General features: G+C 37.7%; 6 protein-coding genes across 7 annotated transcripts; 4 read left to right on the top strand and 2 right to left on the bottom strand.

Annotated features, from left to right (window-relative positions):
* Positions 1-1867: 1867 nt before the first annotated feature.
* LOC149019952 (putative WRKY transcription factor 75) lies at positions 1868-4031 on the top strand. Its single transcript, XM_089146853.1, has 2 exons — positions 1868-2503; positions 3638-4031. Exons 1-2 carry the CDS (start codon positions 2073-2075, stop codon positions 3813-3815), a joined length of 609 nt encoding a protein of 202 aa, XP_089002979.1. The 5' UTR covers positions 1868-2072; the 3' UTR covers positions 3816-4031.
* A 2498-nt stretch (positions 4032-6529) lies between these two features.
* On the bottom strand, positions 6530-23250 carry LOC149019953 (uncharacterized). Its single transcript, XM_089147950.1, has 14 exons — positions 23091-23250; positions 21800-21873; positions 20063-20137; positions 18126-18201; positions 14926-14993; positions 13856-13957; positions 10906-10995; positions 10752-10826; positions 10596-10628; positions 10421-10501; positions 10116-10178; positions 8078-8137; positions 7647-7691; positions 6530-7555 (listed from the first exon to the last, which is right to left on the bottom strand). The coding sequence occupies exons 1-14, from the start codon at positions 23131-23133 to the stop codon at positions 7364-7366; spliced, it is 1077 nt and encodes a 358-aa protein (XP_089004076.1). The 5' UTR covers positions 23134-23250; the 3' UTR covers positions 6530-7363.
* A 3246-nt stretch (positions 23251-26496) lies between these two features.
* Positions 26497-36185, top strand: EMB2813 (DNA primase, large subunit family). The gene is made up of 20 exons (XM_089147951.1): positions 26497-26726; positions 26945-27006; positions 27125-27228; positions 27324-27405; positions 27483-27542; positions 27860-27917; positions 28759-28778; positions 29455-29538; positions 29959-30023; positions 32734-32782; positions 32914-32961; positions 33046-33135; positions 33272-33331; positions 33432-33491; positions 33827-33901; positions 33985-34070; positions 34401-34494; positions 34597-34704; positions 35311-35367; positions 35443-36185. Exons 1-19 carry the CDS (start codon positions 26594-26596, stop codon positions 35326-35328), a joined length of 1356 nt encoding a protein of 451 aa, XP_089004077.1. The 5' UTR covers positions 26497-26593; the 3' UTR covers positions 35329-35367; positions 35443-36185.
* A 7825-nt stretch (positions 36186-44010) lies between these two features.
* On the top strand, positions 44011-48438 carry LOC149019955 (squamosa promoter-binding-like protein 16). 2 transcript variants are annotated; one of them, XM_089147953.1, is made up of 3 exons: positions 44011-44723; positions 46299-46435; positions 47344-48438. In XM_089147953.1, the coding sequence occupies exons 1-3, from the start codon at positions 44245-44247 to the stop codon at positions 47961-47963; spliced, it is 1236 nt and encodes a 411-aa protein (XP_089004079.1). In that variant the 5' UTR covers positions 44011-44244; the 3' UTR covers positions 47964-48438. The 2 variants fall into 2 exon arrangements, with proteins under 2 accessions (XP_089004079.1, XP_089004080.1); XM_089147954.1 differs by having other exon boundaries at positions 47392-48438.
* Positions 48439-48547: 109 nt separating this feature from the next.
* Positions 48548-58184, top strand: LOC149019956 (F-box/LRR protein). The gene is made up of 10 exons (XM_089147952.1): positions 48548-49022; positions 49144-49251; positions 49356-49448; positions 49607-49735; positions 49925-50029; positions 50148-50187; positions 50510-50707; positions 52480-52661; positions 53455-53561; positions 57266-58184. The coding sequence occupies exons 1-10, from the start codon at positions 48804-48806 to the stop codon at positions 57720-57722; spliced, it is 1638 nt and encodes a 545-aa protein (XP_089004078.1). The 5' UTR covers positions 48548-48803; the 3' UTR covers positions 57723-58184.
* A 4444-nt stretch (positions 58185-62628) lies between these two features.
* Positions 62629-66902, bottom strand: LOC149019957 (gamma carbonic anhydrase like 1). The gene is made up of 2 exons (XM_089147955.1): positions 66395-66902; positions 62629-63607 (listed from the first exon to the last, which is right to left on the bottom strand). Exons 1-2 carry the CDS (start codon positions 66762-66764, stop codon positions 63231-63233), a joined length of 747 nt encoding a protein of 248 aa, XP_089004081.1. The 5' UTR covers positions 66765-66902; the 3' UTR covers positions 62629-63230.
* Positions 66903-70682: the final 3780 nt, after the last annotated feature.

Genomic DNA, 70682 nt, shown 5'->3' on the forward strand with positions numbered 1-70682 from the left:
AAGAAATGAATTTTAAAAAACGCCATGAGCTACAATTACAATACATTTTCTTTCTTTATTGGTGCATATATACTACAGTACATTTTTATTTGATTGCATAGTCAAATGTCCATCTAATGGTTGGTAGGGTTCAGCGTGCAATATCATTCACCCAAGTAAATACTCTATCTCTACCAAATAAAAAACTAAATGTGAAGTCCTTGTTCTAACGACTTATATTAATTAATAATAATATATTAACATTTTGATGATGAAATCTTAATCTCCTATTATTATGAATTCGCCTCACCTCTTCATCTCATTAGAAAATTCAAAATCATCCCCAGGCGCAGGCCCAGCCAGCCTCCTTTTCCCGTTAAGTTTGACCCGTCAAACAGAGTTGGAATAATATTCGTCGTTCAACAGTCAAACACACTCGTGCACAGTTTCCCACATTGAGGCTGCGCCGCTGGTGCTGGCGGTGGAAAGTGACAAAACAAAATCCATTTTCATTTCTTATTCTTCGTCCGTTGCCTTACGTCACCCATATTTGAAAAGTAGAGATCCTCGTGTCCGTTGCCTTGACACGAGGCCTGCCCATGTAGCATAGTGTAACAATGGCAAGAGAACCAGGCCAGACCAACCCGGTCCGGACTGACCATGCCAGGACCAGACCAGGAATGTTCTGGCCAATTGGTTCCGCGCCCGTATGGGCAAGGCTAGGTTAAGCGGCGGAGATGACCCTAATAAGTATGAGCTCTCAAACACTAACTTGGGGTTTCACTGTTGTGTCTTGACTGACTTAATTGTCGGAGGCGGCTCCCCGACCTGCAGTTAATTAAACCGCACTGACTCTTTTGTGTGCGTAGGTCTAGCTACTTGATCAGGAAGCGAAGTCCATTCCTACACGCAACGCATTGATAACCCAAACCCGAATAGGCTTGTGTTAACCCAACTGTAAAAATAGAAGAATAAGGGAACCACAACTTGCTTGAGTGGAGAGGATTTGAATTCCACCGATGAAGGCCGACCTTGGCAAACCCAAATATTCAATGCCCCAACACGCACGTGGTCAGTGATCTTTCAATATATGATTCACTAGTCTCCTGCTTCCTCCTTCCTTCCTTCTACCGTCTTCTAGTCTTCATTTATTATATATATATATATAATACAAACAAGTGGACTTGGACAGATGAATCTTCAAAGAATAAAAAAATTAACTAATACTATAATTCATGCTCTAATTTCCTTCCAAGTGCTTTGAACATCATTCATTGACTATATATAAATATAGAACATAATTTATGAGTATCTTGTCAGGTATATACATATTTTTCTGCAAAAATTCGTATGAATTGAAAAAAAATTAGTCGAGACAAGTAGAATTACCTCATTTTAATATACTCTTTTAGCCTTTTACCAAAAAAATAAATAAATTAGCATACTCATGGTCTCATATCCATACATGAAAAGCAGAAGCAAGAGAGAGACATTGTTAAGTTTAGAAGCCTTCTTCATCCTCTATTTTAATGCATGTTCTAGGGACTATATCAAATGAATACGCAGAAATTCATTATAAAAGAGATGAATACAGAGAATATATACCGAGGAACGGTTGATCTCTTCAAAGATATTATTTTCAATCTGATAATCTCAGATTACTGAATACTTTTCCACCATAACAAGTAAGTCTACCCTTTAAACCTTTGTTAAAAACTATGGTCGCATCCCTAATCATAAGCCGCCAGGACTCTCTCTCTCTCTCTCTGTCTCTCTCTCTTAAGATACGTTTGGCAAAAAACCAGAGTGAAATTACTTTCTGTCCATACTAGTAATTGCGTGTCGTCTACGACACATTTCTCATGAGTATCTGTACTCGCATAGCCCTATCTGCTCTTCTTTCTGTGTCTCTTAAACCAGAGTGAAATTGGACCGCTGGCCATTAGCCGCCTTAACCTTTTGCTTTCGCTTCAGGGTTCATACCCCACCTATATATATATAAACATATCAGCCATCTTTTTCTTCCCTCTTATATATCTATCAACGTCTAGAGACGAAGAAAATTAAGACCCAACTCATCTTATCTCCTTATTATGCTCTCTCTGCCTGTCATGGAGAATTACCAAGGTTTCTTCCCCGCTTCTGCTTCTTCTTCTTTGTCATTATCATCTTCAGCAGCAGCAGCAGCAGCAGCAACAGATTCTCATCCTTTCTCTTGGGATATGCTGAAATCTCATGCTCCTATGGATATTCACGGTAACAACCCAAGTGGGTTTCAAGGATGGAACACGGATCATCAGATCGATGCCTCACGTTCAGAACCGATTAGGAATGATTCTTCCCACGGAGGGATGAGTTCTAATGTGTCCGATGGTGAGATGAAAGCTGGGAAAAAGAAAGGTGAAAAGAAGATCAGAAAACCCAGATATGCTTTCCAAACAAGAAGCCATGTTGACATACTTGACGATGGATACAGATGGAGGAAGTACGGACAGAAGGCCGTGAAGAACAACAAATTTCCAAGGTTTGTTCTTGCTTTAATTTATCATCTCTATCATGAATTGGATCTATCCAATACTATTAATCATTAGTAAAAAGTAGCTAGATTTCCACTACTCACTAGTTAAATATTTTGATGAGATAATATACCAGATAGGAAACCTTTTTGCATAGAATTATGCAAAAAGGGTTTAGTGTCTACCAAAAAGGAAAAGGTTTTGGTGCAATCTGACTCTTAATTAGATATATCCTTATTGATTCATTACTACAAAAACAAATTAATTATCTTGTTCTTTAGAGGATGAATTTTCCCATTCCTTGTCCATTTTCTGGGCATATATACTCGAGGGCTATCGTCACCTTACTTGTTCTTTTGAATACTTCAATCATAGGTTCCGACCAAGGAATCTCAATTTTAGGGAAACGCTGGAGATGAGAGAGGTTGATTTAGTGAAATTAGAGAGCTTATATCCTTCATATGATTGTCCATGAATTAGCAAGGTTAAGTTTTGGGGGACTAGAATGGCTCCTTCAATCTCCAATACCTCAACTCATACAGTCCTCCTTGCTGAAACTCCTAAATAAACTTCCTTGTTTCCATACCCCACCATACCAAACCCTCCCCCACCTCCACCCAAAGAAAAAGAGGCACAGCGCAATTAACATCTATCTTCAATGAATTCTATAAACCTATATCTGTTGCCTTTATCAAAAAAAAAAGCAATTACAGCATATATATGGACGAAGACAAAACCGTCAAAGGACTTAGCAGAGGAAAATACAAATACAACTTGTGAAGACATATATATAACAAAATATCCAAGTACATGCAAGTGGACTTCTCCTTTACATCATCCACCAGGATTACTTTCAAGGGTTCATAAAGCCTTCTCTCATCTATGTCAAGGATGAATGGAGATTAATATATAAACGTAAGAGATTTTGGAACGATCATACAATTTAATTTAGTAATTCATTTACATACAGGAGCTTGACCAAGGACAATTTTCTTCTCTGTCGTTTTTGGGTTTTGAGAAACATTTCATATAGGAGCTAATATGAGCAATACCTCCTTTCATTATACACTTCTTTTGAAGATGCCATGGCTCAACCACTATCACTTAAGTTTTACTAATTTTATACGTGTTTTGTTTTCCAGGAGTTATTATCGATGTACACATCAGGGGTGCAACGTAAAGAAACAAGTGCAACGTTTATCCAAAGATGAAGGGGTTGTTGTCACAACATATGAAGGGATGCATACACATCCAATTGAGAAGTCTACTGAGAACTTTGAACATATCTTAAATCAAATGCGAATCTACACTACCTTCTAAATCTCCATCTTCTTCTTTGGTCTTCTCTTAATTCCATTTTAGTTTTTGTATTGTGCAAGGATGGTGGAGCTTATTGTAACATCATTTAACACTTTGTATAAAGTTTGTGACATTAGATTAGTATTCCAATAACGTGTCACCGACCCTGCAGAAATATTCATCCAATTTATTTTTTTTAAATACTCTAGTGAGTTGGATTTTTTTTTTGTTTTTTCTTCTTATTTGGTTTGATAATCTTGGAATTAACTCTAGTATTCAGCTTCAGCCCCCATCCCATACCACCTGTTTTCCCATCGTTGCTGAGTAGTGAGATCTTCCAGCTGAAACAGATCGATAGCAGAAGGAGAAGATAAAGAAACCCTGACCCGAAAAGAGAGACAAAGCTGATAAGAAAAGCTTTATTTTGTTAAAAATAATTTTTTACTAAATACAATACATACGACGTTTACTCCTTGTGGCGTTGCTTATAAAACGAGAAGAAGTGAAGAAATCATGGATGGAAGAAGGGACGTTTGGGTTAATTACTAATTTTCTAGCTGGGTTAATCGTTCAGCATAAACATTACTACTAGACTTTGAAATACAAGCAATCAGTAACTCAGCTGAAGGGGAGATGAAGGAGAAGATCAGCTCAGTACACGAAAACGACCAAATGCTTGGTAGACTTAGTTAGCTTAGATTATGTTTTGCACCTTGCGAATTAACTCTGGAACCGTGGTTCGTTAATGCTATATAAGGTTTTCTTTTGAGACTGCGTGCAATACTGTGCTTAGAAGATGTACATGCAAAGCAACCTTGCAACGAGTTTCAAGGAGTTAGATGCCTCTAATTCCCAACCTTAGCATACAAGATCTATTAATTTCTTTGGGTACGTGGCTTGACATGGTCGTGTATTGACCAATGCAAGGAAGAAGAAACTTCATTTGATTCCATGAGTACTGCATTTTTTTTCCTGAAGATATCTCTCAACTTCTGCTGGACTGCAGCTATGCTTAAAGAGTTCGCACGGGGTAAAATCCTTCACTCCCACCGTCGTGGTCAGTTTTATGATGGAAGGGTGAAGGAAAGGAATGAATGCAAACTAACCTTCACTAGCTATCCGTCCTCATGGTAAGTTAGGGAGGAGAATTGGACATCGATTTTCGCTTGCATAGGGTACTTGTTATGGACCTCAAGGAATAAAGACACGCATGCATGAGGCTGATTTTGAATGTTGCTCGTTAAATGTGCAGTACCTGCTGCTGACGGTTAAGATCAAAATCTCGCAACACATGTACATTAATGCGCAACACTGAAGTTAAACTACTTTATCAATGGCCAACTCCTTTTTGTTGGTGTGGGTATCAGATTCATGACTTTTATCGAGTTACACCAGATATGATTGACCTGATATTGGAGGCTTTCTGCCATATCCAAAGTTTGTAGTATGCCTTGTAAGGTTTCCCTCATGGTGTTGTCGTATGCATTAGAGCCTAGAACCACGAGGCATAACTTGTCCTCAACGAGTAGTCCCCAGCACCATTCTGTATGATTTCTTTTGGAGTTTTCCATAGCTGCACATAGTAGAATTGATCACGTACTATTGGATCTATTGTTCTATAGCGATCTACATATACACACTAGGTCTGATTTAAGCATGGTCAGTGGATGTTCTGTATTCCTAGGACTAGGTGGTTTTAGTTCAAGATCTGATATCCATTTGTTGACAAAACTCGATCATGACTCTATTAAGGTTTGCTCTAGCTTGATTAAATAGCACCGCATTTCATAGGGTTCAAATAGCATAACAAGTTATCATAATAATCGAGAAAAGCCATTTCAACATAGGTTTCCCTAATTTGGAACGGTAGTAAAATGAATAGCATAGAAGAAGCAAACTAATTTGGTTGAAAAACTCAGTACGTAGGCCAAGATGTTGAACAGCCTAGGTGCATTTAGTTCATTTGCAATCAACAAATAGATGCCAGTCTAATTCTAGTCCGTCGCCACACAACACACAATTAGGCTATCTGGTGTCCATCGAGAGAGAGTCTCCATGACTAAGATACATGCATTAACCAAGCGCCAGAAGAACATATTAAATTTTGGATCAATGTTTATTTTCCAAAGAAAATCCACCAAGCAAATACTGAAAAGTCAAATAGTTACTTCTCCTTTTAGTTAATTTCTTGAAAGCAAGCTTAGTCGAGAAGGATCCATTAGGAGAAATAATAGATTTCCAACTATCTATTTCATTTCAGGAGTTAAAGAGTTATTGTGTTGAGAACATTCACAACATCCCTAGGGGAAGACAACCTAATTTCATCTATAATAAGATATCTCCTCTCCAACACATCAGTGACTGAAAATGAAGATTAAATTTTGCCACTATATGATCTTGAGTAGTGGGAATCCAATGATCAAACCAAAAGTTGGTGTCTCTGCCCTTCCCTGCCTTGCGGAGGACCATACTTGCAAAAAAGGGGGGAGATTTTTGCAGATTATTCTAGACAAAAGAGCCAAACTCTATTAATGACTTTTGAGTAAAAAAAGATGTTTTGAGAAGTATTTCACCTCGATGCACCTGGCCCACAGGGAGTTGGGTTTCAAGACCAACCTCCATCTTAGTTTTAGCATAACAGCTTTATTGACTTCGTCCATTTTCTTGAAGCCTAGACTAGAGCCCCCCTCCCCCAAAAAAAAATCTTTTTTGGAATGCAACATTTATCCATTTATCCATAGAGACAAATGTAAGGTATTTAACTGGCTTTGTATGTTCTAGAATCTCTGGCAAATGAACATATTGCACTAATATAGTTCTCCCTAATTGGCCTTCCAACCAGCACGTTTAGCATTTCGTTTTTATTTTATAATGAAAGAGTTCTTAGTCCCAACTCTATTATTGAAGGCAATGACTTAGCCCTTTATTCTAGAGGCTCAGAAAGATTATAGGAAGGCCATGACTTAGCCCTCGTTGGGTTCACATGAGGCAAAGTTGGCTCCTCCCCGAACTGGGGAGCTAAAACTTAGAGTGGACGCGACTGTGACTGAGCAAACCAACCGTACGTAAACCAAAGGGGACTTTCAAGACCAAGCAAATGATTTTAGAGATGCTTTTATAAAGAATATCAATACCATATTAGAAGCAGAAAAGACCCATCACTTCTTAGTCAAATGATCAAAATTCGATTCTCCCATATTTGCTCTTCTTCAACATATATAAAATTATCTTTACCAAAAAAAAAAAAAACATATATAAAATTATGAGTTCCAAAACTGACAGTCCCAAACCACCCCCCGTCCCTTATTTTTATCTCCACCACGAACTCGCTTTATGAACATCTAAAAGTTTTAGTCTACAAAATTTTGTGATGGGTCCTGCTTTCATCATGCATAAATGTAGCGCATTCAACCCGTGGGAATTCGTACTGCATGTTAACTCTAAATAATAAGACTGAGAAGAAACTGGGCATCCCTGTCACTGCCCCTGCTAGTTTATGTGAAGCGGGAGGTATGCCCAATCCCTGTCCATAAGTTCAACATATAGAGACGAGTTAGAATTGGAAAATGCTACTTGGAGAAAGTTGCACTCTGTGTTCTTGTAAGAACAAAAGCATTTAATCCAGGAAATCTCCACCCAGCCCGCCTGGAATTACTCATAGATACATTGCTTTTCACACCATCTGGATTTTGGATCCCGTTATCAATAACTTCAGGACCCGTTGATGGCTCAACAATAGCATCTGTCAATCCTTGAAGCTCCTGTAACACAAATGTCAATAATTGAATCATGCTTTCTTTTTCTTTTCTTTTTTTTTGAACAATGAAAGGGGACCATATAAAGTAGGCTAACCTTCAGACCAGAGGCTACCACAGCACTCTGCAGTTGTCGTGAAACCTGCGAAAAGCTCGGTTTCATAAGGAATAGTACTTCACAACTACTGTCAGTCTCAAATCAGGCAATAATTCTTACTTCTAAATGAAACACACTAAACCTTGAGAGCAGGAAAAAATTGCCAAAATTTCAAGAGCACCCGTAGGAGATTTTTTAATGGGTCCAGTTAAGGCATGTTCCTTTTTCTCATCAATCTTTCTGGACCAGTTGCCATATTTTGGGGCGACCAAATGGCTTGCCACATGTACCTCAGGAGACATCCAACATCTTCACAAGCACCACCGAAATGGTGGATACCACTGAAAGCACATGCGGCTTCCATAAGAATGACAGTTACCTTCCTCGTCACAGACTCTTCTTTATCCTTTTCTGTTGGCAACTAAACTAACCTTTGGTGCAGATGGAGACGGGGGCTCCCGTGATACAACTCTGGGTGGCAAAGAATTCATCTGTAACAGCACAAATGACTAACACAATCAGTTTCAGCTAGGAAATCTGCCAATTTAATAGACTATGAAAGTTAAGGATCATGGGGTTTGGTATAAAACCCAATATAGGGTCCTTTTTGTTATAAAACCAACATAGGCTCTGATACCGGATGATGCAGACCTTAGAATGGTCCACTATGGGCTTTCACGAGCGAGGAATTAGAAGAATAGGATAAGGAAGAAAGGGGAAATATAAATAGGGAAAGGAAATCTCACAATCTGATAACATTCAGCTTATCTCAATCAATTGGAAATTACATCCTAATACAATTTCTTTAAAAATAAACACAAATCCTAGTTGCAATATGAAACTGAAACAAAATTCAAACCAAAATATCACTCACTCCAACGCAGGAAAACTAAAATTAAAATTGAACTGATATATTTAAGTTCAACTCTTGTTGGACCAACCCCCAGTTGAACCGGTTAATTTTGTGACTGGACCAGAACTGATCGGACCCATCTATTGATATTGCATCACGCTGGAGCCTTGAAAAGGTGTATAGGTCGCAAAATAAATTTCCAATCCCCAGGGTGCTAATATTTTCCAAGGTTAAATGTCATGCAAATCATCACTTCCTATAGTTACTTTTCAATTGGTAACGAACAATAAAAAGACTACACACAGTGAGGTACAACATACGCCACAACAAAACAATATAAATGTCTACTGTTTTCCATTTTCGGACAAGTCACAAGCATTTCATTAAAGAAAACAAACCCCTTTTCGATGTCTTAGAAAAAAGTGATATCTATTCGATGTTGTATGCAAGGAGAAAAACCATCTATAACATATAGGTATAATCTATCAAGTTTAATAGAATTATATAGTTGTTTACATGTTTTTCTTTTCTAAAGAAAACATATGCAACCAAAGTCCACATCAGGCAACTCACATAAATTTCATATGAAATAAATGATTTGTTACACAACCTTGAAAAGAATTTCAGTAGAAGACATGGCATCAACGGTTGTTTATTTTAGTGACTGAAATTAATCAACCCTCCCGCAAATTGACAAAAACTTTTATCCAGCTGAACCATTTCAAATCAGCTGCCACGTTTATTGCCGCTTGTTTTCTCCAGATTCATTTTAAATTGACAGTTTCTTCCAACAAACATTTAGCAGTTTTCAGACAAAGGAAAATAAACATAAAGTACCAAGTAAAGGAATCTTAAAGATTCCAAAGGTTAAAATTGAATAACAGTTCATTTCATCCTAGGATGGACCCCTAATTATTAACAGATCCCATATGTAAACCAGATGTTCATAGTCCATATGATCACAAAACTAACCCAGGCTGGAGTCCAAAAGTAAGAAAATCCAGTACAGGACCTGTAAGGTCATTAAACAAAACACGGAAAAACCACATCCCAAATAGCTGGTCAACCTTATTCATCAGTTGGACAAAATTTTGACTGAGCCTTGCTTCAGTCAGTCAGCTTTTGCTCCAGACCCGATCTTCATTACTGGTGAAAGGGAGTTCCAGACCCCTTAAGATCTGCCAAAAAGCACAGATTGAACCAGATGACCCAGCTAAATCATTCTGACCCACCCTCTCCCTTCATTCGGGTCAAAACTCAAAAATATGTGGCCTTACCCTGTTTCCAGAGGGGTATTTCTAGAATTTGAACCACAGATCAAGCATTCGAAAACTGAGCACTTGACCAACATGCCAAGCACAAACTTCACAAAGAACTAGTATCGCATATTATGCTGAAGCCACAACACCAAACCTCCTCCTCCACGAGCCCCAATATCCCCCCAAAACACACACATTCTCCAGGCTTCTTATTAATATTAAGTTGAGAACTACAATTCTAACTACATTTCTGAGGCAAAATATTTTCAATGACCATCTTTAGCCTAATGTCTATTGAAACATGCTTTCAAGTTTCAATTAGCACAATTCTAAGAAAATTAATAAACGGAAACATACCCTCGATGCCGGTGTTATTTGTGGAAGTTCCAAAGCGGGTCTGCTAGAACTGGATGGTGATGCCTTAAGAGTTCCCAAAGAGAAGTTGATATTAAACAAAGAGTGAAAACTGTATATATGGTGTAATCTGATATTTGATTGAAAATTTAAAGTTTCACAATCAAACCATGGACCATGAGAAAAGCGTATGTCTAAATTGAAGAGCAGAATGCAAAGATGAAATGTATGAGAAAAGACCAGCAAGACAGCTTAGATAAAAAATATATATACAGAACCAACAAATATGTGATAATAAAGAATCTCACCTCAACAAGCTCAGAGATTTTGTTTTGCTCCTGTTCCCAAATTAAAGAGCACAACTTTTCAAGCATTTTATTGAAAAGATCCTGAAGCAGGATTTTCATATAAAACACATGCAACCATTAGAGGGCTTAAATGAATTATGTTTAAAAATCGTGTGCTGTTGAATAAAAACAGTACCTGTTTCCTTGACATTTTCACTAGTCTAGCTTCCTGATGGATGAATAAAACGAAAATGAATGATTAGTTTATCACCTAAACTCTGAAGACCATCTTATATACTAAATGCACAGAAAAAAGATTGTATATTCAATAGGTAGAATGAAGACATGCCACCTGAGGTTCCATTACACGATAAAGATATTCTACATCAATGCCAGTCCTATCTGTTTGACCTCGAACTTCAGAAATCTACAAACATAAAACAACTCATTATTTTTAGAACAACAATTTAAAAATCTCAATTACTAAGTTGCTGAAGTGGTCCAACCTCCTCTTTTATTGCGGCTGTGATCTCTAAACATTCATCTAGTCTAATATCCACACGATCAACCCTTGAAGATAAAAATTGCTTTGCTTGCTGCATACATAAGAAATATAAGCATTAAGATGATGGCAATACACTCATGAGAACATTAAGTAGGTAAGATGCTCTGGCCAACACACAGCACGAAGAACCCATAAAAATAAGAAAATATCATCCACACCAGAAAACATATAGAAGTAAAAGATCATGTTTTCCACAGTACACACGTCACTGAAGTGTTTCGTGGCTGAAAAGGCACAGATCAATTATTTTGGACTGTTCAGGGTGAGTTTGGTCTTGCCTGCAAATGTGAACAAATGTGAACAAGCTTTACTCAATGGCATAGCATAAGTTAACGACCCAATGGAGAAAAGAACGATCACATCACCTATGGAACTCATAACCATAACAAAATCATCTAGGCAGTGGAAATAGAGTAACAGGTTGGAGTGCGAAGAAATTCCTAGGCCTTTCTCCTTAAAAATTGATTTTGGTTGAAACAATTTCACAAGATTGATGGGAATTGCTTTCCTTCCAATGGTAATCTAGGGGAGGTAATGTAAGTCATTCCAATTGCAATTTAGGAGAGGTAATGGAAGTCATTTCAATTGTAATTATAAATTTTCCCAAAGAAATGGATATACAACAGATGGATCTCCTCTACTTTCAGTGGTTTCTCGATAACAAACATGGTAGGGAGATTGGTCTTTGGTGCCTACATATCTCATATTTGGTAAGAGGCAATCTTTGTAGATGGACTACCAAATCCAAATGCCTTTGACTAGATTTGGAAGGCCAATTGTAAGGATGTTGGGCTCCAAGATTTATCCCGTTTCAGAGTGCATTAACTAACACCTTAAGGAAAAAGCTCATTGTTGTTACCTGGGATCTTGATACTTCTATTTTGTCTTAGCCTGGCACTCTACTAACCCCCTACCCCACCCTTTTTTTCTTTCGCCCTGTTTCCCTTTTGGGGTTTAGTATATGTTGATTATTAACCCCAAAAAAAGGGTTTCTCAAAGCATCAACTTGCATAAAGATTCCAGTGGAAATGGTAAAAATATTTTAGGAATTATGCATTGTCCAATTGTAAGAGTTCACTAAAAGGGGAAATTGTTATGGACCCCCATCCAAAGCAAAATATATGAAGGTAATCCATTGAAGATCAATCAAGATAAGGATTAATATAAATGGGTGACCAGAATTAAGATAGAACTTTGGCAGGTAGGGGGAATCAAATTATATTGATAAACCACCAGTGGAAGATCACTGGTGGCAATTGTTCATTCATTTGCAGTAAAATGACCAACAAGGAGTTTGGGAGGAAGGGAAGGGTGGCAATCACCTATTTTGAAGTATTTCGGAAGTAAATGAATGCTCATGATTTACAAGCTGAAACAAACTCAAAGTGTGTAGTTACCATCAGAAATGCATGGCTGATTCCAGGTAGTTCCTGACTTACCATAAGGCTTATATTATACACGTAGAAAAAGACCTTGTGAGATCTTGGCTAGATGTCTCACTTTTCGCTCAAAATAAAAAACTACAGTTTTGGTCAAAATCTCAGTTGAGCTGAGATCTCGATCCAATGTTTCAAGCCAAAACACAGCTTAAAAACTAAAGAGGACCCACTTTGATTGAGCTGTAATATCTTGACTCGATCTCACTTGAGTTCCATGATTTTGCCTGGGTTCTAAGATACCAGCTCCATTCTTCAACTTACTTTGAATTTTTTGTTGGATTCTTGGTTGGACACTTTACATTAATTGATTCCCAGGAGGCTAGGACATCTACACCACATCTACTAAAATTATAGTCTGTTTTCAAGATCATCTACAAGGAAACTTGCAGATATGTGAGCAAGCTAGACCTAGAGAAACTGCTGGATCATGATAGGGCTTTGCATGATGTACACACATGTGACAGAATCTCCAACTGTACTACTTTATTGTAGTTTTAAGCTTTAACATTTGTATTGTCTATCAGACTTTTTGAACATGAATATGTGGATTGAATACTTTAATTGCTGAGTTTTAAGTTTCATGTTCCTCTTACCTCCCTCCTAGTGGTACTAGGGATGACTCACAACGACCATTCTTTGGATCAAGTCAAGAATTTCAGCAAGTCTTCTAGCTCTTGTTTCCTGAACTCAACCTGAATTTAGAGACCATCTGAGCTCTTGATCTTCATCTAAGTGATTACTCCCTAATCTAGTTTAATATTCTCTGAAAATTCAATGTGGTTTGGTACTATTTCATTAGACATGCATTTTTTTTTTCAAAGGAACCTTAATGTTTCATTAATGGAAACTTTTTGCCATAGTGACCAGTAAATGGTTGCTTGCCGTTCAAGAATGTCTGAGACAGCATACCATCCATACACAGTATTTTGCTCTAAGACTTCAATTCTTCTATGTTCAAGCAAATGCATATTGTTATTTGTTCCATAGAACTAAGGTCGAAAAGATGGGAGAAACAAGGTTCCCAAAACTCTACCCCCTGGTTGATTCTGTTCATTTTATGGTGAATGGAAAACAGTGATACGCTATGCAGATCAATACTCTGTTATTTTCATGGCACCAGTTGATATACGGGATCTTGTTCTCGCTGCGTCAAACTTTAACGTGAGGAAAGCCCACCTTCATCAATGATAATGGTAGAGAACACTTTGGCATCTCCACTTTCCCCTCTCATCCATCACAAAATGCAGAAACAGAACAGAGAAATTTTTATTTACTTGTTCAAACAGTAGTTGAAAATGGAAAATATATTGTCTCCGTTAAACATGTGTTTGTTCATACAAAGGCAACGTACATGATGGACTCAATAGATAAAAGTTCATAAGGAGTAGCTCTTAAATGTCTGGCAACAGTATTTTCAGGAAGAATATATCAAAAGCCAAATAGGAGACTTACTGAAATTGATGATGATAATTGGTCAAATTGATTACCCACAGCTGTGCGAGCATCAGATAAACCACCTCTTGTTGCAAACATCAAGGCAGAAAGCTTCCAACCCTAAAAGAAATTTCAAAGCAGCTATAATCATATTGGATAAACTGCAAAATAAAGATCAAAAATAATTTTAGGTAGTCATCCACATAACAATGGAAGGTGAAGCTTTTAAAAATTACAAGATAAATTTGAGACATCCTTTTAAGGGTTTTATAATCTAAACCATTTCTACCCCACTCAGTGTTGGGAGAGTGCATAGTAATGTCTAGAGTACTGATACACATAGATGGACTTACACAAGATGCGTACCATTCCAAAAATGGGTATCTAATTAAAATAGACTCTGAAATTTGACATGTGGTTTATCTAGACTATGTACTTGCTACCCAAAAGTCAGACTAAACCTATCATCAGTTCACATGGCAGAATAGATACCTTATGTCATTTTGAGAAATAAAGACCTTCCTCATAATGATAATAATAATCATTTGCCAAATTTTTGAGAAAAAAATGAAGACCTTAAGCAGAACCTGAACTTCAGATATAATTTTATAAGGGAATTTATCAAGAAAAAAGGATGAGTTGTATACCAACAGTAAATGTAATGCTTAACCAACCATGATGGCATCAAGATCAAGATCATTGTTTTGCAACCACAATAAAATATAGATCTTCAATTTATTAGGAAACAATATTGGGCCCATAAAGAAGGCAACCACTGCCAATTTTACAAGACTGACTCGAATCAGGTATAACCCAAAAGATCATGGAAGTGATCACTTTTTGATAATACCCCCATCTCCATGCCAAAATGAAAAGGCAAACAAATATTCACCTTTTCCCTATAAAGGACTTCACTTTTCCTGCATTAAAGCTGCATTCCATGCATATGAGACAATCTAAAAATAGCTCTGTTAAGTTATCCAAATCAGGCTCAACATTTTAATAGTTGCACAATTTATATGTTTCAAATTGAACATATCAAGAGAATATGTCCATATTTATATCAGAAAGAATATGAAATCAATTACCTTCCACCATATATATGCATATCCTATACCCAAGATGATGACAACAGGTACCCCATAGGTCCCAGCACCTGCACATGATGAAAGCTGGTTAAATAGATGGGTGTTCAACTGTCCATATTTAGGTATTCTTTTTCTTTTTTGGATGAATAAAGAAGTTCATTACCAAAGGAAAGAAAGGGAAGGGAAAACACAAAAGAGAAACAAGGACAAAGGGGCTCAACATGCAGCACCAAGCCTTTGCAACAAAAATAAAAAGGCAAATAAAGGAGAAAGAAGATACAAAACAGTGAACACTAGGCAATAATGGACTAGAAGACAAGGCCAAACTAGGCTCGCAGGTGGCAGAGCATTGACCTTGACATAGCAGGTTTCTAAGGTTGCAATAGCATGGTTGAAGAGGGCTGTTTCAGCTGACACAGGGCTGGGAGAATTGCAGAAGACCTATTTTCAGCATTCTCACAACCAGAGGACGCAGAGACTGCAGCAGGTCAAACTATTCATCACGAGCAGGGTCTTCATTGGAGTTGACTTCAGAGTCTTCACATCAATTAGCGGCAGCAACGGTAGCAGGGAGTTTAGGGACAGGACAGCACAGCAGAGATGGCATGGGCAGGCAAGGAGGGCATAGGATGGCCCTCAGCAAGCAAGAATGAAGCAGGAAGAAAGGAAGATAGAGGAAGAGAAAGTGGAAGCCAGGTGGAGAGAGAGAGAGACTGATCTGAACCGAACCCAAAGCAATCTCAAGAGGAGATCCCCCGAGGACCGAAATATGGCCAAGGGTTGCTGCCTAGCACTCTATGGTTGAGCCAGGCACATGGAATTTTTTCAGCAACAGGGGCATTTTGGTTATTTTGGGTACCCTAGTCCAACCCAATTTGATCAAGTCTGAATCAGAATCTTGTTAGGAGTCCACCTCTATCTTTATTCTATTATTTGAGTCCTTCTTTCTTTAGTTATGAAAGAATCCTAGTCTAGTTAGGTATCATATTTAGAGAAGGATTCCTTTAGTTGTGGTCCAAACTCTACTAGGAGACTAGTTTTACTCTTGTAATGTACTTCGAATTCTTCCAGGTTGATACAAGTAAGAGTCCCTAGTGGAGTAGGAGTTTCAAGTAATGTAGAAGTCCTTGTTTGCTTTGGTTTCCAATTTGAGTCCAGGTAGAAGTATGGGTGATTAATAAATTTGATTGACGGAGATATAGAGTGGAACCATCGGTTTCCAAGGGAGGAAACCAGTGGCAGCTTTTAGCATTCTAGTTTTCACAATTTTCAACCTTCTTCCTTCCATTACAAGTAAACATCCCTCATCTCTGCCACTACTCTTCCCCTTCTCGCTTCTTCATCATTCTCCCTCTCCTTTCTCTCTTGTGGCCTTTCCCCTTCATCCCCAAACTTTAAACCTGAGATTCCCCATCCACAACTAAATCCCACCCTCTCCCCTCCCCTATCCTTCAACTCCAACCTCCAACCCTAATCACCACCCTAAAAACCTCCTTTTACTTTTCTGTAATTTTCCCATATCACCCTCCTTTATTTTTCTGGAAATTTTGGATTTTTCTAGAGACCCAAATTTGAAAATCAGATCTAAGCCAAATCCAACCATCAGATCAGACCCAAACTTTAGGAATCTCATCCCCCCAACCCTGGTGACCTTCCCTCCCAATTTCAGCCCTATTACCACCCTAGATTCACAATACCCTAACCCTAGGACCTCTAGATTTCCACCTTGAAACCCAAAACAGCAAGGTTTGAGTTTGTGTTTCAATAAACCCCATCCGTATCTATTATCCCTTCCCTACAAGCCCTAACAACACTAATCAGCCCCTACACCATAAGCGCACAGTCTAAGGAACCCCAATTTACTGCTGAATTCCGTTTAATTGATCCTGAAGACGACCCTCGATTTGGGAGTTACATCAAAGATAGAGAGACGAGACGAGAGAAGAGACTTGTTATCTCAAGGAGTAGAGAGAAGAAGAGAGGGTCTCTCCTGCTTTGGCTTCCAACCATTGAGGAAGATGGTTGCTGGCAAGATTGAAGAAGGAAGAAAGGAAAAGAGAGGGAGAGGAAGAGGAAGTGGAGAGAGAGCGAGAGAAGAGGGAGGAGAGCAAGAACGAGACAGGGTTTCTTGGATGCTAGAAGAGGCAGTGAGAGAAGGAAGAGAGAGGCAAAACTAGAGAGAGGAGACAATAGAGGGAAGAGAGGGAAGAGAGGGAAAAGAGAAACAGTGAGAAATGGAACGAGAGAGGAGAGACTCAATTCTCTCAAAAAAGAGTGAGAGAAGGTTTCTCCTGTTCCGACTCCCAGCCATCCTCAGACTAATCAGTGAGAGGAGAGAGAGAGAGGGGCAGAGAATGAGAGAGAAGAAACGATAGAGAGGGAAGAAATGGAACGAGAGAGGAGGCATTCTGCCAGGATGGAGATTGTTCCTTGATTTCGACAGTCCGTGTCAATCACAAGCCACTCCGCCCGATGCTAATGAACTTCAGTCAGTAGCATCCAGCCTCTTCACCACGAGTTGCATGGATCAAAGAATTCCATTAACAGATTAACAGAACTCTACGTCTTAGCTAGAACACCAGTTCCCCCAACATACTACTAAACACCACCATAGTTTGCAGTCTCCCATAAAGACCTAGGCATTCTATTTTACTATGCTGTGTTCCTAATTTCCTCCCTATCTCTGCTATCATCAGAAGAATAGAACATTAATAGTAAGAAATTTTACATATATTAAGAGCTTCCCAAAGTTTGGTATAACATAAGTTGGTACCCAGTGCTATGAGGCACTGGTGGGTACCCATATACTAGTCTCAGAATCATATCCCACTGTTTTGCAATATATAGATTCCACCATCTGAATCTTGGAACCAAATGGGCTTAACAGAACCCTCCACACAGAAAAAAAAATGCAGATCACATTGTTGTTTATGAACATATGTTCTCACTGTGAAAATGGTTACACTTGAACATAGACATAACTTGCCAAGTATATCCTCACCAAAAAACACTTGCAAGTATGTTCTACGTGGTCATAATCATTAACAAGATATACCTTACATTTAATCAGCTAACCTAATAGTCTGTTAGAATCTAAAAGCCAAAAAATATTCACAACAGAGACAAATTCTGATATAATCTAAAAACCAAAGAGTATTCACAACAGAGACAGAGTAAGACAAATGAGGCAATAGGCAAACCTGATCTTCCCCCAGTTATAATCATAACTGAGCTATCCGATGCAAAACCCTGCAGCTCTTTCCGTAAGTTATTTACCTGTACAATAGAAAATATTTTACCATTGGTTCCAGCATATTATTGCATAAACCAGATCAAAGATGTTAAGAAGAGGCCCTTCAAATTTTTATAGTAACTGGACCATCCATAAAAAGGAGAAAACTAGGAGCTTGGCATGCCACATAAGGTTATTGTGTACTTGCAGTATACAATGATTTAGAAAACAAGGCATACAAGGAACCAATATACAAGAATAAGGGCAGATTTACAATCACCCTGCTGCCCCTTTACCATCTCAGTACTTCTAGAACTAGGCAATCATTAATTCGAGGCAATCATTAATTCGAAGACAGAACTAGTTGGAAAATGAGATCAAGTTTGGGATCCTAGATTTGGGCGCCATAGCAACCTCAACCAGCAAACCCAAAGAGATGGAGAGAGAGAGAGAGAGAGGACACTGTCTAAAAGATGACTCTATTACCTAGGATTCCTCCAAGGGGAAGAAATGTCAGTTTAGGTGCTGTGTTCCACTAACATATTCCATATTCGGACAAATTAAACCAGATAAAGCTATCACAGGATGCGATGGATGAAGTAAGGTGAGAACATTAACAAAGCAGAAATTCTTTAAGCTACATCCAAAATGAATTTTAGATTAACAACGATAAAAGGCCCCTCTTAAGGATAACATTCGCATGAGAAGATCTGCAAAAAACATTAAGAGATCTTGAAATCATAAAGATTGTCAAAAGCACAATACCCCCATAAATTTCAACAGTATCAAAGATTCCCAAGAGTTTGATGGATGAACAGATAGAAGAGAGAGGAGGAATGAAAGTGGCAAACCAAGGTTTCGAGGATTGGACTGGGAGATCAGATCATCCCAGCTGCCCCTAGTACGAGAGGACTGGGTTGGGCCAACCTATGGTTTACCGGTTGTTATGCCAATAGCAGCACCCCAGGATCTGGATCAAATTCAGATTGTTTGATGCACCTAACCAGATCAGACGAACCACCATGAATTAATGCAATCTGATCAACTGCAGTTATCTGTCATCCAATTGATACAGATCTATATTAGAAATAGGCTGTCAACCCATCCTTGAAACCATGGAACGTGTTGCCACCAGTGAAAACAACAGTGGATTGAACCATGAGTCCTAAAACTGGAGACATTGAAAAAATCAAAGCTATGTATTGAAAGGAGAGGGGGTGGGCTGCGCAGGCTGCCAAAGCCACCGAATGTATATGAATGAACTAAGCTTCATGTCTTTAAACATTTAAGACTACCTGAGACCAAAAGAAATAAGCAGAAGTTTCGGACCCTTGAGATTCTCATGTAAACAAGCCTTTTTCTTTCTTAAGGCTCCAGCTCACTTGCAAAGAGAGCACTCTCTATAAATTCGTACTCCTATCAAATGCTGCCAAGGCCCAACCATGTCCAATTCATCTCAACATGGTTGATGTGGATGCGAACCACTGGGCAGACCTGCCAAAGGTGGTAAACCATCAACCTCATGCCAGCCTTTCACAACAGTGAAAAAGAATTCCCTACAAAAGATGCAAAGCAGTTACCCAATGGACAATCTAATGGAGGCGAATTAGCTGTGCCTTGCTGGCTTTATGGGTTTACGGGTGTGATTTTGGTCCTTCTCAAACACCTTGGATCACCTAGATACCATAAATGACCATGAGAAAACCATGAAGCCCAGAGAGTTCATGACACTTAGGTTTGTGATTCTTTTAACATTTTTTGGGTATATAACCAACTCAGAAGTCAGAATCCATCAAGCAATCCAAATAAGAAAAACATAAAGTGATCATGGAATTTGAGAAGTTCAAAAAATAAAGTACAAATAAAAAAACCCCTTAAGAAAATTATAAGAGAGGAATAAGAAACCTGTGCCAGAAGAGCATCATTTGAGGGTTTGGTACTTGAAGCAGAACCGTCTTTCTGAATTTGCTTCACAACAATCTGATCAAGGGGCATCAATTGACTACAGCAATTATCATAATAACTATCAACTACAATTCAATTCAAGAAAGGGATAGGAGTGCGCCCACAATCAATCACTAGTATGATGATGTAACATGTACCAAAGGCCAAACAGGGAAAAAACAAGTCTTATGGTGTATTCTTTTGACGGGAAAGAGTGAAAAAGAGGTTGGAAACTTGTACCTCTCAGAAACTTCCGAACATCATCAAATGCATTTATTTCTTTTCTACTAATGTGACATCTCATTCACATTCAAAGTCCCACCAAAATTGGTGGGATTTTGGCACTATCCATCAAAAAGTTTCTCTTGGGTCTACCTCTCTCCTCCTCCCATTTCCTTTCTTCCTCATATAGTTCAAAGTGCAATGCCATAAACATAAACACCTTTTCATCCATTGAGTTAACACAATCTTATGGAAAAACCAAAATGTTGAACCGTAAACATGGTTTAAAAGTGTTGATCTGTTTAGTATCATGGCCAAGCACATCCTAGTACCAAATGATACAATACATAGCAATACTTATTCTTTTATTATTTTAAAAATTAAAAATTAAAAATGTCTTACTATTATAAGGATTCTGTTTTGTACAAAGATTGAAGGAAATTTCAACAGGAAAGGTGGGAGGGGAACTTGATCTTTGTGTTTCAACCATGATTTTCTTTATAATATTGCCATCATCAATAGATTTTAGTTGATGCTCATAACTTGATTAGTCAATAGATTTTAGTCAATGCATCAACCTTGATCATTTGCACGGCTTTGTGGCCAATATATTTTAGTTGATCCATCAACATTGATCATTTCTGAGTATCCATTGTCAAATCAACAAAGTTTGTTGTCTCACTATATATATTCCTCAATTTTAGTGTCCATGCATAATACTCGTCATATATATATATATATATATATATATATATATATATATATATATATATATATATATATTTTATTTTTTTTTTTTTTATTTATATATATATAATTTTTTTTTTAATATTTATTTTTGCCCCAACAGTGCCTTTCCATGTGTATCTTGAATATTTTCGAGCAAATCATACACCATATATCTCCACTATGATATGGTACCCAATATTAATGCTTTAAAACTTGGCCATAAAACAAAAGCTTTAGCCAAAAGCACAAATTGCAGGAACCAGTCTTTTCTCAGCCATTTTTAACAATCCATACCACATGATTATCGAAAATATCTGATAGTGAATACAAACTACCTCAAAAGTCTTCTTTCTTTTTCTTTTTTTTTTTTTGGGGGGGGGGGGGGGACAAACTTTTTAACCATAAAAGGGTTGCAAGATTTGATAACTCTACCTGACTGGATAATGCAACTACTTAACAATTAAACCATCAAGCAGGGGGGAAATCTAGTTTAAAGAAACAGAAAATATGATATGCCAGTGCCACAAAACTGAGCAAGCTTGACATGCAGCAAGCAGTTTTAACAAGCAGCCAAATCGTGGGAAGGCAAAAAAAGATTCTTGCAACAGTAATCCAAAGACATATTTGTCAGAAAAAGTAGGAGGTGGACCAGGTGGGTGCCCAACTACGTGGGCTTCAATGTAAAGCTGAAAGTAATCCTAAATATAAAAATCAGGACTGTACCTATTCCCATAGAAACTAGAGTACCTTAAAAGCACCAGACAGAAAGCCAGTTACATCTGACATACGACCCTCCTTAGTAAGGACAGATCCAAGTATACCTGAAAACAAATTCAATATGTTAGTATCAGCGCTCTTCCTTATGTCACACAATCAGCAAACCAACAATCAAACATGAAATTTCTTTAGACTTCAAGATCAAGAAATATTTGAAAAGGAGCCAAAAATGCTCAAACTTACTTGACCTTAGTTTTATATTAAGGCCTTCAATTGCACATGAGCTTTTTCTTCTCATATATCATTCAAAAAGTTTAGTATATATTTAAAATAATAAATTGCCAGAAAAATATAGGATGAGGTAGTGCTGGATAAGTGAGGTAGGAAGAAGTATTCTCAAGCAGAATAAGCATTAGAGTTGGTAATGTAGAGGCTGTTCAGAAGTTACATTTGTTGGGAATGTGATCTAAGCAAACTGACACATCACTGTCAACAACGAAGCTGCTAATCCATCAATTATTTCGAAAGCACCAAACTCTGAATTCTTTGGATTAATCGGGACATTAGTTAGTGTTGAGTCATAACTTGGGTTTTTACTTTTATGTTTATTATTATTATTATTGGGTTGAGTGGGGTGGGGGGGGGGGGGGAGCATCAAGTTGCCAGTAGCACAAATACTCCAACATCCAGTTGGAAAAGTTTGGGAAAAAGCTTACAGACTCAAAGCTATTATCTCTGGACTTTGCCCTTGATATGATCATGAAAATTCATGATTTGAATAAAAGACAGAGACAAGTCGGCTAATTTTTACTTGCCTTCAATTTACTTCTTCTTATTTTTCCAAAAGGGGTCTGAGCCATCTAATACTGCATCAGTAGATGTACGACTGTGGATGTTCACACTATACGGTGTGGATTTGAACCCAAAATCTTTATGAAGTGATAAATATGACTTTTTCATCTATTAATATCCTTTACCACTAAAATAATTACATTTGGAAGATGGTTGCCGCCCAGTTTTCTGGTAGTCTAGTTTCTTGCTATTGAACCAGTCATTGCAACTTAAAAGAGTTTGCTAGCATGCTTTGACGAGATTGCTAATGGTAATCCCACAACTGCCGTGTATTCTATCCAATTGAATGATGGGAATTTCTATTGCTCAAGTGTGTGCATACATATACAGGAAAACTTGAATTAAAACGAATTCAAAGAATGATGGAAGCAATCGGAGATGGATTTTTGGGCAAGACATGAAACGGTGTTTTTTGAAAAGCAAACATGGGTCACGTATGATATCGAGAAATAGAAAAGTGAAGAAAAACCTGCGCCGACGATGATAGTGAGCTTCCCCAAAGGAAGCGCCATTGCTGATCAGAACCCTAGCAGGTCGCTGAGAATCTATCGACCATAAATCTTCTCCTCTACCAGCGAGTTTGTCGAACGTTTAGAGAGTATTTCAAGTTTCCACGGCTTTAAGCTCCGATTTTTGGCGAAGAGTGGAATTCCATATATCTAATTTCCGGTTTTATTTATTTATTTATTTATTTTTATATGGGGTAAAAGTTAAACATATAAAGTACAAACCCTATTTGGTTTGGTTACCAAGTTGCTCAGCTTGAGGTCTACGACTCTACGGGATTTTTGTTCGCGGCTGCGCGGATATCCATCCGCGCAGCCATCAGAAGTTGACGCGTGGCGTGAAAAAAAAAATCAACGATTTAAATTTCTTCAATAAATTTTGATATTTAAAATGTTTTACAAATTACAACTCTTCGTCCCTTATATTTTCTAAATTTACCAAAATAATCCCTGCTCATCTCGATGAGAACAAAATCCTAAACCTCATCTGGATTTACAAGCTCCTCTAACCCTTCCAGTGTTCACCTTCGCTTTCTGGAAAACCGCTGATGAGTTCCTCTATGCATCATTGCCTCTTCATCCATTAGAACCATATTCACCCAACATCAATCTGGAGATTGTTGTAGAAAATCAGCCACTGACAATTTTCTTTGCAGCAAGAAGCCGTAATGAAGTTGCATAGACTTAGAATACAAGGTAAGTTAGCTACTCTTTTATGTACAAAATAGCACCAAAACAAGTTGCAAAGTTTGTCCGTTTACAGGGTTCAAAACCACGATCGTCATTCATCGCTCGTATTCAGATGGAGAATACGACGAAGGTCTCTGGTTGCCGAGTCAGTCCTTAGACAAAAACGCCTCCAAGAAGAGTATGGTTCCCGTGTAGGTGAAGGCGGAGCGGACTTGACCAATGGGTAAATCCTTCCATCTAATACTGAAACTGGCACTTCAAGCGACAAGTTGCACTTTTGAGGGATTGAAAATTTAGGATTGGTAATGAACTGGGAGGAGGTGAGTTCGAATAAGTTGGCCTTACCCAGCGTTTAGAGGAAGAAAGGCCATCGCTAAAAAAACTTTCGACCTTTCTAGGCTCGATGTTAATAGGTACTAAACTAGTTTTCCCATCACTTTAAAAAACTTGTATCTTCTTCCCAACTAGCGGTAACAATAACTGGGGTTCGAGTGGAAGAGCAAGCCTTTCTAATCGCATCACCATTGTTAGATGGCTTCAATAGGGTAGGCAAAATACCTACCTCATATTGAAAAGTTCAACAATTAATCACCCTGAAGCTTTTGGATGGAGAAGAACGGAATTTATCATGAAACTTTGACTCGCTTCTGATGTGGTGTGTAACAATAACCAGCTGTCTCATTTGGGAATGTCAGTGGTAAGAGCAACTAGGTCAAGATATCCAGTTCAAGAAAAGCCAAAGTACATATCAAAGCCTTCAAAATCCACTGAAAGCAGCTGCTCGCGACTGAGATTTCAACATAGTAGACTAATCATTTCCATCTAAATAGACTAAGTCTTCGTACAATGAGTCTCATAAGCGAAGATCCAAGAAGAAAGAAAAACCATATCAAAATCTACAGTAACAATTATAAATAACAAAATCCATCAAAACAAAAGTAACATGGAAATGAAAAATTCATGAGAACATCGAAACCAACATTTTAGCATATGTAGTAAACCGAAACCAAAATTGCAAAGTAGAGAAACCACCTCAAGAAAGAATAGGCGTTTAGGAGATGGATTTACACTAGGATTTATGAAACAGAAAATTAAGTTTATTAAGGACGAAATGCTCTCTCAAGGTCTGGTTTATTCTCAAGATGCAATGAAAGTTGTTCCACCCAGAAGATTTTCACAGGAATCGCGGATTTGGTAATGTGTATGGATTTGCTTTGTCCTATTCATTTCGGGAACGGACGCAGCGGGATTTTGTTTCTCATCGAGTTGAACAGGGATTATTTTTGTAAATTTAGAAAATATAAGGGACGGATAATTATAATTTGTAAAACATTTTAAATATAAGAACCGATTGAAAGAATCTAAATCGTTGATTTTTTCTACGCCAACTGTCAAATTATAACGGTTGCGCGGATAGATATCCACGCAGCCGCAAATAAAAATCCGACTCTACGAGACACGCTGCATGTTAACGCACTCTTTCCAAGTAACTCTCTTGAGTAGACATCGAAATCTCGCATACAGTTCTCACCCTTTGCAATTTATTGTAATTCATATTTAAGTTTGTAACGAGTGACAGTTAATAATCCAACAACCATCAATAAAGTCCAAATACTAAATGAAACCCTAAAATTTATCTCAATTTCGTTTCTAAAAGCTTAATTTGAAGGATTCGTTAGATTCAATTCTTAGTTCAGCTTTTATTGGTGACCGTTGGATTATTAATTGCCACGTATCACAATCTGATATATGAATTAGGAGGTAGAAATTGTAAAGGATGTGAATCCCTTACACAAATTTCCTTATTATTGCCAATGATGGGTTAGTCAATCGATTAAACACCTACCTCCCACCAGGAGATACTGGGTTCCCACCCATTGGACGGCATATATTAGAAACCAAAGAGTTTACAAGTATAAGAAGTAGAGTCTGCCACCAAACTTAATGCACTTAGAAATTTCAAAGTGGGACCCCAAAACAAAACAATAAGCATGAGTTTGGGTTGGCCTTTACCTCATGGAAAACAAAACAATAAGCATGATTCTGGGTTGGCCTTCACCTCATGGAAAACAAAACAATAAGCATGAGTCTTGGCCTTACGAGTTTTTGCCAAATACTAATGTATGATTGGTAAAGTGGTAAATACTCATATTTTTAGTTATTATAAAAGATATTATGAGTTCGACTATTGTAGGCTACATATATAACACTTCCATTCCTTGTATATAAAAATTTGTACGCTTAAAAAAAAAAAAAAAAAAAAGTTGTCAACTAAGTTGACCCTTCAGTTGTTAGATATCTAAGTCAAATAATTGTTCAAATTCAATCTACATGTAAATTTTGTTTGAAAATATATAGTTAAATTTTAATTAAGTTAACATAAGATCGGGTAGGAGTTAGCAGTTAGGTCGGAATACCCCCAAGGCTAGACCCATACCCTACTCACCCCTATAAGAGCTAGACGCCTCGTAACTCAAAACTCTCATTTCAGGTTGAAAAGTCAGATTGGGCTTGGGCTGGGCTCAAAGGTGGGTTTGGCCCAATTCGAATCTACAACGTTTTATTACACCCGTAGTAAACGAGGAGAGTTAACCGCTTTGATCGACTCGGACAGTTGTGAATCGTCTCCCGCCATTCACAAATCCCCGCCATCGTTCCGTATAATTTTATCTCCTTGGCCGACTCTTTTATTCCCGCTACACAGCCCTCAAGCAGCAGTGGAAAGGTGTTTCATTTACAGGGTTGAAGTTCTGCTGGAGAAATAAATAAAAAAAAGATGGAATTTATACGATCTCAGCGGATAACGTCTTCTGCAGACGCCATTCCGACCCTTCCTTTATACCGATCTGCTCCGACGCTCGAAGTAAGACTGGAAGATTTCGAGCTATTCGCAATCGACCGTCTTCGGGGTATGCTTGTCCTATGTCTAACAATTATATTCTTTTCATTTGAGATTTTCTGACACCGCCAAGCTTCGATTCTTTGTAAGCTTCCCAGTCTATGGTTGAAAATCTAGGGTTTATTCAAGATACGGAGGATTTCAATATTCTAGCTGTTTGAAGTATACTGAGAGGCCTATCTTGAAGCTGTTATGTTAAATATGTATATTTCTAATTTATCGTGGCAGTTTTAAAAGGGATTTCCGATGGTTTATCACGAGGGAAGAAATCCGAGGAAATGGAAAAACTGGTTTGTTGCAACTTCCAAGTTTTTTATCATCGCCGTCCATGCTTGTTTTTTCTTCTTCTCACTTTTAGAAGTTTTTGGATACCAGTCGCTGGGTATTGATTTTTGTTGATTTGGCAAGGTAACTGATCTATGGAAGACTCACATGCGACACCAAGATGCGTCAGAGGTTATTAACAAGGATATAATCTCCCATTTTGTTCTTCGTCTAGTGTATTGTAGAACGTAAGCTATATGCTTCTAATTAATTTTAATCCGAGTTTCATGTTCCCCACACTCCCCTTTTGCATAATTAACTTATTTTTTCATAATGGTACTAGTGAGGAGCTGAGGAAATGGTTTTTGCAAATGGAGACTGCACTTTTTCGTTATCGATTTCGGAAAGAGAGGCTTGAGGCCCAGGTAAGCTTTGGTCAGTGGTTCGTTATTAAAGACATTTTTCCATAAATTTGTCGCATTAAATTTTCCTGAATACGCAGAGGGCACTTATGGGAGAATTTGACCTTCCATGCAAGCAAGTCCCCAACTCAGAGTTTCAGGTATTTACTTCTCATTCATAGAACCATCTTAATTGCAATTTCTTGTTTGCACATATCTGGATGGAAGTGTTAGTTCGAACCGAGATGGCATTTTCTGACAGGATAGGTTTGCACTGTATGCATCCCATGCGCATCTTGGTTACATGTTTAGTCAAAGTAGACAGGCCCGAAGTGCATAGTGGGTTTCTCTTCCTGCATTGTGATATTGCTGTTTGTACTTGGGCAGCCTCAACTGATAGTTTAGGTTTTTTATCCTTACCATCTTTTTGTCTCCTGGTGTTCCAGAAGTTAGTCAATTAATTATGTCACTTTTACAGGTTCTAAAGGAAAAATTGATCCAACTTTCACGTTCCATTGCTCAACCGTTACCAACTGGTAAGCACAGATTACACACCCATTTTATCCCATATCATTTATTTTGACAGTCTTCCGTCTTTTTCTTCTTCTTTTATTATTATTATTATTATTATTTTTTTTTTTTTTAATTTTTTTTTTTATTCTGTTTTGGTTTTTCATTTTTTTCGCAGTATCACATGCAGCACTTTAGGATGTTTCCGTATTTCGTTTGGTGATTCTAGTCCGATGTTGCATCTGTTGGATCTGTGTCCACCAAGCCCCATTTATGTTATACATGGAACATTTATTTGTTTGGTTTAATATTAGGTGATTTAAATTTTTAGTCGATAACGTCCCAAGTTGTCTACTTTAAAGTGGAGTCAGGACTAAGGTTTGGGCTGGGTCCCTTATAACTCGGTTGTCCCATTAGGTACACATTGGCATGTTGATTTTAGGGCACAAATGCAAGCACACTTATGGATGTGTGCTGGCAAAGAATCTTTTTGTGTCCATTCCCTTGTGTGTTACTGCCAGATGTAGATATGGGACAAATATGTGTAATTGAGACCCTGTGCCTGAGAGGACCTCATCAATATGAAATGGGAGTATATACCATTCTGATACATGTCTCCTTTGCTTTCTGGTGCCAAATAATCAGATAGACTTTTGGTCTTGGCTCATAAGAGAAGACACTTGATAGGTTTTAGCTTAATCTGGTCGTGTTCTCCCCCTCCCCCCCCCTCCCCTTTTCTAGTTTCTTTTAGGTCTGTCTACTTATTTATCTATACTTTGTTCAGGTTCAATAGCTTGATTCAGCATCCAAATCGCCTTTATTATATCAAATACCCTGGAATGATGCTTGTTTTATTTTTTCTTGCAGCTGATACTGTGTTCTTCAAGGTTAGTGTCCCCTCTGTTTAATTACTCTTTTGTGCTCAAAAGCTAGCTCCGTTAACATCTTTTGATTAGTTGAAAATATCTTTTACTAGATTTTGAGGGGAGACGTTCCCTTCTTGAGTTTAGAGCTGCACAAATGGGGTAGTTAGCTTACGATCTGATTGGTGTAATGATTCTAACGTGGGAAATCTACCAGGCCAAGATCAACAAGTTGGATTGCTGCAACTATTGGTTGTCAATGATACAAAATTATCTGTGTGAGCTGGATTGTTTTGATTGAATAGATATTTGATCTAGTATTTCATTTGCCATGTCTGAGATCCAGGATGGAGTATAGCCTGTGAGACTGAAACAGCTTGGCCCTGGTCTGGCCTACTTGAAAATTCATGATAGATTTTAGCTCATGCATCCTCTGGAATGTGCATGCTTGTGTGTGTTCAATTATTTATAATAAGGCTTCATTGACTGCCTGCTTATAAATATTGGTGCCCAGAAGCTTAGGAGGCCTGGCTTAAAGAAATAGCACCTACCCAACCTCAGATCAAAGTGAGCTGCCCCATGTGCAACCCTACATGCAAGAATTATGGATGCGGACTGGAGGGAACATCTTTCATAAGAGTATGTTATAACTTAAGATGGTTTGTTTCTACTGAATCCGTAACGAATGACTTGTATGAAGGTACCCTTTGAGGAAGTCCCAGATCTTGTTTCCACCCGCAGAGTTTTATTAGATAAAGGTTATGCATACGTGGCTATGAATCAGGTAAGCCTTTAGCCTTTCATTTTGCCTTGATGAATAACAAAAGGGCCTTATGGGGCATGTGGTTTGGTTTGATGTAAATTATATATTATTATAAAATAAAGTACGATCCAGTGAAGCACAATCAGGAAAACAAAACAGAGTCCATATCCTGCCAATAAATACTATCTTGTGTTGCATATTTGCATCTGCAAGGGAGTATGAAGGTACCCTCTGAGGAAGTCCCAGTACATCTCTTACCCCTTCTTGCATATTGCATCTGCAAGGGAGTTGCTAGACCTGGGTCTGCAACTAAATGAAATGTTGTCCAGCGGAAGTTTGATCCCTGATTTCACCTTCAAAACAATGGATTTTTATTTCTTCATGCAGCATCCGTTTCTGTTTTTTTACTTTGTAACATTTAAGTGCTTTCATTTTCTCCAGGTGGTTTCCCTTGTTGCTACTCATTTCCGCAGTCTTTTATCCAAGGCACTTGTGCTGACAAACAGGTCATTGTTAGGTCACTTTATTTATTTATTTTCTTTTATGATTGGATTTGCCCACTCTGCTTCATTGTTCCCTTAAAAAGGATTCTTGTGCTCATGTTCTTAGTTGCTAAGTTTTGTAGTTCGTGGTATCACATTACAATCGTTTTGGGTGACTACAAAGTGTTGTATGCATCTATCAATCTGACAAAGACTGCAACAACAGCAACCACCTGCCTACAGCCCTGAACATATCATGCATCTAAATTAAGATAGACAATTAGATACACCTCCTAGAGTGCAACTTTCATTTTCTCCACTGTCACAACACATGTAACTGAGGGAGCTTAATCTTATTTCTTTATTCTTTTTTTTTTTTTGGGGGGGGGGGGTGGGATGTGGGAGGTGTGGGGTAATTTATATGTTCTCACTGTCAATGTAATGCACAGGAGTTTCCGTTAGAGAACATACAGTGAAACAGAAGGATGAAATTTCCATCCTTTCATGTAATGAAATGTTGACGGTTGAAATTTGGAGCTGGATTGGACAATGATATTGAAAAAGCTGAAAGTTCTCAGCTTTTTCATATCTTTTATGCTATGTTTGCTTTGCTCAGGAGAAGGATTAAATGTTGATCCTACTTTTGGTCATGATAGCGTTTTTTTAGTGATGCATGATTTACAAATATCGTGTTTAGGATCTCTGCTACCTAATACTATTGGAAAGCAGCTCATATTGTAGTCAAATATCTTTTGTGTTTGGAACTGGCTCGAAATGATCCCTGTTGGAGTGATTATATCAGTAAATACAGTGGGTCAAGGTTTCTAAAGTTCAAATTTCACTTGTGATATATGCTCATGTGTGTGTAAGTTAGAGATGTGAAGATCAACCCTGTAAACAAGAGGCTTTAAAGTTAGTAAATTAAAGATAAAGTGTATGATATGTAACTTTAATCTCGATATGATGGATAAGGACATGGTGAAAATTACAGGATAAATAAATTGCCAATTAACTATTATAGATATCGGTAGTCAACCATAAATGAAGAAGGTGATATAAAAAATGACGTTTCACAGAGAATTTAAGTGGGATGAATGCAGTGGAGAGTTGCATCTGGAATGTTGCGTGAGTGATGTATTGATTTGACGCTTGACCAATGGTCTATTCAGCTATCGTATGACCAGCTATGATGTATGTGGTAGAATATTAGTTACGAAGTTTCATACTGAGAAGCTATGTGTAGCAGGGACGAGGATGTGATTATGAAGCTATGTATAGCAGGGATGAGGATGTGATTATGAACCTCTGTGTATCAGGGATGAGGATGTGAAAATGGATGTGTGGAAAGCTCAAGAAGGGATAAAGTAAGAAATGAGCATATTAGAGCTGACTTGAGAGTTTATCAAATCAATTACAAGCTGGAGAGTCATTTGAGGTGGTGTGGTCATGTTCAATGGAGGCATAGGCACACCAATGATGTTGGAGTGATATGCTCCCAGTTGAAGGAGCTAAAAGAGTTAGGGACAGGCCTAAAATGGCTATAGGAGAGGACGTGAGGAATGAATGCATAGACTGGGTCTTGATCCTAGTATGACCTTAGATAGAGTATAAGGGGGGGTTATTTTTCCCTTGTATGGGCCTCAGTTTTTCATACTATGTTTGTCAAGGATCCACATAGTCAATCCCACTTAGTTGGGATAAGGCTGAGTTGTTGATTTGTTCATTGATGTAGATAATTAATTAAAGTTACTCCATATTGACTCAGGTATTGATCGAAATTCAAGCCTGCAGTTCTCCTATCTTTTCTCTGATCCTCTTCATTGGGTGTGAGCATTTAACTTAAATTTTGTGTTGATCAAGTGCTCACTTGCTGAATGCTTGGTCATGGGTTCAAGCGCTAAAAACATCCTCTCTGGAAAGAGTGATAAGGCTGTGTACATTTGACCCTCCCCAAATCCTGGGAGTCTTGTGGATATGGCCTTCTAGTGTTGCTTTAAGCTTGAGTAATTCCAGTGTAACTGAAGACTTGAGTAATAATTCTGTAAAGCCCATTCTTTAAGTTTTCAGATATCAAAATTCCCTTAACTGCGTGAACTGGCTCACTTCTCAAACACTTGTAAGATCCTGCTTGGTTTCAGAGATTCGGTTCATGTTTCAGTGCAAACACAATCCATTCAAATAAAGCTGGTTGTGAATTTGGTAAAAACGTGGTGAGGTTAACCCATTTATTAATTAGGTAATTTTGGCTTGACTTTTATACTTGATATGAACTGTTTTCAGCTGAAGCATGAAAAACAAGTCTCTCATATCCAAACTAAACGTCCAAATAATTTTCTATATGTAGTTATAAGTTTACTGTGAAGAAGGAAGTGTGTCAGATGGGTTGAGTGACTAATGGACCCTCAGATCTGATTGCTAATAATTTGGTTATGTAATGTCAAAAGTCTCATCAACCTAAAGCTCTCCACATTTTTGTATAAGTTGGTGGGTCATGTCATATGTTAACAACAGTAGCTTTGGCAGAGTTACACGGTCAGACATTAATGTTATACCTTGTTCCGTTCCGTGATTGATTTCCCCAGGGAAAGTCAAACATATTTGTATTACTGCTTGTAATTTGAATGTATTCTAGTTACCTTTCCCTGGAACGGATTCTGGTCTGGAGTGTCTTTGCACATCAATTGAGAAGGTTTAGATGGTTAAAATATTGGTATTTTGCAACTTTTACTTGCAGAAAATGGACATCCACCATCAGTGAGCAAGAGAAGGACAGGTTGACACCTGTGAGTATTGTTTTATCTTGAAATCATAGTGCTTTTAGATCACATGTTATAAACATTATGGAAACTGGAAGTGAAGCAATGGGTTTGGGATTCTTCCAACTCACTACTTGATTTTGTTTCATCCCATCTAGATTGTGGAAGCTCTGAGTACAAGCTATCTGGGTCCTGATTATTCTCAGGTATCTTAGATGCCTTTTGGTTGTTTATATCCTATTCCCAGGGCAGAGAAGTTTGGGTTTGTTTCTCAATAGTGTTTTCTGCAGCCCAAGGAATTTGCAGAGATATCAATTAAGGACATTGATCAAGTTGCTAGTACATCCTTTCCTCTTTGTATGCGTCATCTGTTTGATAAGGTAGGAAGTTTGGTTCTAAGATTGTTTATTCTCTTAATTCTTTCTTGATTGGCTGGCCTGTTATGTTTGTTTTTTGGCCTCTCCTTTTGCAATTTTCTTTTACAATCTCTCTTTTAAATCCCATGTTCATATGCAGCTAAGAGAGGACCATCATTTAAAGCATGGAGGAAGAATGCAATTGGGTCTTTTTCTCAAGGTAATTTCCTAGAGACACAAATGAACATTCATAAGGGTGGGTTCTCGGTCACATAGCTGCATTATTTCTTAACTGCATGTTATGTTATTTACCTTTACAGGGTGTTGGCTTGAGAGTGGATGATGCTCTTGCATTTTGGAAAGCAGAGTTCTCTCAAAAGGTAAATTAACACCATACAAGCTGCCCACTAATCCTTAGATTGACTGAAATTTGTCCACGTATCATGTGCCGTTTCCCTTGATCACAGTGCTTTTGTTAAAAATGAGAAAGATATCACAAAGTGTGTTGATCCTGTAACTGGTCTTAGCTGGCTAATGTTGTTATCAGTTATTGTTAAAGAATGCACCAATCACACTTATTTCAGTATCACCTAGCCATATATCTTCAACATATCCAAAGTAAATTATCAACAGCCAGCCAAAACACATTAGTGATAGCTAGCTTAATGATTACTTTTCAATTCATATGGAATGTTGATTTTTTTTTCTGTTTTAGGTTGGCGCTGAGAGGTTTGACAAGGAATATGCTTATGGTATACGCCATAACTATGGAAAAGAAGGAAAAAGAACAGTAAGAGAGATTCTGTTAGTACTTCTTTTAGTCAAAAACTATACTATCATTTTTTTAAAGATCATATTTCCTGGATGTTGCAGGATTACACATCATATTCATGTCAAAAGATAATCTTATCAACTCCTGGTGTAGGAGATCATCATGGCTGCCCGTATCGCCATTTCAGGTCTTATCTCTTACTGTTTGTTTCTGTCTAAATCCAGGGACATCACTCAATATTATATGAAACTGCCATGTGAAACATGAGCCCAAACTTAACTTAATTAGAGTTCTGCAACTACTTCAGGAGTTTGGGGGTGAGATAGCTGTTTAACATGCACCACTGGCATCCCTCAATACCTTACAATATAAGTTTTTTCCCTGACAGTCTGATTCTGGCATTGTCTCCGTCCAATGATCACATGGTCCCAAGTTTTTAACTGGGTAAAATTTGTGCTCTGCTTTTGACATGAACTAACTGGCTATCATGTTTATATATTTCTGCCATTTTTTTAAGTGAGGAGAACTTGAGAGCAGCCCTTGGTAAGATGGGAGTTGGAGGTCGGGCATTAGAGGATGTGTTGGACAAAGTCCGAAATCGGCATTATCAGGTTTTGAATTTTCTTTATACCCTCTAATAGTTGTTCCAGGTGTATCAGTTTTTATATTGTTAACCTCTTAATAATATTCTGGACATTACTCCACATTTGCAGTTGGCTTGTACCTTGACATTTGAAGCTGTTCATAGCACCTCATGTGATGCTGGAATCAACCACCCAAACCAGTATTTCAGTGACAGCCAAAAGATCCTTCAATCAAAGGTGATGCATTTTACCAATTCGATCCTTCAATATAAACCCCCTATGTGTGAAGTCGCCTGACTGTTCCGTGTGAGAGTATGTCACTCTGTACCAGTTAATTTCTGCTCTGCAAGAGCCATCTAACCAACGTGTTTAGAGCCATTTCTAGATGTGTTCAGTCGATTGATTTTGCACCAGATTACTTTTTATGCAAAGAACAAAATATTTCTGTGAGGCCACGGGTTAAATGATAAAAGGAACATGGAATGGTAGTCCCATGAAACTGAAGACTCTGCAGATGCATTTCCACCCGAAGCTTCACCTTTGATATGGGCCTATTGTGAAAGTGTGCCTGGTAGAGTGGAGCATCTAATCCAAGGAATATCGACTCTATATTGTCACTGGTTTTCATTGATAAAACACAATTGCTGTTCAGACCTGTCCTGCATGTTCACCGTGGTTGTTGCATAGGTACCCTCAAATTAGAGGAAGAGATGCATGGGTATCCTCAAGTACTTTAATGATGTTGATTGTTGGATGATCTCATTGTGTATACCGCCTAATCTTTACTTGCCAATCTGACAGATGAGCTTACTTGATTGCTTGGTTTTCCTGTCTTCTTTGCAGAAAAATACTGTGACATAAAGAATGACTAGTTTCGGGTGCTACAAGGGGCTTCTATTGGTATGCATCCTTAGGTTACTATCTTCTGGGACATACCTAGTTTAACTTCTTACAATGTTTTCCTTCTTTTTCCAGTTCTTTAGGCTGGAAGTGACACGCAAGGTATTACAGAATCAATGACCATGCATATCTACAAAGAATGTCCACCAAAGGCAGCTAATCCAATGTCCCAAATTTTACCAACCTTTTTAATATTTTATTTATTATTCTCCTTCCCCTCCACTCCCCAAAAAAAGGGTAATATAAATCTTACCTATTTGTCCGTCAAGGTCATACAATCACAAAGATGTGTCCCTTGCAAGAAACCTATATGCCTGTTATCTGTTCTTTAAACAGAAAGAGACCATCTTTTCACTGTGGCTGGTGGGTTTCACCCTCATATTACAAGGATGCTCTATGCTACTTCAGGGCCACTTCTTGACTTGAAATGCATTTTGAGCTTATATTCCATTGGTTGCGTTACAACACCTCAATGGCAGCAGGGTGGACGTCTAAAAGTTTTTCATCAGTATTTAGCCTGTATTCTTTTGAGATATTTAGTGGATTGCTAGATTCTTGAAATTCTTCGTGAATACATGTATTCTCATGGATAAATTCCTTTCTTCTGGGACATGGATAATTACCTGCTTTTGGGAAGACTGTCATTTAGGAGAAAAGAGTGATTTTGTAAGATTCCAGTGGTGGTGTGGATTGCTTTCTTTTTATTCTTTTTTGGTACTGGTGCTTTTTTTAATATTAGAAATGTAATGCTGTCTACAAGGGTCGAACCTAAGACCTCTCCATTGAGAAGCATGGATCTTTATTATTCAACCAACCTTACATTAACAAGGATTGCGCTTTTTCATCTATGATAATAAAAGAACATGCGCTGTAATGGTATTTTTGATGGTTAACCCCCTGTCTCTCTCTCAGGTCGCTACCAATTAATCAAATTGGGCTCCTCTCCTCTCAATTTGAAAAATAAGATGGAATTAAAAGGGCCAAGAAATATGCTTGGTAGCATTAGAAAATTTAGATTGGCTCAAATGCAATATGTTGATATTGCTCAAATCGGGTCAAAACCGTGGCCCTTAACTCAACCAATTGGTCCACTCTTTTTGAAACTCCGATGCAGGGGAGTAGCTGAATTGGTCGGAATCGCCCCCAAAACCAAGACTCCAAACTCCATTACATCTGGAATCAGAAACTACCATGACTGATTCGGAATGATGCCGGCCGTGATTTGTTTCCATTCTTAGACTAATTTCTGATTCCAGTATGCATGGAGTCAGATACAGATTATAATGTATCAATTAAGCTGGACTAGGAATGCCAAGAGATATGCTTAGTCAGTAGCATGAGACCGGCCCAAATCTTTTGGCCCAAAAACAAAAAAGACTGGCCCAAATCCAATTTGTTGATATTGCTCTAGTCAGGTCAAAACCATGTGGCCCATAACTCCACCAATTGGTATTCTATTTTAAACTCGGATGCAGGGGAATAGCTTGTATTTGTGGGAATCGGCCCCAGAAATCTTAGAACCGGTACTCCAAACGCCATAACATCTGGAATCTGGAACGAGCATGAATGATTTGGATTCGAATAGGCCGTTTCCACCGACTCTTTTTTTTTTTTTTGAGTGAAAATAGGTTTGAAGATTAGATTCCATAGTAGAGGAATAGGACAAGCAATCAAACCTAATTATCTTCATCCAAGAAACGAATAAAACCTACTAATTCTTAATATTAATCAGTAAAGTTACGTGAGTAGTCCTGGGTCCCACTTTTAGTTAACCCATACAGTTGTGCATTTATAGTAAAATGTACTTGACCCCCTTTTGGACTTTGATCAAGAATATCATATGGAAATTCTATTTTAATGTTTTTATAATACTAAAATTCAAAAAAGATTGGCAGACACGAGCCAGTCCTGCCAACGAGGAAGAGTTTGGGAGTTCGGCACTTGCTCGATCTTTTGCTTTCATTCTTTTTTTTTTTTTTTTTTTTTTTTTTTTTTTAATAAAATGTGGGAAGAGCTCGAGATTGAAAACTTTTGAAAGCACAAAGAGCCTTTAAATTAAGAAGTCATCATTCCCTTTTGGGACTTCGCTGCTTATTTTATGTTTCAGGTTGCCAGATGGTGAAAGAAGGTTGTGTTGGCCTTTTGGTGATTTTAATATTGAATTCATAAGATAAGAAAGAAATACGTGTAGACTACAATATTCGCTGTAGGTGCTTTCATTATTTTTGTGAGTATTAACAATGAGCAGAGAGCAGTACTGAGTGAGAGAGATACTGAGATGGAGTGGTTTTTCTCCTGACCATGGACAATGGACAATGGACAAATGGACATGGATGGGTTGATTGATAGTATGTTATGTGAGGCTGCAGAAAACGTCATGACAAGGACGTATGGCGTCGTCGTCTGCTATATATGTGCTCTGCTTGTTTCTGCTTTCAGCTTGTTTCGATCAGAGACTTTTTGTTTTATACAATGATGGTTGAACTGCTTCTGGAAATATGCATAATAAGAGATAGGGATTAGACATGGTGGCATGGTCCCCTCCTTCAGTTTTCATCTCATTTTCTTGATGGGTTAGGCTTTGCTGATGAAAGCTACTAGTATACTTATCCCCATGCGGCTTCACGAGCTGCAACAGTGAATAACTCTGCTCTGTGGTCCCAAAGACAGATCAACATTCTAGCTTTTTTTGTTTACATAGATGGAGATAACCAACTTTCTGGCGTCTTCCATCTTCTGTCGTCTTCAATTATAAGGGCATGTGATTGCCACGTTGCTCTTGTGTTGATACAAAGCCAAGGAAACATCACAATCCAAAGCCTTTTAACTCTATAATACAAAATCGATCGTGTTCCCAATTCCCAGTTGTAATATTATAGGATATTATCTGCTACGTTTTTGACTGATCCGTCCAGAAACATGTACATCGCAGTTGATGATGAACTACACTATTTGTCACCCAGCTACAAGCATTTCATAACATCGAGCTGAACAAATTAAGAGCTTATATAACAATGTTGTACTGATCAGAACTCAAACTAGCTTGCTTGTTCTGTTTCTGGAGACTTCCCAAGGCATTCTCTTCTCGGGCAATGGAAAATAATTGATTCCCCTTACAGAGGAGGAACCCAAAAGTAGTAATGGAAGTGGAGGGCACCATAATTAATACTAGTAGAGTATTTTGTTAAATAATGATGTCGGACCCATCTTCTATGTCATGCATTGAGCATGGTAACACATTACCTAATTAAATATATACATCTGATGCTAGCTAGCTGTTTGGTTTATGCATGATGATTACTTTTAATTAGTATAAAACAAATGGCAACAATATTGTCTACGGTCTCTAATCTCCATACATTTTACATACATGCTTCCAACGACATAATCATAAAATATGCAAGAATTAGTATTTTGGGAAAGAAAAGAGATTGACTGAATAAGTGAAGCTTGCAAAGTAATCATATAATAATTAGAGAAGAACATTATCATGGGCAATGGATTTAGATATGTGGAAAGTGGAAATATTCCTTATTTTTGGGCAAGTGAAAAGAAAAAGACTACTACTTTAAGTTCATTGTAGCTAGCCAGGCAATTGTGGTTTAGTCGTCATTCAATTCGTTTACTTCTCGAGTTCTGAGCCAACACAAAAGAGGTCGTTTCTGAATTCTGAATTCTGATTTCCTAATGTGGGTTGTAATCATATATTACTAATTTAACAATCTTTAATCAACCAACCATGAACCGTCTTAAATGCATAAACACGTGTTGTTTTCCATAAGATGTTAACAAGCTTCCATAGAAAAGCGACACCTAGCCTTTCTTTTTCTCTTCCGGCCCGTTTGTCCAAAACCAAAAGAACAAACACTAACAGGCTTATAAAAATCCTCTGACCGACTGCTCACCTGCAGGTGCCATTTGAATCATGGTTCCCTGGTTTAGTAATAAGCCCATCAATAATATATACATATATTACTCTGCGCGCAGCTCCAATGGATATACTGTGGATAAACTGGAACACCCAGATGCTTCTTCCCACCCATAAAACAATGATCCTGCTTTCAGGGCACCATTCCTGTTTGGGTTTCAATTATGGGAGAGGGAGATTGACCCTACTTCTCCTACTCTTTGGAGTTATTAAAAGGAGATGAATGGCCCTCCAACTTGTACTCAGAACTGAGAAGGATCCACTTCCACAAAGAGGAGAACTGAAAAGAAAGGATTAAAATAATTTGACCTTTCCTACATTTAGAAGCAATACATGGACCTGGAAGACGTTACACATGTCCAACTTTTTCAGGCTTCTTGACAAACCCTGATCTCTGAAATTTATCTGTCATCATCTGGATCACGGAAGGATCTCATTGACAATGTTTCTGAGTTCTATTATATATTGCGTGCAATGATTTACGTCTTAAGGCAAAATGGGTTTATATAAAATCATTTTTATTTCCGCTAAAAAGTCACTTGTATTAAGAATTAAAAGAAAAATTATATTTACAGAGCAATTGATCTCTATGTTCTTCCTCACATTCTTGATATTTAAAAAAATATATTAAAATAACTTATGATCTAAATATGGTTGTTCATCTTGTCAATTTTTAGTGCTCCTACAATTGAATTTGTAGTAAATTTCAAATTCTTTACAAAAAGCAAATTTTGAAAATTCCCTCACGCACAAATTCCTTTGTGTGTACCCTTCTTTTTGTGGCAATATCTATTATTTTAAATTTTCAAACCCACAATTTAAAAATTAAAAAATAGTGTGTTTTGATATCACTCAAACAGAACCCAACTTGAACTTTAGACAAACAAGAAAGATGGGATAATTTATACGATCGAGTGCGTGGCACAGGCACCACTAAACTTTTCAAATGGCCGGCTGCCAAATTGAGATGGAGATTGAGATTTGAATGTGAGGTGAAGGTGAAAGTAGCGACAACAGTGGCTTTTGTCAATATTCCCTTGACACCCTATGGCCTGGGGTATGGGGGCTATGGAGAGAAGTGCCCCCCAACCACTCATTTAAGAAGGGGCACCACAACCACCAAAAACAGTGAAAGCAAGGCTTCCCATCTGTCCACAACCACAATGAATAATAATTTGCAAGACACAGACACTCACTGACGACATCCATTCCTCTCTTCCTTTCTTTCTTTCCTCTTGTGCGATGTAAATCACTAAATCCTATAATTGTTCAGCTTTGCTTTTGACGTCATCCCTGATCTCATTTGCTTTTATTATCAACTAGAAATCTGGAATAACCTCGAGGTTTTAAAAGCTTGCCTTCAAAATTCTACCGCAATTAAATTTATGAACCCAAGTGACCAACCGTTTGCTTGTCACAATGTTCTGAAAATTGCAAAGTTTTTTGTCCCATGGCAGAACCCACCTCCAGTTTTTCCATTTTATTACTCCGTGTCTCCATGTTGGGATTTGCTGCAACCTGTCACGCTATAACAAACAACATCTCAAATCAATATTCCTCTCTCCCCCCCTCCCCATGGATTAGTTTCTCACTGTTGATCTCGAAAATAAAAGTCACATAAAATCTACTGTAGCACATGTTTTAAAAGTTATTTTATAATTTATTTACTGTTCATAAATTTTATTTGTTATTTTGTGATTAAAAATCATCCGAAAAGAACAAACTACTTCCCTGACAAACTCTCTCTGGTTTCCTGCCTGGTCTCAGAGTTCCCTCCATGTGTACATCAAAGCTAGGTTTAAAAGGATTTTTTTTTTTTTTGAGATTTAAGAGGAAAATTCATTTATGGCTTAATCGGCAATTAAATACCAAATCATTGTCAACTCATTTGATTGGCTTTTACACAGAATGCATTAAAGATCCTCCTAGTTATGATGTGCAGGCATGGGCATGTGTTCTTTTACCAGTAGCTTTGATTGCTTTAATGGTGGAAATCTAAATATTCTTCCTTAGAGTGCCAAGGTTCAAATACTGGTCTATACCTTCCATCATTCCATCATAGGCATGTGTTGTTTCACCCAGGAAAGTTCTCATCACTACCGTATGGATATCTCTAATAAAGAATGATCAACACAGGTAAGTGAAAGATTATGGTCAACCATATTTCAAAGAATGAACTAGCATAAAGTTATTTTTACAAAAGTACAAAACTGAAGTTATGGGAGATTGGATAAGCTCGTTGCCTGGGGTGTAGTAAATTAGTAAGTAACATTAAAAAGCTAAGAATCGCCCAGGGGTTAAGTTTGGTTTTAGCCTTCAGGTTCAAATTGCTTCTACTTCTCTAGTTCTTGTATTTGACCAGTTATGTGTTTTTTGATTTGAGCATGAGACCATTACTAACTTCTGTGGACTATACTAGGCTTTCAATTGAGTTATGCTGATGGGGTTAGTACTAATTGAACCGGTAGCTCACAAGATTAATGCTTACATTAATCCAATAAAAAAATTCAAAATTATATAGTTGTATAGGGAGGAGAGGGTGCAAGGTCGTTACTACTGCATTCTCTCTTTGAATTACTCAAAAAAAAAAAAAAAGAACAATGGAATAATTTTAAAGGTAGTTAAAGAAGTGGCATGAGAGGGGATGCAACATCCCCGCTATTGCATCCCTTCTTTTAATTACCAAAAAATAAAAAATAAAAAAGCAACATAGTTATTTCAAAGCTAGATAAAGAAAGATAGAGATAGTGATACTATTTCTGCTACATTTATTTCTAAAAGGTAATTTTATCACCACTATTTCCTTCTTTGAATTTAAAACTCAGTTAAAGAAGTAGCAGGGGAGGGGGAAGGAAAGATCGCCATTACATCATTTCTTTTTTTTGAATGATAAAAATAAATAAATTATGGAATTAGTTCAAATCCAATTAAAGAAAGTGAGAGTATACGACACTAACTCTAATACATCTATCTTTAAAAGGTAATTTAAAATAAAAATAAAAAATTGAATGTTTTACATTTTATGTTGATGTCAAACACAAGAGACCCGTCTTACAGGAAACCAATCCTAAGGCTTCAAAATTTCGGATGTGAATGTTTGTAAAAGTTATAATTCCAAATAAATTGGTTTTTTTCTTTAAGAAAAAAGAAAAAAAACATAATAACATTTAACACCGTTAAAATAAAAAAGAGAAAAAAATAAAGAAAAGAAAAGGTTTAATAGTACAACTTCCACTTTTTCCTCACTTGCATAATTGAAAACAACAAAGACCCTGTCTCGTCTTTTGCCATTTATTTTTTGCTAAATTTGTCCAAACAATTTTTTGCCATTTATTTTTTTGCTAGCTTTGTCCAAGCAATTTTAAAGCTGAATAAATCCTAAATGGACAGAGTGAAAGAAATAGCAGGATAGAAAAGAAAAAAAAACAAAAATTAGCAGGTCTAATAACAACAACAATCTCTGAAATTTTGTGTTTAATTAGCTTCATTATTTATCACTGTCATCAGTCTAGGCTAGACATTTCTCAATGTTCAGTCCATAGTTTCTCCTCAATTTATTTTATTTAGCATTATTAATGTATATCTTTTTATGGCTACTTATTAATCTTTTGGATACAAATTTATTGGAGTCTCTATGATTGGATTCACTATCAAAATTTTGTGTGATTCTTTCTTATGGTGAAATTCATAGTTACTTTCGATTTACATAATTTTTTATGGTAGTTTATTGTGTTTTTTCTCAAATTATTTGTCCAAATAGTTTATCAAAATATTTGTCTAAGGAGTTCTTTATGGTAGTTTATTGTATTCTTTCCAAATTATTTGTCCAAATAGTTTATCAAAATATTTGCTTAAGGAGTTCTTTATGCTGCCAATTAAGAGAGCATACACTAGCACTTTCTTTCTTTCTTCTCTTCTTCTTTTTTTTTTTTACATGTGAAATAATTTAATTGTCCTTTTATGCATAAAAATATTTTACACAGTCATTGGACTAGCCGTGATGTAATGGCTGGAAGATTATAATTACAATCTATGATCAAAGAATTGAAATAACCAACTCAACATAGATTATTGCAATGTTATCCTTTTCTCCAAATGAATGAAGAAGGAAAAGAAAAAAAAATCAGTACCAAATTTTATTACACCAGTTGTCAACATGTTAAATTATTTTGTTAGATTTATCTATTTCTATTATCATTATGAAATGAAAAAGTAGAATTAATATATTTTATTTTTTATTTTAGAAAATTAATAGCTTTATATTAAGGAGGGGAGATTCCCACACATACCACAACTAGTGTCAAACCTGTGATCTCTTCACTTAGCGATGTTGATCATTTCACATCTACATCTATAATTGGAATGCCTTATGCTTCTCATGCCTGTTTTTGCACTAAAAAATTTTCAGCTTATTAAAAAAATTGATCTATACATTTTGGTGGAAATGGACAATCCCTGAATTATTTTCTTGAAACATAACATCATTTGAAGGACATTTGATTTTTTTCAAACGAAGGGCCACGAGGTGGTTCATTGTTTTTTTTTTGGTAATGGAGGTGATTCATTGTAGAGTACGCTCAAAGCGTAATTTTTTTTTTTTATTTTTATTTTTATCAATTTTCCTCCCTAATGAATTTTTTATGGAATCCATGTCAGAGAATGAATGGCTGGCAAGTGGCAAGCCTTTCAAAGTCGGTCTTCTTATGTTACGGTTGTCTGTAAGTATTCCTTCACTCTTAGTCCTCTCAGTGTTCAGTTCTGAGTCTTCACTTCTTCCGCTGTTTCCCTTCTCCTTCGTTTCATTCCCATTCCTTTGGAATTCCTCTGCAAGTAGAGTGTGTGACCGTAGTAGTCACTATTCTCTACTTACTCGTTCATTTTCTTGCTTGGTTCCTACATGGGTTGGTGAGATAAGTAGTAAAAGAGCTTGGTTTACTGCGGAGATATATATGATGAGGAGGGGAGAGAGGGGGAAAGAAGAAAGAGTAGCAGAAGAGACAGGAAAAGGTTGTATGGAGTGGGATTTGAAGACACCTTCCTGGGATTTAGCAGAATTGGAGAGGGAAGCCATGGCCCCACTTGTTGGTTCTAGCAACTTTGGGGAACACAAGTTTAAAGGGGATTGCTTGGTTGATTTGAAGCTTGGAAGGTTGGGTGATTTCGGAGATGGTTCTTTGGACAAGTCTAAAGACCCGAGGATCTCGACAATGTTGTCATCATCATTATCATCACAGTCAAGTTCTTCGAAGAGGGCTCGGCCGCCAGGTAATGTAACCCAGACGGCGTCGTGTTCGGTTGATGGGTGCACCTCCGACCTTAGTAATTGCAGAGATTATCATAGGCGCCATAAAGTGTGCGAGGTTCACTCTAAGACACCGACGGTGATGGTAGGAGGCCAGGCACAGCGTTTCTGTCAGCAGTGTAGCAGGTTATTGGAAGCCAAGAACTATGTTTGGTTCACTGGTTCCATTATCTTGATAATCTTTCTTGGTTGATGCTTACACATACCATTAATTTTTATGCCCTCTGTTTGCTTTTTGATTCTGTTATTGCTCCGAGCTTTTGGTTGGTTGGTGCTCTTAGTGAAATTGTAAATCCAAGTGCTTGCATTTTATCTTTTGTCACCACCTGAATTAGAGCTTATTTCTTTGTTGAGTCCTTAATTCTATAAACCTTTTGGATTTCTGTTTGTTTGTAGATGGTTTTTCATTATAATTATCAGAATATGTATTACAGCCGACAATATCTTCTCTCGTAGATGTGAATTTCCATGGATGCTAATTTCTACAATCAAGCCAGCTATAACACCCGGAATTTGGAAAGGATGTCTCTACAGTGTTATGGAGATTTCTAGTGAACACCTCTAAGACCCACTTTGGAAAGTGGAGTCTCTGTTTCTCTGTTACTTACAAGTTACAACCTTATGAATGATTAGGTTTGCCCTTTTGGCCAAAAAAAAAGATTAGGTTTGCCCCATTATGTTGCAGTTAGAATTTATTTACTCTAAATGCTACTTCTTGTTCAATGGTACCTTCCCCTCCCTAGCTACAATACCCCTCAACCAACTCAAATCACATCCCCTCCAAGAAAATGCTCCAATTTCTTTTTCAAAACAAATAAAAAAATATTAGAGGTTTTGCAATGTAATAATAGATTCCATTTTGGTTGTTTGGATTTCTCATGTTGAAATGCACCTCTAGTGCTGCCTATTTACCGAAGACTTGTATGTCACTAAAACTGGGGTAAAAGGGTCAAGGAATGTTTTATTGAATTGAGCAAGGGAGTTAAGGGGAATGGGGATGTTGATCACTGCTTTGTCTTTGATTTGCTTGTTGAACCAGTGCCACTCTGAGGTGCCATAGTAATTACCTGTAGGCATGGTTAATCAAATACTGCATAATATTGTCCGGAAGATGGGGAGAGATGCACCTTTCCCTTCCATTCAACATTATTTGTGTTCTTTTGCCTCTTATGATTATTGCTTGTAGCATTTTAACTCAATTGGTTACAGCAGTATGTCTTATTATACATTCAGCAAAAAATGTTAGCTGTAAGGCTGCATGGAGAAGTGCTCCCCAAACTCTGCTTGTGCAGATGTCTTTGGCACTGGTTTCACCCTTTGGTTAAAGTATTATGTCCCATTATACTCTCACTAGTCACAACACAGAAATGTAAAACTTTTACATTACTAATTATGTTCTTTTATTAGGCTGATTATAATCAGGCTGGCAATTTCCTAGTTTGTATTCTGATTCATCAGCATTCCAAGTATCTACATGGTTCACATGATTGGCATCCTAGATTCCTTTTGTGTTTATTATTTTTCTATGAACTATCTGAAATTTCAATGTTGCTTTTGACAAACTCAAGCTGGGTTAACCCTTGAAGGCTCTTTTATATTTAATGATGAATTTTCTTTTCTTTTTAAAAAATTGGAAGGAGTTTCTTTTCTCCCTTGTTATTCTGTTCATAAACTTGTTGAAAACTGTCTCTCGGCCTGTAGGTTTCATGTGTTGGCAGAATTTGATGAGGCGAAGAGGAGCTGCAGGAAACGTCTTGATGGGCATAACCGGCGAAGAAGAAAGCCCCAGCCAGAATCCCTGTCTGTGAATTCTGGGAACTTGTTGTCCAATCACCAAGGTTTGAATTTTTTATGCAGTTTCGTTATAATCCCAATTTCTCAGTTAGTCAACTGAAATTTTCACTTGAAGCCAGAAATGAGTTCTGATTCATTTGTTTCATTCCATAATCAATTTGCCTGAATGTTACTCGAAGTAGCTGAATTTCTGGGCATGTTCAAGTCATCATGTCAAGATTTTGTGGAAAATTTCTCAGGCCTTCAGACGTGTTATAGTCAGTTATTTTTTGGCTGTGGATATACTCTTGCTCAGTTAGTTCCCTGTTTAACCTGGTTGTTTGATTGTTATAGAGTGACATTCTTGTACACCTCAACATAGTGTTGATTGAAAATTGACCATGAAGGGACCGGTATACATTTTATATATTTGTTTGTCTTTCAATCTCCCTACTTCAGAAGGTTTTATTTGTGGAGCAACCTTTTTTTTTTCTTTTTTGCTAAATTGTGGAGTAACCTTATTGGGGTTGACATGAAGCTGTACTTGCAGCTTTTGCCACTTAATGTTGGGCTTTAGTTTCTTCCCTTACCCTTTTTTGTCAGAGTTGTAGGATGTCTGGACCACAGTTTTTCTAGTGCGTATTTTGGAGTTCCTGATCTTCAGAAGTGGAACTGATTTGCAATTATATGATCTATGGACTTCCTTTGAACATCCTTCTGTATATCTATAGCTGACTGAGTTATCTAGTTATTCTACTTCTGATCCAAAAGAGGTTTGAAAATGATCAAGATCATATAATTAATCTCAGTCCAAGTTATCATTTACTGTACACACAGATAATTGCTTGCAAAACCCTTTATTGTGTGCCATACTTACCAAATATCTCTGTACATCTCTGTTCCTCGTGACTATTAATTGAGGTGTATCTACTCCATTGGATTAAATATCTCTTCTTCTTCCAATGGGTTCCAGGTTTTTGCCGTTCACCTAATCCACAAATATTTACCACAACTTCTGTAGTGAGTGCAGCTTGGACCGGGGTGGTGAAAACCGAGGAAGATGCTACAATTTGTAACCACCACTTCATCAACAGACAAAGTCCATTTGGTGGGTCCTTCTCTAACAGCTACAAAGGAGCAGGGAAGCAGTTCCCTTTCATGCAAAGTAATGCCACCACAATAGCAAATCAAACTGTTCAAGAAGCTTCTTTCTGCCAGCCACCTCTTAATACCATTGCCTTGTCACAGAGTGAGGGTGGTAGGAAAATTTTCTCCAATGGGTTAAATAGAGTCATGGACTCAGATTGTGCTCTCTCTCTTCTGTCATCGCAGTCAACACAGACCTCAGGGGTCAGTCTGAATAACGTGGTACGTCTAGAATCAATCCCAATGGCTCGGCCATTAGTTCCAGGTCTGCAATACAATGGGCTGGGTCGGTATTCCTCAGGGGGAATGGAAGATGAGCAGATGAATTCGGTATTGGTTACTGACACCAGTGATGCTGACCTCCATTGCCAGGGGGTCTTTCATATGGGATCTGATGAGCACTCCCAGGATATGGGACATCAGACACTTCCTTTTGCTTGGGAATAGGCTAAACTCTGGCAGTTGTACCAATTTATGAAATGCTTCAAGTATTTGGTAATAGAAAATAGAATTTTCTTTTGGTCTGTTTAGTTGTCAAGTGCTTTAAGAGGATTCTACCACAAAATGTACACATGGGTACATGGTTTCATGAATGAGGAGACCTGTTCAAGCTTACTTTTTATTAAAATTGGAGTAATCCAAAGGGTTCAATTCACTGAGTTGGATATTTTGTGAATAATAACTTTAGTTGGTTGTTGTTCTTCTTGTTATAAAATTCATGAACTTAGCCCTTACTTTTGTTAAAAGGAGAAAATTTTTCACACGGAGGCATGATCCATCCCCAGGGTGGTTCTTACTACACAATGAATGCCATGTTCCCAATTTTCTTTTGTTCACAAGGTTTAAGAATTGGATTCCAGTGTGTGCAAGTTGATTTGTGGAAGTTCATGAGAGGGCAAAAGAACTTCAGGATGGATGAAAAACTAGTTGATGTGCAAATTAAGGTTATGTTATACCCTTTTGGCAGCCATATAAGAAAAAAACTAGTCTCTTTTGTCATTAGAAATTGTATTCTTATTGTATGGAGAACAAATGGATCGAAACTCTTAGTCCCATGCTGTCTACAGGAAACCTACTGCCCTTACGTTGGGTTCTCCAGGTCCAACTGGGATGGTGTAGAGGGGATCCAAATTCAAAGGGGCTAATAAGTGGGCTTTTGACCCCCGAAAAAATAATAATATAATATCGAGACGGGTCACCCGACAAACGTAATACCTGAAGGTTTCAAGCGACTTTCCCCAATCGATCGAAACTGGTAAACTTTCGCGGCGGTTCCGGTTAATCGACATGGACGAGGGTTCGTCACCTAAGAAGGCGATGGAAGGTGAGAAGGGCCGGTGCTTTGCTTCAATCGGAGATGACATTCTCCGAGACATCCTCTCGAGGCTACCCGCATCGTCCTTCGCTTCTGCTGCCTGCGTTAGCTGCTCCTGGAACCGTCACTGCAACCAAATCCTCTCTCGCCCCAAGCTTCTATCTGCTCTCTCTCTTAACCCCCATCTCGAGGTATCTGGTCTAATTCGAGCATATTAATTGCCCAAACCCTTGCTCTCTCTCGGACACTCATTCGATTATCTTTGTTTTTTGTTTTTTTGTTTTTTTGTTTTTTTTTAAATTCTCACTTTAGGTTGCTGTAAAAGAGGTTATCGATAAAATTCTTGCAGAGCCGATTCGACCACATTTCGCCATTGCCTGTGTTGGCCGGAAATTCAGCCTTGATAAGACCCATCAGCTTGTATCTAATCTCCTCATCATTGTTGTAGTTTTTTTTTAAAAAAAAATTTCTCTGCCTTATTTTTGTTTTCTCCCCCTTTCGTTCTAAACAAAACTATGCTGTAGGTTACAGAAAATTTGAGCTTCCGAATTCCTATTGTCGTTTCTGAAGCTCGTGGTATCATCTGCAGCGATGCTGTCTCCAACGAATTTAAGGAGGTGTCAATTTTAACCTTCTTTTGTTTGTTCGCTTATTTTATTCAGATTAAAATGTATGAGGTACTCAAGCGGAGGTTAAAACAATGACTGAAAATTATTCAGATTAAAGTTTATGATGTACATTGAACTAAATGTTATTACCTTCTTAACATGATTAGGTTAAATGGGTGAAGGGGGACCGGGAAGCAGTGAATTCACAACAAAATATCGATCGTGGACTTGTCCTGATTGTAGGATTTGTCCCAGGATTAAAAGTCAGTGCCATTCCGTTGTTGCTACCAATGGATGTAAGAACTTTGAACATGAAAACATCTAAACTAATTATATACTATCTTTCCTCAAGTTCCTTTTTGTGCTTTGCAATGGTGAAGGAATCTGAACTTATATGTTGCCGTTGCAATGGTAAAGGAAACTTTTTTTTGGTGGGGGGTTTTGGGGGAGTAAAGGAAACTGAAGTTATATGTTGCCAACCTCAGGTGCCTCCTCCAGTTTCTTTAATCGACCGATTTGTGGTGGACATCAAAAACTATGCGACCTCAGTATCTGGTAGCACCTCCCCGACAGCGATTTTGTTGTTTGCAGTAAGATAATATTATTTGTCATTTCCATCTATGAAGAAGCTTAAAATTTTCTGAATCAGTCTTGTTCCTCATCTTATTATTCCCTGCCTTCTAAATGGTGGATTGGATTATGCTGTAGGATCAACATTCTGACATGAAACCTGTTCTCGATAAAATGGGTAAGCATTGCATTGGGCAGTTTTGTCCTTCATTCGATATGCATCTCATCTTCATGTTCTATGTGTCATTTTTAATGTAAATCAAATTTAACTGGCCTGCAGTTTATCTATGAAAGCTACTTGTGTTTTGTGTATTTGTTGTCTATTGGGTATTTAGTATATAGATTGAAGAATACTTGCCTGCTGTGGTCTCTAATTTTAGGGTTACATGTCTTGTTATTTTGAATATGGTAAGTGGTTTCTAATTTTCTTGGGTTTTATCATTTATTTTACAACCTCCTGCTAGCCAATAAAATTTATTACACTTGCCTGATGGATGCAGACTATGCCTTTTCTGAAGAAACTGTTATTGTGGGTGATGAGTGTGGTTGCTTCTTATATAGCAGTGGAACTGATTCTGAAGTCATTGGTGGGAGCAAAGGATACTTTTCACGCAAGAATGCTGAAAACCAGATTTATCAAAATCACAAATGTGGTGGTATTGCTATAGTCTTTGCTAAGGATAGAGGCGCTTCTCCTGGTATGTCATTTGGCTACTCATCAATGCTTTTGGTTTTTGTTATCTATATACAAGAAAACATGCATTTGAATGCAGAATAAGGGAGCTCCATATATAGTATATAGGACCTTAAAAAGGGCAAATTCGTGAGTGCAGGGACATCACATTCTTCCGATAAAGAAGAAGAAGAAAGAATTCCCTGCCTGTGTACATACTCAAAAAGTAGAAATCTTGATTGGATTAAGTAGATATAATAGTATAAGTAGATTGTCACACCACTTTTTGGTTTTTATATTTATTTTTACGATGATATAGCATAATGATGTAGATTATCATTTGTTCATGTTGTTCACAAATTCAATGATGTTAATGCATTTATTGTCCGAGGATTCAAATTGTCTTGGGCAATGTGTATTGACAAATAGAAATTATGAATACAACAAATGAACACCTGTTAAAGTAACATTAGATTAACAACAATAATACCAATCTGTCTAGTCGTTTGCATGAATAGCCACATGGACGCAGTACTCAAGTTCTTTGGGAGGAGCTTAGTAGCTTGGATGATTCACAATTAACCAATTAGCACTCTAGAAGGGTACCTGATAGTTGCAAAAATGAGTTAAAAGATCAGAACAATCAATGAGGAAACAATTAATCTCCAGCTAAGTTGAAAATAAGATTTTTTTTGGGATGAATAAAAAATTCATTTCCAAAGGGAGGAAGGGGGAGGGGGGAGAATTACAAAGAGGAAGGGCAGGGGCCAACAAAGCAACAAAGAAAAGAAGCCAAAGGTACTAAGCTACAGCTGCTAAAGAGAAATATTGAACAAAACTGAGACTATAAAGCCAAACAAATTATTTTTTCTCTTGTGCTTCCTAGAGGTGTTGAACTCAAAGATGAAGTCTTCATCAAGGTGATAGTTCTTGTGGAGTGATTGCTCCACCTACTTGCCTGGAGCAAGTGGGGGTGGGGGGGTGAGTTTCAGTGTTGGAGGAACCCAAAGCCTGCCTTCCGTCTGATTCAACAGCCAGCTGCGAAGGAGGGTGGAGAGGTAAGGGGGACGAGGAGGGGCAAGTGGGGGCAGGGGAGGGGGAGCCCAAGCAGGGAGAGGGGGAGCGCAAGAAATGGGGAGAAGAGGAGAAGAAAAGCTGGGGCGTGGTAGGAAAGGGAGAGGGAATTAGGCTTGTAAAGGGAGGGCTGAGAGAGGAATGAGGGGATGGGCGCAGAGGGAGGCCCACAAAAATTAGAGGATGGGCCAGGACAGGAAACAGAAGTGGGCTGGGCGCTCGGGAAAGAAGGGCTGAGAGGGAAAGGGCAGAAGACGAGGGGGGCCAAGAGAGGAGGGGAGAGATAGATTTGAGGGCGGAGAGAGTGTTCCTGTATTTCTTGATGCAAAAACAATTTTTGAATAGTTGGCTTATAGTGCTTTATGTATATTTTTAACTATGTTATTATTATTCAATTGATGCATACTGATTATTATTTTGGTTCACTTTGAGGGTAGGCTTTTGCACAACAGCAAGGTAGCTTCATGGGTTCAATGATCCATCCCAGACCCTCAATGGGGAAGTCTTGTGAACTGTTTATGCCCTTTTATAATTTCATTCACTTTGCAAAAGCATAGCAGAAATATGTTTATTTTTGTTTTTGCTTCTGCTTGGACTTTTGAAATATAATGTGGATGTGCTGATTAAAACATAAACATTTATCTGTTCTTTGAAACAAACAAGGTTATGTATCGTTCTCATTTTCCATGTTTAGTATTTCTTCTGAATGTATCAATTAAGCAGGTGGCGGGGAAATTCGTTTTGATCTTGCATTGTTAACTGGTGTGTCTCCTGTTGGTCCCACGTACAAAGCTGCTTCAGTTAGAGTAACAAAAGATAAGGAATTTACATGGCTTACCGCGAGAAGAGAAGGATCCTTGGAGAAGCTTGATGGTCGAAGAATTCTAGATGATATTGATGATGAGGTACTTATGTTCCCCTGTACTGAGAGTTTTGGCTGATTGGTTATGCAACACTGCTTAACTGATTAATTTACATTAAATAGTGAAAATAGAATACAACCCCACCACTGGAATTCAGTTACCTAATCCCCAGGCTCCCAGCCTAACTAACGATTTCAATGGTTAGTGAAGAAAAAGACTGATGGAGCCTCCATAATTTGGAACAATTTGGACAGACGGATTCCTTATGTGGTAAGGAATCTTTAGATTAAATACTAGACTGATTCAATTGTTCTGTAGACAGGATAGACTAATCAATTGGACCAATTTCTTGGTCCACTCTGACCTAGCTGATAGCTCTGGTCTGCCTTTTCCTTTTCCAGGCTAGTACTGACAAAACTCTTCAATATTTCATGGCCAGGTGATATTGTTATGTGTAGTTTTAAAATTGCAAATTGTAAAATATCTGGAAACCATTTCCTTTGCTTTTGCCTTTGTATCATAGGTACCATGATTTCTTCTACAACTTTCTTTTGTCTAATTATGTTTCTGACCTATGGTAACACGCATAATTAAGTGCAGTTTACCATTTTCAGAGTTTGGACACGACTGAAGTTTTTTTAGGTCGGTCTGATTTATGTTTCTTCTCTATCGTAACACACATTATTAATAAAGTTTACCAGTTTCAAAGATGCTATTTTGGAGACTGTTGTAGTTCTCTATACAACCTTTTGAAATTTTATTTAAATTAGGGGTCTTTACACTGTTTCTGTTAAGAGGTTTGGATGCATCTAATTAATTACTTGGTTAATGACAGTTCCAAAGTGATGATTTGTATATTGGGGTTACGAGGAGAAGAAAATGTTCGATTGGCTCAGAGAAAGGGAGGTTGGTTACATCCTTGGCATTTCATGATATTCATGAGTAAGCTACCAGACTTTGTGTCATGTATTTTTCTATATCTGGTGTCATCATTTTTCCACTCAGGAAATATGTCATATGCTATGCCTCTTTTTGGTATGTGCTCCAATTTTTATGGCACTCTTGATCCCATTCTGAACAAAGCAAAATCTTTCTGTTTCCAATCACCTCAGTATGCTAACTTTGTAGGTGTTCCAACACTTCTAGCTATATAACTGCCATGTCAGGTTAAATGTTAGCAACAAAATTTAGTTTAGATGTTCATGTTATTGTCTTTTCAATGTCTTAGTATTGAGATGTTCTAGCTACATGACTGCCATATCTTGTCTCTGTGTTGTTTGAATGCCTTTTAAATTTCAACAGTCTTTTTGAGACCTTTTGAAGGCCAGAGAGTTGAGAAAGCAAAGGAAAATCCTTATACATGTTTGGACCATATGGTTTAGATGGGTCACCAAATACTACTACAACAACAACAACAACAACTACAATAAGCCTTGTCCCAACTAAATGGGGTGGGCTACATGGACTCTTGCCCTCCAATCAGTTTTGTTCGAGGACATGCTAGATACAAGGCCTAAGTTATACATATCCTTTTTCACCACTTCTTCTAAGGTTATCTTAGGTCTACCCCTAGCTCTTATAGTTCCTTCAATATGGGTCACCAAATACTATATGTGGCATATCCATATGGCTCTTTACAATTTAATGAACAAAGTGCTGAGCCCTTGGGTCTTAGGGTGGCTACCAACTATGCTTGCTATGTCTTGTAAGAAGTAGCTCACTAGCTCATCCAAATAAGTCGTTGGACAATTTATGCAGCCCAAAGCAGCCAGACTGGAGAATTGGGCAGCTGCATTTAGAGGTGCTTCATGGGCTAAATAATTAAAGAGTTTTTTCCCCCTCAGTTGTTTGTTACTTCTGGGGGTTCTAGAGGGAGGACATTGGTAGTTACGACAATAGGAGGGTTGCTCCATTGTGACCCATTGGTCGTGGGTTTGAGTTGGGAAACAGCCTAATGGGGAACAGAATAGAGTAGAAAGAAGGATAAAGAAGTAAAGGGGAAGAAGGGAAATCTTAGAAGAATTAGTCTTGAAGAAGAGGTAGAGAGAGAAGAATGCTCATAAGAAAAAAGAAGAAGAAGAAGAAGAAGAAGAAGAAGAAGAAGAAGAAGAAGAAGAAGAAGAAGAAGAAGGGGGGGAGAGAGGAGAGAAGGGGGGCTGCAAATGCACAAAGCTCAAGCTTCAATTCATTTTTTCTATTTCCCTCCTCAATAAGCTGATTACAAGTGTTTAAATAACAAAACAAACATACTTGATAAGAAAACAACTATAATAGGACTCTTGGTAATTTAAAACTAACAAAAGACTGATCCTACTAGGACGAAGGGGGCTGCAAATGCACAAAGCTCAAGCGTCAATTCATTTTTTCTATTTCCCTCCTCAATAAGCTGATTACAAGTGTTTAAATAACAAAACAATAACAAAACAAACATACTTGATAAGAAAACAACTATAATAGGACTCTTGGTAATTTAAAACTAACAAAAGACTGATCCTACTAGGACGAAGAAGAAGAAGAAAAGAGGAGAGAAGGGGGGCTGCAAATGCACAAAGCTCAAGCTTTAATTCATTTTTTCTATTTCCCTCCTCAATAAGCTGATTACAAGTGTTTAAATAACAAAACAAACATACTTGATAAGAAAACAACTATAATAGGACTCTTGGTAATTTAAAACTAACAAAAGACTGATCCTACTAGGACTCTTAGGAATTTAAAACTAACTAAAACTTATCCTAGATATCCTACCCAAATAAAAACTTTGATTACATGATTATCCCAATAATAAATAACAAAATTCTAAATTATCTCTAGAACTCCCACAAAAATAGTTCCTATTTTATCTCCTTGCAAGCTGGAGTTTGGGCCCACCAAATTTGAATCGATTTCCATGCAAGCTGGACTTGGGGCCCACCAAATATGAAATTATCATCTAGATTACTGTTTATACTACTGTAGCGTGAACAGTAACTTCTGGTTGTGCGTGCTGCATCACAGCCTCTCCGTGAAGTGGTGGTAAGGCTGCGCAGACAATGCATGGTGGGAGCCTCATGGTCTGGGTATGGTCCTTTTTGGTAATCTTTATGGTTGCTATGGTTGTTAACTCTAGAGAGGGCTGAAGTCTGGGGAAAGAAGGAAGTTTTGGAAGAAAGTCTTATTGAACTTTTGTATGATGCTTTTCTTATATATTGGACCACTATTTTATTTCATTTTTCCTCGAGGTTCAATAACTTAATGAGTTTAGTGTTGAAATGTTACCTATCCCTGTTCCCCTCCCTCTGCTCCGTTGTTTTTTTCAATATTGTAAAAAGGTGTTTTACCACTCAGTTTGATGCCTGGAAGAAAAGGAAAAAGAAGAAAAAGAGAAGAAAAGAAAGGGGGGGGGGGGGTACGTTATCATAGGTGGTGGTCATGGAATGAATGTGAGAACTGGTTAACAAATGATACTTAAGCTTGTATCACACATCTCTAGACAACAAATTGCGGAAGATCTATGACCTGTTAGAAGTTCTTAATAAGGTAAGAACTTTTTTAGGGTTCAAAAATCTGGAAGGTGTTGAACATAATAGATCTTGTAATTGGTCAATGAATTAATAATATGTAGTTATAGAAGTAGATGCATGTTACTTAAGCTTGAAACATAATAGATCTAGTAATTAGGGCGAAGCCGGTGCCAAAGGCTTTCACACAAGTAGAGTCGGAGGAGAGAGAGGGGGGTGGGGTGCCCAGTTTTAATTGATGAACAAATTACGAATACTAAGAATGATCTCTTAGGCAGTAAAATTTGGACAGTGAAAACTCTCTCCCCTTTTCCTGTACAAAAGTTTTTTAGGCATACACCTTAAAAATTAGGCTTCTGATATGGGTTTGGACTTCTTTAGTGATTACTTGATGGTTTTTAACTGAGCCTCAGTAGGACTGGCTCACGAGATGTTGGCTTCATTTCTTCTCCTAGAATATCAGATGTGAGGCTGAGAATTTCAGTTGAGGTGGAAATTTTAGTCTTCTAAGAATTAGGACTGCTTGTTAAATATGGGAAAATGTAGGAATATGTTGTCAGAATTAGTATTTTACTGCAGGGTGAGACCTTGTTTCTCCTTTTTCTGCCGGCCCTCTACTTCAGACTGTTGAAATAGATCTAGTATAGAACAAAGAATCACTCATGTTACTAGATACTACAAATTTTAGAGGTTATAGATTACTCGTGATAGGGGGAGTATCCTATCGTGTAGGTTTCAGCATTAGTAGTAGTGTTTCTTTTGTTGTTTCCTAATATAGAGTGTACTTGGATGCTGAGTCCCCCGTAAGACTACTTGTTGGATCCGGTGAGTGCCTCACACTTCACCTTGTACTGTTGAACTTCTTTAGTGTTATTAGGTATTTTTATTACAAAAGGCAAAACGGGAATAAAGCCTGGAAAAATAAGTTTCATGAGTCTTGTCTTATATATTGAAGACTAACTTCATATGTATAACACTTGTCTTTGATCTTCCTTGTTGCCGTTTAATTGAATATAATTGATTCCTAAGACTGGGCCATTTTCGTTGCTTTATTTATTTTACTTGATGACCAGTTCCTTTCACTTGATCTAAATAAAGTGGGTGTTTCTCTTACTGATGTTCAAACTGCCACCCTTTTGGTCTTTACAGTGGAGATGAAGAGTACCTTTATGTCAAAGGTGTTGGGATTAAAACTGGAGATCCCTTCTGTTTTTACCATCCAGATCCTGAAGCAGCCTTAACATTACGTGATAAAGTCTATGAGGAATTTAGAAATTTGAAGCTGGATTGGGGTCCCAAAGGTTGCCATCCTATGAATGGAGCCATTGCCAGCGGTGATAGGACGGAAGTTTGTGGAGGTCTCATCTTCTCTTGTTATGGTCGTGGTGAGTCCTTTTTTGGGCGCCAACATGTTGATAGTTCAGTTTTCACGGAGAACTTCCCTGGGGCACCGTTGGCAGGGATGTTTTGCTTTGGGGAAATTGGGCGTGGTTCTTCCATCTATAACAGAGGTGATGTTGAAAATCAAAATTCTAGGTGTCGCCTGCACGTTTATAGCACAGTTTGTTTCATCATGGTTTATACCATGAAATCTTCCGGACACTAGATCATCCTTCGGCAACCAAGTATTTTGGTCCCTGAACCAACATGGTCCTTATGCATGGACACCCAACTGGAGCCGTTGGAATTCTTTTTTTTTTTTTTTTTTTTGGCCAAGAGCCGTTGGAATTCAATTGTAAGAGTTTGATATCTGCCTGTACACAGTCTAGTTTTATATGCACATGTATATAGTTGGGGGGCTGGGGAAGGGAAGCAGTATCTGAAAACCCTTTGGACAATGTCATAGAAGGATAATTTCTTACTAATAAAGATCAATTCCACGAAAGGTGATGTTTGTCTGCAATTTCCAGATTTGTCTGGTTTGCAATTTCGAAATAGAATTTTCATTCTGGGTTTGAAACGCATTCAGAAAATATTTCTCTATTTTATCTTTTCACTAAGGTATGCTAATCCGCTATTTATTTTAGGAATACATAACAAAGAAAACCTTGGTTTTCGTATTTTAAGCTATTTCATATACACTTCATACTGGGCCAAAATACGAGTAGAGAACTTGGTTAAAGAAAATGAATTCCTGAAAGCACAGCAAACCGCGGTTGGAGGGTTTTATTGCTCTCCACAAAACTCAAAAAAAAAAAAAAAAAAAAAAGAAAAGGAGGCTTACTTTGATGTAGAAGAAGATTCTTCTTCGAGCCAGTGACGAATCTGCCAGTGACGAATCTGACGAACGTTGCGTCTGAGTATTGCGGCAGAATGCCTGACATCGCTCCTGAAGAGTAGAACAACGACAGTCACTCCTGCAACTGTGAGGATGAAGTTCGTTAAGGCCATCTCACCGTGAATCCCTGTTTACGGTCACAGGTGAAGGAAAAAGACTCCGATCGCTTTAATGGACAATTGTTAGAAATCAAAATTCCATGTCTTTCAGGTTTACGATGACAATCACGCTTCAGCTATAGCTGAAATTGAAAAGACGTTTTCACCAAAAAATTTCAAAAGAAATTGAAAAGACAAGAATGTACTTCGCATATGCTGTGTGGAATTCGTTTCTCGTAGTTGTCATGGAATTGAATCTCGGTTATTATCATATCCGATACAATATTTACTTGAATAATTATGCAAATTGTTGATCAATCCTTTTTCTTAAGAAGTGCCTTCAAAGCTCAAACCTTTAATGGTAGCATGTATGCATTTTTATTGCAGGCGTGTTATGATAGCAAAGCCATGTTGATTTTCAAGAATGATGGAATATCTGATGGAAGAAAGATTACACAAAGTGTTATGAATTCCAATATTTCTATTCCCGTCCATGAAGGGGTCCTGTTCTTAAATCCATTGAGGTTCATCAGGACTAGAGATTCTTGTGAGTATCTACTGCAGTCCTTGTTCATAGCTTTCATAGCGTTGATGATCTGTTCGAAAAATCTCTGTGGCAAGCTCAAATACCTAATATTGGTGCTCCAAAACCTGCACCAACACTAAAAAAACTTCTCCAAGACGGTATGTAACTTTTTCATACAAATTCTTTTGGCATGAAATTATACAACTAATGAAGAGTGACTCAGAAAAATCAGTACAAAATGCAAGCTTAAATAAGGTTAGTTTTTTCACTTAGTAGTTAAGTTTTGCACTTTTTTCTTTCCAAATGTGGTGGATAAATTTTTGTTTTGGTTCTTGAAAACATAACAATGCTATATTGATGTTGTGTCCTTCAGCATGTTTCTCTTGCTCAGACAAACCGTTTTGTAGTTGCAGACAAAATGTTGCGAACTTCTATTTAGTATTCCGAATGAGTTATATAATGTACATGTAGATTGATGGAGATTATATGAAACCACATCTAACTCTTAAGAGATGTAATTTATCAGGAAAAAATGGGGGAAAAATAATGAAGTATTGGAAGAAGGAATTCAAAATACTCCTATAGAAATTTCAACTAGTGAGTCTATTAGAAATTTTCAACCCAGAAAAAATAAGGGTTATTAGAATGCACAAACAGAGCATTTTGCCTAGATTCTACCAGGTGCAGCTCCTAAATGAGAACGCAATACAAACACTGGGGAAGGGAACAAACTCTCAATAATCCACCAAAACCAACCGATTATGTATCTCTTCATAAACTGTACACATTGAAACGTTGAAAACAGAAACATTTCATGTTTTTAGAGTTCCCTAATCAGAGGAGAAAAGAAGCTAAGATAAGATATAACTCACTCAAAAGATGTTCGTGAAAAGGCACTAGGTTTGCCCAATTCAAAAAGAGAGAGAGAGAGAAAAAAAAGAATAAGGCACTGTGTCATGTATCTCTATCTTAAGTTACTGATACCTTTCAAATAGGCCAAGAAACGACGGTAATTATAAACTGAGAAAACACGATATTGGCACGGCTCAATCAGATCAAAGGACCTAATTCGTGGGAGCTTTGATTTGATTGAGCCATTCCAACATCCCACTTTCACCCGCTTTCACCCACAGCGATGAAGAAGACATACCAGAAGATTGGATGGGAGTGATGATCAAGCTTCGTTTGCTTTCTTTGATTCTTCAGGTGTCCTTCCTGTTCATGTCCTTGGATGTCATACTTCCCGCGTTTGAGTCGAGTTCTTAGTTCTTACCATGGAATGATGACAAACAAGGATAATTGCAGAGATGAACAAGATCATGAATTAACATTTAACAGCTGAGTTGAAAAATAGGATTCAAGAGAAGATCAGTGGTTGAACCGTTGAAACGTGCATAGTTTTCTGTTGCCACAGCCACAAAGTTTGGGGTGAAGGGACTCAATATGTACTATCCAGCCTTCTTATATAATGTACTAGAAACTAGATGGATTCAAATTATATTGATGTGTTTGTCGAAGAAGGTGTTAAATGGAATTTCCATCAGAAATTGAAGTCTCTTTTTTCTTCACCAAAGGAATCTATTTTTCTGTTGTATGACTTTAGTCTTGTATTAATCTGTAACACTAGCTAGTGTTGAATATATGTATGTGAAGATAAAAGTCCTTCCTCAACAAAGGAGAAGAACAAAACGTTGTAGATGATACAAAATTAGCCGTTGACACTGGGCTGGGAATCAAACGATTACTTAATTATCATTGACAACTAAGAGTATGTCTCTAATCTCGTGAGCTTTTAAAAAGCTATGAACTGTTCTAAGCTTTGTTTTTTAATCTTGGGTTTTCCTTGTTCTAAGCCAGATAATCCTAGTCAACTAAGATATATTATATCTTTAATCTCAGGAGGTTTTAAAAAGTTATGAACTGTTCTAAGCTTTGTTTTTTAATCTAGGGTTTTGCTTGTTCTCAGCCAGATATCCTAGTTTGGTGGACACAAAATTTTCAAACAGAATATTTCTGTACTAGAATCGACAAAGGCAAGAGTGAAGCCAACAACTCTCTCTTTCCCTTCTATGGGTAAGGAGAACTTAAATGAAATTCCCTGGTAAGAAAACCCCTAACCCCCAAATAACAAAAGAAAACCTGTTCTAATCATGAGTCATGCAGCTTAGATATTCTCTGAGTGACATAACAAAACGCCAACCCAATGTGGGCAGGTAGACGTATCATCAAAGTTAGGTAGCTCGGATCCAACTGATACCCAAAAATGTTTTCTGGTACCATACCTTAACCACAGCCTAACATGGAATCTAACAAGCTAGCATGGTTGGTTCTACTGTGAATACTAAATGACTCCAAATCCAGAGATGTTGAACCTAAGACAAGAATCTAGGGATGTTTCTTAAATGATCAAAATGAATAAATTCACCCGTGTGATCACAAAAATTAATATAATTATTTCTTAAACTGTTAATTTCAGGGCTTTTTTTTTTTTTTCTTTTCCTGGTGAAAAATTTGAAGCTTCATTGAAGCTGTCTCTGCTTTCTGGTCAGAAAAGACACCCGGAAACCATAGATTCGCCTACCCATTTGCTTACAGCATAATCAACCAAACCTTTTCGTTCCCTTCCCCACACCCAAGAAGAAGATTTAAAAAGATTATATTAAATTTAAATAAAAATCAAAGGTTGGTGGTGATAACTGATAAGTGTTAGGCCATATTTTATAGGAAACAAACAAAGAAAATTTGATATAAATGATGTCAGAATTGGCCGATAAAACGGTTCTTCAACGTCTGGATACGATAGTTGTTAAAAATTGGAAGGAGCAAAATAGCAAATGAATGCTTTCTCTTTCATTAACTTGATTTATTCTCTACACCTTGGTGTACATTACAAAGTTCCATGATTATTAGATTGACAGTTGAAGGATTCAAACAAGCAAGAAATTAAGACTGACAGTTGGATGATTCAGCCGGCAGCAACAACGTTCTCTACCGTTCGTTGTTCTCTCAAACTGATCCACATATTTCTACCAAAAAAAAAAAAACTGATCCACACATCCATTGGGTTAACTGACGTCGATGTGATCTCATTGCTTACGCTGGTTTCTATAATTTCTTATTTCTTATATTTATTATTAAAGCGGATTCTTTTCTGGGTAAACTATATTCATCGGATCAAAGTCTCCCTTTTCAGGTAGGGAAGGAACATACATGAAGAAGCATGAAAGGGCCTCTTTTGGTGGGGAATCAGGGAAGGAAGTGAATACGACTCGCGAAAGAGAAAGTCAAGGCTTCTTAATTACACATACTGCTTTAGAATATTGGAGTGGGTAATCCCTGCTAGTTGGCTTAAGAGCTACTCATGCCGCGTAATCTTAGCTGGCACCTCTGTGTTTTGAGGCAGCAGCAGGTTAGCAGTTGGTGGTAGGTGGTTACTAGTTGGTGCCTTTGGCTTGTATCTTCTTCACTTTTGACAGACAGTTGTTACTGTTGTTACACAAAGACAACACTGTTTCTTGAGTACAGTTACCTTCGAGTATAAGAAATTATCTCTAATTCAATGCCCAAAAATAATGGAAAATAAATCAGTAAGCCATTGCTAGAACCCACCGAGAGATTGTTAACTCAACTTAACCAATAAAACCGACCCTTACATGACTGCTTTTAAAGCAAAAATACCTGACAGAGAGCCACAAGTTTGAAGATAATTAATTTATTAGAGGAACCCAAAGCTTCACCTTAGCCTTAAGAGGGTTTTGGGGAAGAAACTTCAGATATGTTTCAGGAATGTAAATAAGGGCACACCAAATCATAGCAATCACGGTGAGGAAAACCATCAAGCTTCAGCTATCAATGATTTATAACAAAATCCCATAAGCAACACTCGGTCAAGAACCCCAAGGAAAGATCTAATAGACGAACCAAGCTCCCACAATAACAGATGTTGTCAATTCTCCACATCCGCCACGATGATTGCAAACAAAAATACACTGAAGCAGGGAACAAAAGGCAGAATTGTTTGAAGTTGCAAGACAGCTACACTGCTGTCGCCATGAACCACTTCTTTAGATCTACTACAACCAAAACTAGTCCTTGTATTAAATAATCTAACCCCCAAAAAAAATAAAAAATAAAAGCTTGATTGATCGAGTCTCGGTGAGACTTATTTCCTTGAAAACACCTCCAACTCTCAATCTACATGAACTGAAACCTTTAGATAGAGATCCCAAGAGACTTCTTTAGCTTCTCAACTTCCAAATAAACTGTGGAATAAGGCAGGTACTCTGAAAAGTAGTTTTTGCTCAGATCATTGATTGCAACCGCAAGTTTAGGAATCTCCAAGGTCTCTTCATGTGTCAAATTTCTGACAAACCTTGCAGGATTCCCAGCCCAAAGTTCACCCGTTGGAATTCTCCTGCCCGGGGGAACTACAGATCCAGCTTCAAGAATAGAATGTGTCTCCACCAATGATCCTTCCATGAGTATAGAATGCTGCCCAATGATACACTCCGGCTCAATTGTACAAGACCGTAAAAGACAATACCCCCCAATTGTCACAAATCTCTCAATAGATGTCTCTGCCGGTAATCCTGGTTGAACAAGAAAAGAACAATTCCAGTCTAATTTAGGTTTCATGCTAGACAAAGTTCAAAAACTAAATCAATCCAACAACTAAAAAAGCACATCAATGCCCCAAAAATGGTTGAAGTATCAGTTCTATTGATTTTTAACAGATTGAGGTTGGATTTAGGTTTGAAGACACTATACGGTCCCAATTGCAAAGCTAATTCAAATTTCGTCCGAGTTGAAGCCTCTATCCAATTACAATGATTTAGGAAGTTGGCAGAAGAGACAAAAGCCCATACCAGTGAATTACCATGGTGCTGCCAGATTTCACTTGATTCAATGTTAACTTACTCCAACAAACAGATCAAATTAATCAAGGGATGGTTCACAGGTAACAGTATAGAAATAGTATTCTGCCTCCCTGACTACCCATAGGATAAACATAAAATATCCATGATGATGTGATTAAGAGGATGGTCATGCTTCATTAACATGCTTGATTTTGAATCAGAAGACAGAGTATAGGAATGAAGACCAAAGATTTCTGACAACAAACTCAAGCTTCAGGGAGGTACATGCAATGATAGATGTGCCACACATGGAAGATGGTGCAGAATTGAAGATCCACAATAAACTGAACACATTCAGCAGTAAAAAGAAATTGCTAACCAGTATGCTGACTGAACTGATCATACAGATAACATCAGCCAAATGTTGGAATAACAACAAAGCTAAGATGCATGTTGAAATGACAACAAGAACTAGAGGTGGTTGAGGATCCATGATTGAAGAATGTAAATTGGAATTCAGTTCAACAAGTGATAAAAGATGCAATTCAATCATCATCCAAACTCAGTAAGTAACATTAAACTAACCTAACATTAAAGACCAGTTCATCAGAGTTATGGGCCCGATAAGCTATATTTGAAAGCTTCCTCAAGAAGTTCAAATAAAGAAAATGGAAGATTAAATATGAAAGGCGTAATTGTAAGTTTGAGTCAAGAAGTTTTGCACTCAATTTTAATGTGCCCACCACAAATGGCCTTCAAGTAAGTAATAAATCCTCTTCTACCAGTCCCCTTCTTTAGAAGTTTTTAAATTTTTTTTTTTTAGTATTTTATTTCCCAAAATACAATTCCTCTTCCTGCAACAGAAGTGACAAATTTAGGATGCAAATAATAATTCATCCACTACCTGCTTTTCCCCCCTTGTCCCCAGCCATGTAAGGTTTCTGGAAGCCATACCTGAAACATGCTCAGTCCCCCTACTTGTGTCTTGCCATTGAAGTGGATACCTCACAGGTAACCAACATGCATGGGAAACAGAGCTCCATGCTATATCTCAGATATAATAGATCTGATATTACCCCATAAGTTTAGAACTGACCAGATCCAATCATATGTCCATATTAAGAGGAATGAAAACACCATGGTGGATTTTAAATTTATAACTTGCTACAGTTTCAAATGCTTGTTTTTGTGTGTATGTTCTTTTTTTTTTTTTTTTGGGGGGGGGGGGGGGGGGGGGAGGATTTTATTAGCACAAAAATCTTCAAGGAAGGATCAAATGCAATGGGAAATGATCATAACAAGAAAATGAAAAAGAAAAAATTTAATTAGCTCAAGAATGTAACAAGAAGCCTTATCCTAACTAAATGGGGTCTGCTACATTAAACCTTGCCTTCGAATCAGCACTATTTGAGGCCATACTAGATACAAAGACTAAGTCATGCATATCCTTTCTAACAACTTCTCCTAAGGTTATTTTAGGTTTACCCCAAGCTCCTTTGGTTCCTTCAATCTGGATAAGTCACTCCATATAGGGGCATTTAGAGGCTTCTGAACGTGGCTCTGCGACCTCAAAAGTCTTTCTCATAACTTATCATTTGTTGGGGCTACTCCCTAACTAATTCCAATATGTTGCTTTATCCTTCCTAGTATTGCCACTCACCCATCTTGGCATCCTCATTTATGCTGCCTTGCGTAAGGGTCTAGGCTTATAAGGCTAGTAATTCTAATCATTCAAGCTAATGATCTCTGTTGATACATTCATAGCAAAGACAAGACACAGACTCCTGGGATGATTTATTTTCTTTAGAACGCCCTTCATTTTTAAAATTTACACATTGTCTGTCACCTTGTTTCTTCAAGAAAGCTTTCTATGTTCCAGTGCCAAACATGGACATGAAGCCCCTAGCTAAGTTTTTGACATCGAGCAAACCATGCAAAGAACAATGTGACCTAAGTGCAATCACTATACAATTCACTACAAAGTGCAAAGAAAGCACATATTAGTGAATTCAGTACCCATTACCAACATTTCCTTGTCGTCGGACAACCAAGCAGTAACCTTAGTTTCACTTGAAAACTGTTTTTCCTGCCTTGAGCACCCAATTCTCAACTCTGAAATCAAAATTTTAGGACCAAAGCATTCCTTCAACAATGCATCAGCAAATTATGCTATGGAATGACTTCATCATGTTTGATTCATGTAACCATACTGGTATTCAACAACAAAACTAAACAAGCGTAAGAATTCATCACTTATATTTGAACATTATAGTGGATAACCACAATCTCAGTAAAACATCAGCTTTAGAATCTCATAATCCAAAGAAGTCCGCTCAGAAGCTCCAAACAGATTCTAGGGTTCCCTCCCCCGCCCTCTCTCTCACGATTAGTAGATAGACACTGTTATCACTGATTTTTTACTTGCAAAATACAAAGCTAACCAACAAGGGGGAAAATATAAAAAGATTCAAAACCCTAACAACAAAAAAGTAAGAGATTAAGAGCAGGAACAAAGGGAACCTGTTGGAGACGACCAAGCAGCGTGGAGAACGCATCGCTCCTGCACATTGGAGCAGAAACCAATCGTGATTTTGTTGAGATCACCGCGAAGAACTGATCCGTTCCAAACCGAAGATCCATCGTTAACGGTGACTTGGCCAGCTAGAACTACGTTCGGGGCGACGTAGGCATCGACGGCAATTTTGGGAAGCCATTGCCCCAACGGTATTATTCTCCTCTGACCTCTATAATCCCATTTCACTCTATCATTCGCACTTGCAGTCGTTGCTACTTTCGCCGCATCAGTGGATAGACCACGAAGGGCCGACCGATATGAGGGTGAGAGATTGCTACTTAGAACTTTCTTGGATATACGAGACAAAGCTGCCATTTTTATTCCCTTTTCGTTTTCGCTATTTTTCCTTCCACAGAAGAAAAGCCAGAACGAAGACGATAGAGTTGAGAACCTCCGGGTTGTCCGACTCAGAACTCGGAAATGTACATAGCGTGGTAATGGGTCAACCGTCAACCTAAGCAGTCTAGTCCGTGCTCTCTCTCTCTCTCTAACATTTTATATTTCTCTACCTGGATGGGACCCACTCCAGTGGGCCTTACATGGGCTGGGCTGAGTTGGGTTAGGCGTGATAATGGGCTTTGTAAATTTGAAACAAATAAAAACGAATTGTATGGTGGGAAACACGTTGTTTATCAGTTTATGGAGAAGAATGAAGAATGAGGTAATCTTGAAAAATAAAATATATTGAACTGGGCTGAGGCCTCGACCCTAACCCTTCAGCCCAACCCAATTTTGATTTCAATCTTTGTCTACAGTCTACCCTTGTGATTAATATAATCGAGGGGATTCGAGGTCCTATTTAAAATCAAAGACATGCACTTTATAGTTACCTGTTCAGGCCAAGTTTCTATACCTTAATTAGGTATGCATACCCGCAGCTAGCTGCAAGTTTTAAAAGGTGGATTTGAATTCATGGGTTCGGGTTGATTTCAGATTTCAATTGGGAGACAAGAGACAAGCTCACTGCAGGAAGCAAATTAATTAAACAGACAACAAACATATTTGACATCATATGAGATCTCAACAAGGAAAGTTGGTAAGCATTAAAGAGAGAGAATCGAGTTCCTAGCTATCACCAAGAAAATCTCTTTTTCAGTTAATTTGGTTAATTTATCCAATTGAATTTGAGAAAATGTACTTCAACCATAGAAAGTAAATTAAAGAGCTGCAGCCTGCAGGAGTGTTAAACGTTTCTACTTGGGGGAATTGGGAGTTGAATACAATTGAAAACATCAAACCGTCTTGAACGAAAATTCTGTGATTTGTTGAAATGGTACCCAGCCAGGCAGGCTCCAACCCCTCAAAAACACATATAGCAAGCATGTCTTTATCTAATTAATGCACGTGTTAAAAGTGACTAGTGGGATATATTCGGGTGATGAACTCAAACCCAATTCTACGAATAACGTTATTAGGAAAACGTTTGCCTTAATGCATCTTTTATAGGATATGGAAATCTTGTTTTACTATTTTAAATTCTTATAGAGATTTTGTACAAACAGGCTAGCTAGGATATATGAATCAAATATTCTCATCTACTACTATTCATTGTAAATTAAAGACCCTACCCTTTCCTCCCCTCCTCAATCCTAATATCCTATGACATATGAAAACAGTTTAATGGTGGAAGTGGAATGAGTTGAAAGTGACAGTGGTTTCCCCAGCCCTTGTGCTTCCAGTCTGCACCTTTAACTAACCAACAACAATAAGAAGTTCTCTTGATCAGTAGTACTTCATTACTCTATGCTCGATCTCTATTGGTAGAAATAGAATCAAATGTGGTAACTGTGATGTTGCTAAGAATAAGGAGGTTTTCCTAATAAGTTATAAAACACTATGCAATATTTAATAAGCTTATGTATGCTCAATTTTTCAATGCATATATGCAGAATAATAAAAAGAGTTTCGAGGACGGTTCTCTTCTAGAACATATATTGATCGTCATATCAGATATTGATATTTATTTATACTATAGAAGCAGCCATAAATTAAAAATTTAAGATGTACAGAAAGAATCCCATTCCAAACAGAGAGAGACCCACTTGCTCTTTGGGGATAAATATCAATTCAATTATGATTACCTTTATATGACGTAAGAGAATGTCTTTAATCCTCTACATACGGTCACCATTGTTCAAACTTGACAATCATGTTGGCTTTCTGCACTACTTCTGTATATATATATATTTCCAAAGGTACAATTGAGAATTCTGAACGACTGGTCCTCAAATTAATTCCTCTTTCTGCATAAAGTGTAGCCCATGCATCCACGAGTTTGATAGGTCAGTCGATTAATTATATATACGAATATGATTACTAGCTAGATATCACACATTTTCCCCGTATAACACATTCTTTAATTTGATTACGTAATTAAGTACTCCATATCAGTAAGTTACTACAAACTAAGTACCTAAGCTTTTGTCCCCATTTGCTACCTAAACAAAAATAAAAAATTGAATATATACATTTATGATTTATCTATGTTAAAGATGACATAAGATGATGAATGGAATGGTGTACATATAATTAATTATACAGAAACCACTTGCTGTCCATAGATTTCAGATCTCTCTCCAAACCTAACTCATGATTCAAGAACTATAGTTATATTCACACTTTTAGGCAGCAAGCTATTGCTGTATATATATGGGTCATCCTTTGCTTGAATCACTCAGTCATCTGATTGATCAAGCAGATAGTTAATATATATATATATATATATAGCTTGCTTTGAGTGTTCTAATATCAAGAAAAACAGACACAATATGGAGGGCAGCCGTAAGCACAAAAGTTTCATGAAAGGTAAGCTTCTTAGGTCTTTCTTCAGAGCAGTGAAGCCAGTTACTTCATCCAGTGACCAACTTAATAGCAAGGCTAAATCTATCCCATCTTCAACTTCAGTGGAAAATCTTTCCACCACTCCTGCACCGAAGCAGAGGGTTTCATTCATGAAACCAGACAGTATTACTGTTCGTGACCCCACTAATGGCCGCATCAACAGTATCTACAGTGGTGATCAACGTGATGAAAATGTGGATATCAAGGCTGAAAGCTACATATCTTGTGTTCAGGAACGATTCAGAAACGAACAAGATACGGATTGGAGGATCAGTTATCAAGACAAGAATGTGTCCGGGTCACATTCTCTTACCACAAGAATGGCTCTCGTACGCCCCTTGGTTGAGACTTGAGACCCGCCACTACTCGTGATTATTAGTTAATTACCAAACCCAGTCTTTAAGATCTTCTTGTTACTTTCTCCTTTTAGAGAATAGCAAGAAAGCATATATGTTTGGGGAATTGATTGATCAAGAGACTAGAAAATGGAAGTCTCATTTAGTTCTTCAAACCTTTCATGTTGATGATGCAGAAGAAATCTTGAAAATACAATTAGGTCTTTTTCAATTGGAAGATAGACTTATTTGGGGTGCCAATAGGAATGGGATCTTCACTACTAAGAGTGCTTATCACCTCCTCACCAATGTCAGAGACCATTTGAATCAGGGTAATCAAACCTCTCAGTTACCAGATAGGATGTGGAAAAATGTTTGGAGCTGTAATGCCCCCCCGAAGGTGCGTAATTTTATTTGGAGGGCCTGTTCTAAAGCATTGAGCACAGGAGTTAATTTAGGGAAGAGAAAAATGGTGAAGGATATAACTTGTCCACGATGTGGATTATCTGACGAAACAGAAGATCATATAATTATGGATTGTGCATTTGCAAGAGCGTTGGTTTGGGTCGGATTTCTCATATATCCCTCCATTATTGAACCCCGAGTTTACTAAGTTTGTGTCGATTGGTTAAAATTGGATAGTGAAGGTCAAAGAAGGGCACCGAGCTGGTTTAGCCGCACTAATTTGTTGGAACTTATGGCTGTCTCGTAATGATCTCATCTTCAATGGAGTGAATTCGACACCATCCCGTGTGTTCACGAGGCTCTCGCTCGGTTGAAGATCTTTGTAGTTCCCAACTTCTTTCGGTTGCCTTCGATATTGGGTGATGAGAAAGGAAAAAGAAGGAAGTAAGGTGGTCTAAGCCTTTGAGTGGGGTTGTTAACCGAATTCGGATGCGGCTAAGGTAGGATCAAAAGGGGGACTCGGGGTTTATTATCCGAGATTGTAGAGGGTTGCCGCGGTGGCGGTGTCTATTTCAGCGAGCTTCACCGAGGTGCTTCAAGGAGAAGCTCTAGCGCTAAGAGAAGGATTACTTCAGTGTTTGGCTGAGGGGTT

The sequence above is a fragment of the Hakea prostrata genome, chromosome 3 (assembly GCF_041222555.1).
Source record: "Hakea prostrata isolate BN-2017 chromosome 3, UWA_Hpros_2, whole genome shotgun sequence".
Lineage (NCBI taxonomy): Eukaryota > Viridiplantae > Streptophyta > Magnoliopsida > Proteales > Proteaceae > Hakea > Hakea prostrata.

Excerpts from the sequence above, each read along its gene's own strand:
- LOC149019952 (XM_089146853.1), top strand. The coding sequence starts at position 2,073 with ATGCTCTCTCTGCCTGTCATGGAGAATTACCAAGGTTTCTTCCCCGCT. Across the intron at positions 2,504-3,637 it reads AAGAACAACAAATTTCCAAG|GAGTTATTATCGATGTACAC; the intron begins GTTTGTTCTTGC and ends TTTGTTTTCCAG.
- LOC149019953 (XM_089147950.1), bottom strand. The coding sequence starts at position 23,133 with ATGGCGCTTCCTTTGGGGAAGCTCACTATCATCGTCGGCGCAG. Across the intron at positions 21,874-23,090 it reads CACTATCATCGTCGGCGCAG|GTATACTTGGATCTGTCCTT; the intron begins GTTTTTCTTCAC and ends ATTTGTTTTCAG. Across the intron at positions 10,827-10,905 it reads CAGCCGCAATAAAAGAGGAG|ATTTCTGAAGTTCGAGGTCA; the intron begins GTTGGACCACTT and ends TTATGTTTGTAG.
- EMB2813 (XM_089147951.1), top strand. The coding sequence starts at position 26,594 with ATGGAATTTATACGATCTCAGCGGATAACGTCTTCTGCAGACGCCATT. Across the intron at positions 29,539-29,958 it reads CATACGTGGCTATGAATCAG|GTGGTTTCCCTTGTTGCTAC; the intron begins GTAAGCCTTTAG and ends CATTTTCTCCAG. Across the intron at positions 33,332-33,431 it reads AATTGGGTCTTTTTCTCAAG|GGTGTTGGCTTGAGAGTGGA; the intron begins GTAATTTCCTAG and ends TTACCTTTACAG.
- LOC149019955 (XM_089147953.1), top strand. The coding sequence starts at position 44,245 with ATGATGAGGAGGGGAGAGAGGGGGAAAGAAGAAAGAGTAGCAGAAGAG. Across the intron at positions 44,724-46,298 it reads TTCTGTCAGCAGTGTAGCAG|GTTTCATGTGTTGGCAGAAT; the intron begins GTTATTGGAAGC and ends CTCGGCCTGTAG. Across the intron at positions 46,436-47,343 it reads CTTGTTGTCCAATCACCAAG|GTTTTTGCCGTTCACCTAAT; the intron begins GTTTGAATTTTT and ends AATGGGTTCCAG.
- LOC149019956 (XM_089147952.1), top strand. The coding sequence starts at position 48,804 with ATGGACGAGGGTTCGTCACCTAAGAAGGCGATGGAAGGTGAGAAGGGC. Across the intron at positions 50,708-52,479 it reads GGATAGAGGCGCTTCTCCTG|GTGGCGGGGAAATTCGTTTT; the intron begins GTATGTCATTTG and ends TCAATTAAGCAG. Across the intron at positions 52,662-53,454 it reads TAGATGATATTGATGATGAG|TTCCAAAGTGATGATTTGTA; the intron begins GTACTTATGTTC and ends GGTTAATGACAG.
- LOC149019957 (XM_089147955.1), bottom strand. The coding sequence starts at position 66,764 with ATGGCAGCTTTGTCTCGTATATCCAAGAAAGTTCTAAGTAGCAATCTC. Across the intron at positions 63,608-66,394 it reads TGCTTGGTCGTCTCCAACAG|GATTACCGGCAGAGACATCT; the intron begins GTTCCCTTTGTT and ends TTGTTCAACCAG.